Here is a 59418-nt window from a genome sequence, read left to right on the forward strand (position 1 = left end):
GGCCACGAAATTTTATCTGTGTGAGCAATTGCTGCGTTGAGAAACTGTCTCTTCATCCATTTCGCTTTATTAATATAGTGATATTCCCGTATTCATAGTTTTCTCCAATATTGTATCTTTTCGATTGTCGACATAGTCGATGTGCAATTTGTAAAAGGAAGTTCAGCCTATTACTAAAAAGAGGGCGTGGTGGCGTTGAGACACTGTGTCAGTGTGACAGTAACAGAACGTCCTCACATAAAGACTTTAAATGGTCGTTAAAGAAGCAGTGATAAAGCTTTTGATGGTATTTCGTAGCTCCAGAGGCATAAAAATTTTCACTTAACGTCAGCAGAAGTTATAGACATTCGTATTTTGCTAGATAACATTCCGTTAAGCTAACACCTGTGTTCCAGTATCTTGTTTACGTAATGTACATTGGAGCCTGTGCTAGTTAATCCCCGTATGAATCAGTCGTCACGCAGGTGCACGCGATAAACAATATTTTACAATGAAACTCGCGGTGGTGAGTGCAGTTCGTCACTGAAAATTTTCCTTCCGTCAATTTTATTTGAAGGATGTGTGATCACTTGTGCAAAGTTTTGAATTGATGTCAGAGTTCCGATTCTTTTACGACAGTACTTTATTTGTTTATGATATCTTTATTAATGGTTATGTGCTAAGTATCGTCCAGTAGAATTTTCTGCAGAATGCTGTTTCACGACAAAACTTTTTCTTAAGGGATTAGTCACGCGTTGATATTAAAGTTGGCAAAGCTTGTCGGATAATTTGCTGTTTACAGGCCACAATTGCCCCGTCCATGAACTGATCTCGTCAATAAATATTAAATGAATAAACAACGCATCTAAGTTGTTCAGCGTCCAAGTGAATAATACAAAAAATATGAAACATATTTTGCAGTTTGTTTTCATTGATCAACTCTGTGTTGGCGATGAAGCAGTAAGTGCTACACCACCAACAGGGCTTGACAATTTATTATATTCCATTTTAGCACCTATCATCACTTTTGTTTGTATACTAACACTTATGTTGAAGTGTACAAGATCATATTACTGGATATGAACCAGATTCTGTTTTTGATTGTGATCTTCGATGTGTTTTGTCAAATTTTGCTGTGATGACAGTGCTAAGATGTAAATCTGTTATACCATTTTCCCTGTTGACTCAGTGTGCTAATCATTAAGTTACAAGTAAATGAGAGGAGCAATTTTGATAAGGAGAGTAAGGAAGAAAATTGATCATATTGTTATTGAAGGCTTAACTTGGTTTTTACTGGAAGGGGTCAGATAATCAGGATATATGGAAAGAGATTTCACCCTGGTTCCTTCTTATATAGATCTTAGCACTTTTCTTCTGTTCTAATACAATTTTTAATCTCCAGCAAAATTTAAAATTTTTAGGACCCCAATGATTCTTCAGAACTGCATAGCAAAATGCTTAAGCTTTCTGAAATGCTTGTAATGTGATTGATGAAAACTATATCTTGGGGTGCCTTGACAAGTTGATTATCCCAGTTTTTATGAAGAAGTCAGTGATTAAATTTCAGGCTGCAGGTGTACACAAAACTAATCCTCACAGCAGTAAACAGACATTGAGGTAAATTGTCAAAATATTGTTTGTAAATATTCTATTATTAACCCAGCTGGACTCAAAACATGAACCATATAATTCTTAGGATGCCTAAATTTACTGTTATTTGTTGCAGTAAATGAGTTCTTTTTCATCCACATAATTTTGTTAAGTGACCATTTGTCCTGCCCTTCTCTGTACACATTTGATTCCCCTGAAATTCCTTTTTGGTATGGGTCCCACACACTTGAGCAATATTCTAGGAGAGTTTCACAAATGACTGCTTACAAATCTCCTTCATAAACCAATTGCATTTCCCTAGTATCCTACCAATAAACCATAGCCTGCTGCCTGTTTTACCCACGACAGTGCCTACATGATGCTTCCACTTCGTATCCTTACTAAGGGTTGCACCCACGTATTTGTACAGTTTTACAGGTTCGAACTGTGACTCACTAATATTATATTCATCTTGCATTTGTTTGTGTTACTTAGTTTAAGTTCACTGTATACTCACATGCTGGCCAGTATGAGTAAGTCTGTATACCAGTCTTTCTAGTTGCTCGACTTGTGTGTTGCCCACTTAATGACTTAGTTTTGATATCTGTAACTGCTGCATTATGTTAAGTAGGTGAGTCTGTACAATCTGAGTTCCTTATCTTCAACTTATCATCATGTTCATCATGGAATGGCTAGAGGGATTAGTAAACTTCTTAGCTTCCAAGCAGAATGAGGTAATATTAAGTGGCTATATTAACAATCTACAATCCCTAGTACAATTTGCAACAAGAATTGTGGGAACCAGCAATAATGCTATTGACAACATTTTTTATAGGCCTAGATTCATTCAGCCTGGAAAGTCATAGTGCTATTCCCACAATTAATGACCCCACAGACCACAATGATTAATTGCTGATGGTAATTATCAGGGAGCATAACAAAAATATTTGGAAACTGTAAGGGTAATAAATGAAAATTAATTGAGGAATTGAAGAAGAATTTGCATAATACGGACTGGAAAAGTGTACTCTGTGCACTGGTGTATTAACAAAAACTGTGTTGTTTAACAGTCAGGTCAAACTGAAAACTGCTTTTCTAAGAACTTAACTAGTGGAAACAGATTAAATGCACCTCGAACATGAGTTACAAATGGAATCAGCATATCGTGCAACGCTGCAAGGCGGCTCTCCTTGGCATCAACGGACACAGATGTTGAGAGGGTGAAATCACATTACAAACTGTACAGTAAAATTGCAAGCAAAATCATCAGTCTCAAAACGTACATATGTTCTAGGAAAAAAATAAGCTCCTTTGATAACTGTTTGGAATATATAGTTAAAATGAATAGGGAAAACCAATCGGGAATAAATTTCTTTAATGGTAGATAGTGAACTGAGCATAGAGAGCCCCAGTATTGCAGAAACTTATAAAGAAATTCTGTCAGTAAAAGTTATTTAGATTTGAATACTTCCCTGGTGAATAGCCTACTGTTTCTTAGAAATGTCATCCAAAATTATAAAATTCAGGTTGGTCTTACCTCTGCAAAAGAAGTGATCAGTGTCATTAAGTCTTTCAAAAATGAAATGTAATTGTACTGAAGTCAGTAATAAAATAATGAAATGTTTTTCATGTTAACCTAGAAGTGCATAGAATTACTTATGTAATGATTTTTTTCACAGTGGTACCTTAGAAATACTTGAACCCACTATTGTCAGTACACATCACTAAAAAGTAGACTAAACATTAGTAAAGTGTCACCACCTTTTCTCATTATTACAGCCAATATTTTTGAAAAAAATCATCTACAGTATAAGGGATGGCGCACAAAAAAACCAGCCCTCAGTGCAGCCTGCTCTCCATTTATGCATGAATTGTTGCCTGCCACTACCAGATACAGCAGCAAATAGATAAACATGTAATAATTATATAATAAAGACATAACAAATAAGCTAATGTGAAGGTCACAACAACTTTTAAATGATAAGTGACAGTTGGCGGGTGACAATGAGCAGTGTAGTATTTGGGGCAAGTTTTTCATGTGCCCTCCTGTGCTTTATGTACAAGAAAACATGCTGGGCAGCAAATATTATGGAATGTAATATTTTTAGGAACAAATAACTTGCTAATATGATTGTCTTAATCATAGAAAGTTGTTTGTTCCTCAAAATATTGCAGTCAGTAAATCAGAAATTAATGCAGTTATGGCTACTGTGTGAACAGTGATGTTCTCAAGCAAAAGTTAAAATATTATGGAATTATAAAAACATGGACTCGTGGTTTTTGTTAATTTTATAACTTCAAAATGCCTTTTTCATGTTGCAATATTCCAGCAAGTAAAAGGCATTTTGAAGTTCTAAAACAGACATTTATATACAGTACTTAGGGCAGAAAATGACCACACAAACAAACTTGTTATGGTTTTTATCTACCTGAATGGTAGATAGCAGAGACTATTGGTACCATGGTATTCCACAGCTATAGGCACTCATGGGGATGTGGGCCAGACAAATGCCCAGTGAACAGGACATTTATACATTGGCATTTGCCATGGAGTTTGTCCAAAGCAGTTTTAAATGCCCAAAACCTGGGCAGTTATAAAAAAAAGTGCTGTTCAAAGTTTTTAATGTTAGAATGTATAATTTGACAATTAAAATAGTAAGGGATGGGATGGCACGGCACGTGTTGCTGACAGCTGCTTAATGTAACACACTTTAAAATTTATGTCGTGATTATTGAAGAAAAACAAAAATGCTTCAGTGTCATATGCAGCGACATCTGTGACTGACTATAGTTTTCTGTTCTTTATCTTTTTCTATTTGACTGCACTGCTGTGAAGACAAAATGAGAACACTAACAAAAAATGATTTGTTTACAAGGAATTGATGCCCAAGACACTGGAATCGTTTGATTCCTTTGCTTGTCAATTCCTAGAGAATTGGCTCTTCTTGGAATTGGGATCAGCACGTGACACATTTGGCATCCCTAATTAAAATCATTATGGATAAACTTTTTTTCTTACTCTAATACCACCTATTCTAAGTAAATATTAATGCTATTACTGTTATTGCAAATAGTAGATGAAATTTTGGATGAGCAACTACTTCCAAGGTAGAAAGGTATTTGGTGTGTGTTCTACCCATCTTGCAGTTAATCACCTTGATCCAGCAGTACAAGGTAGTAACCTGAAGCCCATAGAAATGCTTAATGCAATAAGCTTCATGGCACAGCAAAGAACAGTGGACCAAATGTTATTCAGATTAGATAGTGCTTGGCTGTTTATAGGGACAAACAAGGACTTTTGTCCAGACAGTTTGTGTGGGAAGGAGTGGGTCCTCACCCTCAGGAAGATAAAAATCATTGTCTAAGTCCTCTATTGTGGTGAAGTTTAGAAGGAACTTGTAAACTGGCAGAAGTTGTTGTAAAGATTTTGGGTGCACCTGTTACATTTGCTGCTACAGAGCATTCCTTCAGCACTCTTAGAGGGATCCACACTAAAAAAGAAACACTCACATCAGAGAGAGCTGAAAAACTAACAACAACATACCTCTCGTGTAACAAAGTTGATAAATGGAGTATGAAAACGACCTAAGCCTGTTGATCCCGAGGAAAAACACATACTGAACAACCCAAGTGAAAACAAAACAGAAAGGAACCCAATAGTCAGTGAGGAATCAGATTCAGGAGAATCTGAGACAGTCAGAATTTCATGATTCGTCTTCAGCTTATGAAGATCAAGAAACTGATTGGGAACAAATTTTTTATGTTTTTTGCTGTTGTACAGTATAAGTAAAAATATTGCATGCAGGGTAGCTACTTAATATAAGCTATATTTCAAAAATTACTTCTAAACTTGAGTGAGCATTATTTTCTTTTTTTATTATGTACTATCCCAGAAACTGACCTTATCAAAAATGTAAAAAGTTACTGTATGTTTACAGTCCAGTTTATTTCCCTTAATGACTGTCCCCTAACTCTCAAGCAGCTTAGTTTGTTTACCCAACCACTAATGAAGCAGTGTTGCAAAACACCTTTCCAATACAAAATATCAGCTTATATATCAAATAATCTTTAAACTGCATAAATGCCTGGGCATTTATGAATTTTGGGCATTTGCCCCAGCTTATAAATGCCGAGGCATTTTACATCACTGGGCACTCAGACTGGGAAGCAGACAAATGCCTTAAGTTATTCCACAAGGTTCTGTTTTGGGTCCTCTATTGTTTTTCATATAAATTATTCAGAAGAAGCAAATATTATCCTTTGTGCTGTTGATACAAATGTAGGAATAAATAATAGTACCAATTCCCTTGGTGAAGGCAGCTGATGAAATGTTCAAAAACATTAACAGAGGGTTGACGACAAATGTATTGCCAATAAATTTTGACAAAACTCAATACATACAGTGTAATACTTTTATAGAACTCCACAAGCTGTAAATATAGGTTTCTCAAATAAGGAAATAGAAAGTGTTAATTCTTTGGGACAGCAAATAGATAATAATCTTAATTCAAAAACCCCAGTGCCAAGAATTACTGAAGCATCTTGCTTTGCAGCATTTGCAGTGCTCGTGATTACTGATGTACAGAGCCGTGTTAGGGTCTGTAGACCTCCTGGGCTGAAACTTTGGTGAAGACCCTACCAGTGGAAATTTTGTGATACCTAACCTGGGAATATACCATTTTAGAGCTGTTTTCTTATTAAAAGCCTATAAGGTAACATTTAAGATTTATTAACTAATTGTGTAAATTAATTTTACTGTACAGTTGATGATTTATTAAATTAAGAAGATTAAAAACTGAAGTAACTACTACCATTAAGGTATTAAACACTAGATGTTGTTTGTTGCTGTGGTCTTCAGTCCAAAGGCTGGTTTGATGCAGCTCTCCATGCTACAACCCACATCCTGAATCTGCTTACTGTATTCATCTCTTGATCTCCTTCTACAACCCCTCCGCCCCATACTTCCCTCCGGTACTAAATTGGTGATCCCTTGATGGCGCAGAATGTATCCTACCAACTGATCCCTTCTTATAGTCAGGCTGTACCATAAATTTCTCTTCTCCCCAATTCTATTCAGTACCTTTTCATTAGTTTCCTGATCTACCCATCAGTATTTCAACTTTAAAAATAAAATATTGAAACTATAAGGAAAGATGCTTGTTAGGCAATTGCAAGATGATAAAAGGGATGTAACAGCAAGAAAATTTTGATTATAATTAGTTCAAACTTAATACTTTTCAAGCCAACATTAAAATGAAAATTACATATTATCTTATTGACTGATTTGTTTACACTTACAATTCATACTAGTGAAGTTACTTATAATACAGGGATGTTTCAATAAGTAATGCAACACTTTTTTTATTGTCAAGCAATTTCAGTTGAAAAAATGCAGAATATGTTATGGGAAATTATCGAATATTCCCACTTTAGCCCCTATAGCTTCATGAACATATATTACTCAAGTCGTTCTACATCCTAGCATCATACGCATAACAGGATCTATGGAATTTGTAGATAAATAAAATAAAAATAAATAAATAAAATGAATGTCCCGTAGGTGGTGGTGGTGCTATATGTAGCCTTCAAGATGGTGTCTGTAATGGAGGTGCATTCCAAGCAGAGAGCTGTCATTGAGTTTCTTTTGGTGGAAAACCAGAGCATTGCAGATTTCATAGGTGCCTGCAGAATGCCTAAGAGACCTGTCAGTGAAAAAAAGCATGGTGTCGTTGGGTGAGGTATCTGTTATCATCGCAGCAAGGTCATGCAGACATCTCCGATCTCCCACGTGCCCTCCGGCCGCACAAGGTTGTGACTTCTGCAATTCTGGAACGTGCAGACACACTCATTTGAGGTGATCGACGGATCACAAACACCTCACTGTGCAACTGGGTGTGTCAGTTGGTTGTGCTGACACACTCACCCACCATTTGGGGTACTCAAAGGTGTCTGCACATTGGGTTCCTCACCACTTAACAGAAGATCATAAAAAGGAACAATGGACCATCTGTGCGGAACTCCTTGCACATTATGAGGCTAATTGTGACAATTTTTTGTTGATCATCATCACAGGTGATGAAATGGGTTCATCACTTTACACCAGAAACAAAATGGCAGTCCATGAAGTGATGCCATTCCACTTCTCCTCTGAAGAAGAAGTTCAAAGCCACACACTCAGCTGGTAAGGTCATGGTGATGGTTTTCCAGGACTCTGAAGTGGTTATTCTGTTTGATGACCTCCCTCATGGTGCAACAATCAACTCTGAAATGTATCACACTACCCTCAGGAAATTTAAGATATGACTTCAATGTGTTTGTCACCGAAGAAATGCAAACAGACAACTACTTCTCCAAGGCAATGCAAGGCTTCACACAATTCTGCGTACCTACAGGCTCACAAAACTTCAATAGACTGTTCTCCCTCATCCACCCTACGACCCAGATCTTTCACTTTCCAACTTCTATCTCTTTGGCCCAAGAAGGATGCCCTCCACAGGAAGCATGTATGTGGATAATGGGGAGGTTATTGACACAGCAAGACATAGGCTACGTTATCAAACAGTAGAGTGGTACCATGTAGGCTCTCTCAGTTAGGTGGCGTAAGGCCGTTGCATTGAACGGAGATTATACTGAAAAATAGGATTTTGTAGTCAAAAGAGTGGGGAATAATATGGTGTGTTGGAGTCATGAATAAAACCTACCTGCTTTCAGAAAAAAAAATGTTGCATTACTTATTGAATGCCCCTTATATCTTCATAAGAAGAGGCTCATAGTTGTAGCTTGTCCTTATTATGATGTCACAAATAAAGAAGTTGTTATCTGTCAGACACTATGGGTATTAAGACATCTTATACGTATCCTAAAATATCATAACTTTATTCATTATCTGAAAATAGATCTCAAGAATCTGAATTTGGTGACAGAAAGCTATATATATTTTTTTAAAAATCAGATTCACTTTCAGCTGCAAATATTTCATTAACCATTCTTTTAAAAGTCATAACAATTTTGCCAAATGAAGTTCCACATATTTTATGATGGCTGCTAGGAATTTGGCAGAAGGGAGTGCGGAGTTTGAGAGATGAAAGCTGATTCATATCAGTTGTCTGCTAAAAAGTTGTTGCATAACCCCATACAAAAAAATTATGTCTATGTCTTCGGTGATTATAAAAATGCAGGCTCCAAGGCTGCAGCCTAGACAGCCTGAGCATATAATGCTAATGTGTTACAGAATCATTTTTGGGGGGAAATTTGATGTACAGAGCATGATATAAGAATTATCTCTGATGTTAATCAACAACATCTTGCAGGTAGAGTATTTTGAGAGAGAGAGAGAGGGGGGGGGGGAGGTGCAGTTCCTTTGTCTTTACTAATACTGCTCTTTTCTTAAAAAATAGTGTGGAAAGCATGGACATAACACTAGGACCGAAAGCAGCATTTACAAAGACATCAAGGTATTGATGGACATACAGAAAGGAATCGGGTATATGGGTACAAATATCTTCAACAAACTACCAGAGCACATTAAATGTTTTATGTAGATAACATGCTTTATTTTAAGACTGAATTAAAGGACTTTCTGTTAGGCAACCCCTTTTCTGTTGAAGAGTGTTGCATCCTCGTCACCATTGTTGAGTCTTGTACCTAGCGACACACTGCAACACAAATGCACACGTGGATTAACACGGTTCTTTATTTACATGAAAAGATAGCTGCTACTTAAGTTTGAGTCCATGTGCTGTGCTACAAGTTCTTCCATAATAGTCCTCTTGCAGACGATATTGGTTATCTTGTTATTACTCTGATCTGGTCCCACTACATACTGTCATAGCCTAATCTGAACTATGCTGCTCCCTGAATGAATGACAGATTCCAACCTGGAATAGTGAGTTGAATCTGTAGTTGAGTTACTGACTGAGGCCCTCCAGTCAGTGGCAGTGATTTAAATACCTGCTGTCGAGAGGGCATTGGCAGTGTGTTGCTTGAGTGTATCTTTGGCCTCTTTCCTGATAGGTGCACTTGACCCAGCACCTACTATCGATTTTGATGCTACATCTTTGCCAATTGGTGTGCTGGCGACAGCTTATGTCAGCACATACCACCCCCCCCCCCCCAAAAAAAAAAATGCTGCACTATGTTGTGTAGGGAGGATGTGAATGACAACGGAAGGAGGGGGGAGGCAGGACACTGGACATAGAGATGAACCGGGAGCAGTGACTGGAGGACAGCATACTCCCGGCCATTCCCTGCCATCTGGCTTGTGAGGCAACAGGAACATCCTCCGTAAAATTGCTGCCAGGGCACACATTAGGCTTGAGGGCATGTCCTGAGGCAATGATGCTGAAGATAAAGACAGTTCACGTCCATCGGGTCAGCGAGCAGGGACGGCGTGGGCAAGGGCACATCATCTATCCAATCCTTCTGGGGTGAGCTGGTGGTACCAGCGACCAGTTCCGAAGGCCACGGGGTCCCATGAGGCCATGAATCTGGGGGAAGAAAAGCGACAGAATCACAGGACAAATGACATGCTCAAATTTGGTTGTGGTGGCAGCGCTGCAAAACATCAGGACCTGCAATCAAGTAAATAAAAGAGCCAATATGTTCCTGGATCATTCCTCTTTCCCAGTGCCAATTGTTGACATAAAACGTGAAAAGAACAAGATCATGTGGCGCAAAGCGATACTTGCAGACCATTGGCGGCACTGGATGCTGCAGTGGGTGTAGCGTGAGTAGCAGCATCCGATAGTGGTGGCCTTGCAGAAGTTCCGCCAGTGATGGTCCATCTCGTGGGTTTGAGCAATAGGAGGCAAGACAGAGTTGCAGCGCCTGTTCCCATATGTGGGTGATGTGAAGTTTGGCCATGTGTTGTTTAAAGCTGCGTACAAAGCGTTCTGCTTCTCGGTTGGACTGCGGATGAAACGGAGCACTGGTTAGATGACGAATGCTGTTTCGTTCATAAAACTGTTCAAAATCATGTGATGTAAACTGTGGTCTGTTGTCCGACACAAGTGCTTCTGGTAAACCTTCTGCGCAAAATATGGAGGATGACACCTGAATGGTGCTATGTGATATAGTAGAATCCATGGGCACCGCAAATAGGAACTTGCTAAAAGAGTCTACCAATGCGAGCCAATGAATATTCCAAAAAGGTCTTACAAAGTCTATGTGCACTCATTGTCATGGTGATTGAGTCTTAGGTCAAGCTGAGAATGTCTCTGGCGGATTGTTTTTCTGTGCAAGCAAAACACTGTGACGTCTTTTGTTCAATGTGGGCATCCATGTCCTGCCATATACAGTGCTGTCACATAAACTGTTTAGTGTGAACAATTCGTCCTTGATGGAGCAATTGCAACATGTCCTTTTGCAGCATTTTGAGAATAAGTACACACTTTGTCCACTGTCATTTTGAACTAGAATCGCACCTGTTTAACTGAAAGGTTATGCTGATGTACAAAATATCAGCGAACAACTGAGTTCTAGATACTGTTAAATGAACAAGGCCAAGACTTGCGAATTTAATGCAACAAAATCTTGAGATCTGGGTCTGCTTCCACAGTCTGTGCAATTTTTCTGTAGGCCAAGGGAAAAGATTCCAGCAATTCAGAGTCCTGTGCTTCCATTTGCTAACAAGATGCGGCAGATGCATCAGAGTCTGGGTCAGTTGGAAGGCAAGATAGGGCATCTACATTGCCATGCCTTGCCGTAGATCTGTACACAATTTCATTCTGATACTGCAAAAGCAACAGAGCCTGATCTTGCACTTTTTGAGCTGTGAGTGAAGGAACTGACTTTGATGGATGAAACAAGGATTGCAAAGGCTTGTGACCTGTCATTAAATAGAACTTGTGCCCATACAAATAGTGATGGAATTTTGTCACACAATACACAATAGTGAGAGTTTCTTTTTCTGGTTGCGAATAATTGCACTGAGTTTGAATTAACAACTTTGAGGCAAAAGCAATGGGTCTTTCTTGTGCTCTAATTCTGTGTGTAAGCACAGTGCCGATTCTGTAGGAAGAAGCATTGATGTGCAAAACTACTGGCTTGGCAAGGTCAAAATGCACTAAACATCTGTCACTAAGCAAAGCATTTTTGAGTTTCTGAAATGCATCTTTACAGCCTTTAGTCCACACAAAAAGTACATTTTTGTGATACAAGTGATGCAATGGAGCTGCGATCTGAGCAGCATTCAATATGAACCGAATGTAGTATGTCATCTTGCCTAGTACTGACTGCACTTCAGACACATTGCGAGGAACAGGCAGGTCGTGGATTGCAAGAAAATAAGATTGGAGGGGGTGCACACCCGGACTGTTTATCACACGACCTAAGTACTGTAGTTCAGTTTGAAAAGTGTCACAATTTTTGAGACGACACTTGAGTCCTGCTTCTGACAACACTCAAAAAAGAGTACACAAATTGGCAATGTGTTCCTCTGGTGTACAACCTGAGATGGCAATATGGTCAAGGTAATTTGAAAAAAAATGGCACTTGTGCAGTCTGCTGTTCCAAGTAACGTTGAAAAATGGCGGGAGGAGAAGCACTGCCAAAGGGCAAACACAAATACTTGAACAGTCCTAAGTGTGTATTTACAATAAACACTTTCTGTGAGTCTTCATCCAATGGAATTTGCAAGTACGCTTCATACAAATCAACCTTAGAAAAGTAACATCGTGCACCAAGCCCGTCCATGAGTTTCACAGGGCGAGGTAACAGATAAGTGTCAACTACGGTTTGTTAGTTGACTGTAAACTTGAAGTCAACACAAATGCGAATGCATGCAAAAGGCTTAGGCAACAAAACGAGAGGACTTGCCCATTGACTAGTTTGAATGGGAGCAATTACACCATTATCTTGCAATTCTTTCAATTCACTGGCTACTTTGTCTCTTAAGGCAGGTGGAACGGTGCAGATCTGGAAAAACTTAAGCTGTGCATTGTCTTTCAATGTAACATGAGCTACAATATTATTAGCTTTTCCCATTCCTTCTGAAAATAGTTCAGGAAATTCTTTAAGCAAGCTAGCTACATTGTCTGGTGCAAAAGGAGATATGGAAAGTACATTGTCGTGGGTGCTAAGTCCAAACAAATCAAAGGCATCCAAACTGAATATGTTCTCACTGTCTCTCGATTTCAACACAGTAAAATTCACTGCCATAGTGTGAGATTTGTAAGTGGAAGGCAAACTACACTGTCCAAGTGATGGAATTTCCTGTCCATTGTAAGCAGTTAGGTACTTACTAGATTTAGAAAGGCGTAGTAAGCCTAACTGTTAGTATGTGGCACGACTAAGCAAAGTTACTGAGGTACCTGTGTCTAACTGAAAGTTCACACAAAGGCTACCACTCGTAATGAGATAAATAGTTTGTTAGAATGTCGCTGCACAGCACTAGGGTGAGGAGGAGGCACAACTTTAATCTTACTTTGGTCAGAACCTGTTGTAGGTTTATAAAAACACAACGTTCACTGCAACTGCAACTGTTTTTTCTGGGAGCGGGCAAAATTGGGGTTTTTGTGCTGTTGCAAACAGACTGCTTGGACATGGCTTTCTTTCCTACATGTGTAACACATTGTGTTATGTGATGGGCAGCCCTGTCTTCTATGGTGAGCAAAACATTTAGGACAAGACTTCACTAAGTTCACAAGTTTTTTTCACATGCATACAGGGCTGTCTGCATGGTTGTGTACATGCTCGTTGTTGTGACTGCTTGGAGTGGTTGCAAACAATGGGCGACTTGACCCAACAAATCAGGGCCTGGTCAAACTTATCGGCCGCTATGGCACCCGAGTCATATTGCTCTAAGGTTTTCAGTACTTGAGGAAGTGATGGATCAGAGTACTTTATGATCTGTCCCCATATTCTGCTATCTGGGACACTGAATGATATTGCATCTCTTGTAAAAGTTGCCACAATTCCACTTAAATTTACACTTCCCAGTCATGCCCGTTAATTCTGTGTACTAGGGATGGTACGTCTGTTCCGGCTTTTTCTGCAAGCGAAAGAACTGATATCTAGCTGCATCTACATGGACTTCCTGGTCTTAATACTTTGTTAATGCATTGATTACTTTATAATAGCTGAGTTTGTCGGGAGAAATGGTTGGGAATAGTTTTTGTATTAACCTGAACCCTGGGGACCTTGCAATAGAAGGAACTTTACAGTACCTTGAACACAAGGAAACTGACAATGTGTTTGAAACTGGGTCAGGTATTCAATCCATTCATACTCTCTTTCCTTACATTGCAGGAACATTTGTATACCGGTCAGCAGCACTTGTTGGGCTTGTTGGTTGGTTGGTTGGTTGTGCAGCCAGTAGTTGTACTGTTGTCAGTAAGGCTGCGATTTGCTGGTTCTGAAACTAAAAAGCTTGTGCTAGACTCACCACATTGGCTGTCTGCAGCTGAGACACAGGGGCAGGGAGTGGTGGGGGCGGGGAATTCATGGTTTACACATATCTGTTTATGCAAAAAGCAAGAAAATCCTCTGAAAAGAGAAATTTGATAAGTTTGCAGCTCCCTTCCTGGAACACATGCAAGAACACAAAAATAAATTAGCAAACAAAAATGAGCACCCCTGCTAGCTAAAACACAAAAGAAGCAAGCAAAATCTTTGATAGCCACTAAATTATCCTCCTCCCCACTGTTGTGTCCGCATCGTCACTGTAGAGACTTGCACCAAGGTAGCAACATGACACAATACAAATGCACATGTAGATTCACGCGGTTCTTTATTTACATGAACAGACAGCTGCTATTTAACTTCAACAGAGTACACTTGTTGTGGTACAAGCTCTTCCATAATAGTCCTCTTGCAACAATATCAGTTATCTTGCTATTACTCTGATCTGGTCCTGCTATGTACTGTCGTAGCCTAAGCCGAACTATGCTGCTCCACAAATGAATGACAGATGCCAACCTGGAGTAGTGAATTGAGTCAGCGACTGAGGCCCTCCAGTCAGCGGCGGCAATCTAAATACTTGCAGTTGAGAGGGCTTTGGCAGCATGTTTCACTTGCCAGTGTGTTTGGTTTCTTACTAGATAGGTGCACTTGATCGAGTGCCTACTATTGATCTTCACACTATATCTTTGCTGACTGATGTGCTGGTAACAACTTTTGCCAGCAAAAAGAGTATTTTCAAAGAAACTCTTAAATTTAAATGTTTTAGTTTATTTTAAATTTTAATTAACACTGCAATACAGAGGTCTTTAGTAATTTTAATTCATTTCAATGTATTGTACTTGAATTAAATGTACAACTTTGACTTGTTTCCCCATCCCAGAACCCGTCTTCCAGTGCAGCTTTCTTCCATTTGAGAACAAATATATTACACAGAAGAGCAGTGAGCAATTAATATTGTGGCACAGGCTTTAAACAGGGAGGGTTTCTGGCTGGGAGTTGGCAAATGTGGACTTAAACTGAAATAACCTTTCTTAACAAACATATATTATAACATAAAAGCTCAAATGATATTAACAGAATCTTTGACAGTTAACATAAAAAAATAAAAACTACACCACCTAGGAATTAGTCTTTAAAGTGGGTACAGCATGGATAATAATAATAATAATAATAATAATAATAATAATAATAATTAATAATAATAATAAATAATAATAAATATCTAGGATACAGACAAAAAATAGGAATAGATAATACAAATATTAAAGAAGAACTAAAAGAAAAATATAGACAAAGACTAACAAAAATACTGAAAACAGAATTGACAGCAAGAAACAAGACAAAAGCTATAAATACTTATGCCATACCAATATTGACCTACTCATTTGGAGTAGTGAAATGGAGTAACACAGACCTAGAAGCACTCAATACACTAACACGATCACAATGCCACAAATATAGAATACATCACATACATTCAGCAACAGAAAGATTCACATTAAGCAGAAAGGAAGGAGGAAGGGGATTTATCGACATAAAAAACCTACACTATGGACAGGTAGACAATTTAAGAAAATTCTTTCTAGAACGAGCAGAAACTAGCAAAATACACAAGGCAATCACTCATATAAATACATCGGCTACACCACTGCAACTTCATAACCACTTCTACAACCCTTTAGATCACATAACATCAACAAATGCGAAGAAAGTAAATTGGAAAAAGAAAACACTACATGGCAAGCACCCGTATCATCTAACACAGCCACACATCGATCAAGACGCATCCAACACATGGCTAAGAAAAGGCAATATATACAGTGAGACAGAAGGATTCATGATTGCAATACAGGATCAAACAATAAACACCAGGTATTACAGCAAGCATATTATTAAAGATCCCAATACCACAACAGATAAATGCAGACTTTGTAAACAACAAATAGAAACAGTAGATCACATCACAAGCGGATGTACAATACTAGCAAATACAGAATACCCCAGAAGACATGACAATGTCGCAAAAATAATACATCAACAGCTTGCTTTACAACATAAACTTATAAAACAACACGTTCCTACATACAAGTATGCACCACAAAATGTACTGGAGAATGATGAATACAAATTATACTGGAACAGAACCATTATAACAGATAAAACAACGCCACATAACAAACCTGACATCATACTCACCAATAAAAAGAAGAAATTAACACAATTAATCGAAATATCCATACCCAATACAACAAATATACAAAAGAAAACAGGAGAAAAAATTGAAAAATACATCCAACTGGCTGAGGAAGTCAAAGACATGTGGCATCAGGATAAAGTTGACATCATACCAATTATACTATCAACTACAGGAGTCATACCACACAATATCCACCAATACATCAATGCAATACAGCTACATCCAAACATATATATACAATTACAGAAATCCGTAATTATTGATACATGTTCAATTACCCGAAAGTTCCTAAATGCAATATAACATGTACCGTACAGCAAAAAGGAAGTGACGCTTGATAAAGGTCCGCGTCACTCCATTCTTAACCAGACTTCTAAAAAGTCTGAGAAAGTAAAGAAATAATAATAATAATAACAATAATAATCTTATTCTAAGCAGATACAACATCTTTAAACCATAATCTTATTCAGCCTGAGTAACCTGACTATCGGGCACACTATACACTAAAAATGAATAACTGCAACAACTAAAGACACAATCTACTCACATGAATCCCTTCCATGTACCCAACTAGTTTTTTTTCCCCTCAACTCTGACAGAACCTGTCAGCCACCCACCAATGGGTCATGAAAACATAGTGCTTGATACTACCTATATTTCCACATTAAATATACTCTTCAGGGTTCCTCATCTGTGGCTGTAGTCTGCTGTCTTCTTCTGGACATTGGGGAAAAGACACCATATAGTTCCCAAATAGGCGATGTCCATGTATAGTTTGGCAACACTCTGCGTTGATTGTTATGACCCTCCACATGCTGCCCAGTTCCATGGCACAAGTTTGATGCTTCCTCTTTCTGTCTCCTTTGGGGGCTGCCAACAAACTCTTCCAAACTGTGGCCTGGGGTGACTACTTGGGCCTGCAATGCTGTATCTGCTCCATACTGCTGACTGGTACATCCAGTGCCATCCTGCCAAAAGAGAGAACTTAGCCATCATGACAATGCCTGGCCCCAGCAATGCACCAGCAGATTGTCGGCCACTTCCACAGCAGGCATGGCACTGTTCTCCAGTTGATTTTGATAGAATTCCTCCATACAGCAGACTGCCATTCTGTTCTGACACATCGGCAGAGGAAACCTTGGATTGGTGCTGCTGCAGACTGCATGTCACGAAATATGCCCCCTGAGAAGAGAATACCACCTGACCCTCGCAGGTGCGCGCTGCAGGAAGAGAGCTGTGCTGCAAAATTTCAATTTCGTGGCACACAATTTAATGATAAAAAATATAAAAAATTTTAATTAGCTGTGAGTTCAGAAAAACATGATAACGCTCTGATGAACGCTCATAGATTGAGCATGTTTTATCGTGTTTTTATATTATGTAACAATGCTAAGCTGGGCTATAAACGTTATTTGCTTCTTTTACTAATTTTACGGAGACAGGTATGTTACTTGTTAGATGCTTCTCAGACAATGTGAATCAAGGCTGCTAATTTTGTTGTTGTAACTTAACATAATGCTCTTACTCATAAACATACACATTCTTTACATCAATCTGATTATAATCCAAAGTGAATAAGACAAATTTGTAATCAAATACTGATTTGGTTTCTGTGTAGCTGAAGTTGGTATGTGATCCTAGTTGTTCGATAAATAGTGTAATAAGAAATTGTGTAATAATGCATCTGTACTGGTTTTAATTAATCATTGATATTAGTACTTTTGACTTATTTGATCACATCATACTAAATGAAACTCTGTGTATGAAGTTCCTAGGAATTCAGATGAATGTCCCCAAGATGGCACTAGCATGTGAATAACTTAAAAGAAAATCTCAATTCTGCTTACCTTGTGCTTTAATTTTCTCTTACTGTGTCAAAAGGTAGATGGATTTGCCAGTCTACTTTTGGGACAATCTAGCTAAGGTAAAAAAGAATCATTTATTCTAAAAAATAAATTGTGTAAACTCAAAACATGAATATTTTGTGAAAGATTCTTCAGGGATCTTGGGATCCTTACCCTGACATTCCATTAGATTTACTGTCTAAGGATATTTCTGGTTAATAATAAGAATGAATTTAGGATGAACAGTGAATTTTACAACTGCAATACTAGAGATAAAATAATTTATTTATTGAACAAATCATCGAAAAATATTTTCTATGTTCAGAATGGAGTTTTAATTCTAGTGTAAAAATATTTGATGGCTGACTAACATCAGGCAGAAAACTGTAGATATTCAAAAATAAAGTAAAAGAACCCCAGTACCTTACTACCTCTACATCTACATCTACATTCATGCACCGCAAGCCACCTATAATTAATCAGAATATGTGGACACATGGATGGGAATTGCAGTTAAAATTAGTGTTCATATTAAACAGACTTTAACTTTTCTGATGTACAGACTGCTGATAGTGGTGTCTGAAATTAGTAAAGTTGCATGAGCACCTAGTATGAATTGGTAAATAAGAACAGCAGCTAAGAACTGTAAGAAGAAGAAGAAGAAGAAGAAGAAGAAGAAGAGCAATGACCTTTTTTCAAAGTAGCTTGTCTTCTAATATATACAAAGTAACTGAGAAGTAAATCCCATAATTATTGATATAAGTAGATTATCAGTAATCAAAATTTGTTGTTAGCATACTTTACAGGGGTATCCTGTGAGTACTTCTGCCCATTGATATAGAAGTTGACTCATTCCGTGTTCCTGGTGGCTGTATTTCATTATGGGACATATGAACACTACCAGTGAATGAATGATCTTAAAAAAAAGTTTGTGAAAAAGAAGTGAGAGAATCTGCAAACTAACAATTTGAACCATAGCAATCAAACAGATTATGAGAAATAAAATGAAATTTGAGAAAAACGGTAATAACTTTGATCAGTATAGTGTGCACTCTGAGTCAATGCCAGATATATATTGTATACTTCAAGACTGGATTGTTGGTTACACTTTATTTTATTTATTTTTATTATACACAATTGACAAACACAAAACTGACTTCTGGCTTTACTACACTATTTGTTGATGAGAAAACTATTCTGATAGCATGCAGTGACAAAGCTGGCCAAAATAAAAAATGAAATCCGTTATGCTCTCACTGAGTGAATGGTTCAGTGAGAACACTGTTGTTGTAAACATACAAAAACAGCTGAAGTCAGTTTCTACTGGTCACCACTAAATTGAGAAGTCCCAAAAACTCCCTAATAACCAAGAACTATCAAATGTAAGTACAGTTGAATATCTAGGTATGTGTGTTGAACAAAATCTCAACTGGAATACTCATTAAACTATGTCTCAAATAAGCCATACAACACAGGAAGGTCTGTGCAAGGAGTAACTGTCCTCATAATACCAAAATTAACACCAGTAACCACAACTATCAAACAGGAGCATACACTGCTGTCAGAAACAAAACACATAACAATAATATTGGCATACATCTAACCAAACGAAACAGCTGTTGATATAATAGATGAGATAGGTCAGCTGATCACTCAAAGTAAACATGATAAACCACTGATGATTGCCAGAGACTGCAAAATTGATACACAAAACTACTAAGCAAAAATAATGTGGAAAAGTTGCAGGGAGTAGACTTTATCCTGTTAAGAGTCCCAACATACAACATATGTACCCCACAACAGAAAAGTGCAATGGATATCACATTTATAAGGAGGCCAACCAGGGGCCAATATAACACCTCCCTGGTCTGTAAACCAAACACCACTTCGGAAACAAATCCGTCTGGAAATAAGTATTCAAGGAGAATGGTGAAAATCTCAAGGAAAGGAGGAACAAGCAATTTAAAGAATAGATGTCGGGGAAGTGAAAGCAAAATCAGATGATATAAAACAAATTTAAATGCAAATAGACAATGTGCGAGTAGAGGAAGCAACACAAGCCTTAGGAGAACTCCTAAGAGAAGCCTCCAATCCCAGGAACAAAAGAAGAGTGGAAAAGTGATGCAACACATAGTGTAGTAAGCTAAGCAAAAATGTACTAGAAAGCCTGCACTAACTAAAATGACGTGCAGAAAACCCTACTATCCTCAGGGTTTACACTGAAAAAGGATATAGATATAAAAAAAAAAAACTCTAAAAGAAAAGAACATTCTGGAAAAGAGAAGGCAAGAGGCTAGTGGAGGAAATCGCAAGAGACCCATATACTGCAGTACTTCCCAGAAATCAAGTTGAAACAGATTACATCAATATGAAAGAAAGGGAGATACACTTTGACAACATACTGAACAAGGAAGGACTATAAGGCAGACTAGAGGGCAAAAAGGAGACATTGACACAAACAACAACAAAATGGGTACTGCTGGCTGTAGAAGAAGTCTAAAGATGCCATTAACAGCACCAAGAACAAAAAGCCTTTATAGTGAATATTTAAAAGACACAACCCAAATATTAAAATAAATGTGGACAAAATTCTATGATACGTGCAAAGAAACTGCCTTAATTCCAGAAGAGTGGTGGTAATCAAGCATAAAAGTCTAAGGACCCACAAAAATAATGGAAAGAATAAAAGAAAAAATTGATGAACATTTTCCCAGAAGCCAAATGGGATTCAGGAAAGGAAGATCAACTCTGATCATACCTCCAGAATTTTACAGCACAGGTGCCATGTGTAATTGCACATGGACAAAGGAAAACATCAAGATGAGACACGTGATCTCCAGAATGGCAGTCCATGGTTTCCACCACCTTAATTTGCAACAACACATCATATCATCAACCAAATGCAAAGTGAGAATGTAAACTGTCTCACTGAATATGCAAACGTTACCATAAAGAACTCTGTACTGAAAGGACATGGTTGATAAGTGACTATTGAGAACACAATATGTAAAATCTCTAATTTCATGTATTGTTATAATTGTGCTTTGAATTAGTATTGCTATTTGGCCATAATAATTGTATTATTATTATTATTATTATTTTAGTATTATTAAAAAATGAGCTACTCAGCTATATATTTTGTTGTGATGGTGCCAAACAGATCGGCTCTCAGCTTGGTTCAACCATTGTACTATTACTTCTGCTCAGTATTAAGTCATAGGATTATCTTTTGGCAATTCCATCCTGCAGATATGGTACCTTCAGAATGAGGTAAAATATAATAATAATATTAATAATAATACACGCATGCTCATAAATTAAGGATAATGCTGATACACAATATCCACCAGTACATCCACGCAATACAGCTACATCCAAACGTTTATCTACAACTACAGAAATCTGTAATTATTGATACATGTTCAATTACCCGAAAGTTCCTAAATGCAATGTAACATATACCGTACAGTTATAAGGAAGTCACACTTGATCAAGGTCCACATCACTTTCCATTTTTATCCAGACATAACGTCTGAGAAAGGAAAGACATAATAATAATACACTCATGCTCATAAATTAAGGATAATGCTGATACATGGTGAAACAACGATCTGGTGGCTGGTTTACGGGTTTAAATCACCTCAGGGTATGACCATGCCGTGCATTTGACCTGCGGTCATCGCACGGTGTCGCTGGCAGCCGTCCACTTTCGCAAAGGTCTGTTGGTGCATATCAGAGTACGGTGCAGCGAGTAAGTGTGCAGATGTTTTCAGATGTGCTAATGGTGACTGTGTGTTGAAAATGGCTCAAAGAACACTTATTGATGACGTTATGAGGGGTAGAATACTAGGCAACTGGAGGCTGGTCAAACACAGCAGGTAGTAGCACAGGCCCTCCGTGTGACCTCAAGATTATGGCAACAATTCCAGCAGGAATTCCAGGAAACGTGTCCAGGCGCTACAGTACTGGACGTCCACAGTGTACAACACCACAAGAAGACAGATATCTCACCATCAGTGCCCGCAAATGGCCACAGAGTACTGCAATAGCCTTGCTCGGGACTTTACCGCAGCCACTGGAACAATTGTCTCCAGACACAGTCTACAGACGACTGAACAGACATGGTTTATTCGCCCGGACACCTGCAAGGTGCATTCCAGTGAACCCTTCTCACAGGAGAGCCTGTAAAGCCTGGTGTCAGGACCACAGTACATGGTCATTGGAACAGCGGTCCCAGGTTACGTTCACGGACGAGTCAAGGTATAATCTGAACAGTGATTCTCACCAGGTTTTCATCTGGCGTGAACCAGATACCAACCCATTAATGTCCCTGAAAGGCGCCTATTTGGAGGTCGTGGTTTGATGGTGTGGGGTGGGATTATGATTGGTGCATGTACACCCGTGCATGTCTTTGACAGAGGAACTCTAACAGGTCAGGTGTATCGGGATGTTATTTTGCACCAGTATGTCCGCCTTTTCAGGGGTGCAGTGGGTCCCACATTCCTTCTGATGGATGATAACACACAGCTCCACCGAGCTGCCATCATGGAGGAGTACCTCGAAACAGAAGATATCAGGTGAATGGAGTGGCTCACCTGTTCTCCAGACCTAAACCCCATCGAGCATGTCTGGGATAGCTCTCAGTCGACGTATTACTGCATGTCTTCAAATCCCTAGGACACTTCAGGAGCTCCGACAGGCACTAGTGCAAGAATGAGAGGCTATACCCCAGCAGCTGCTCGACCACCTGATCCAGAATATGCCAACCTGTTGTGCGTCCTGTGTACGTGTGCATAGTGGTTATATCCCACATTGATGTTGGGGTACATGCGCAGGAAACGGTGGTGTTCTGTAGCACATGTGTTTCGGGACTGTTTTCACAACTTATTACCAATACCGTGGACTTACAGATATGTGTCGTGTGTGTTCCCTATGTGCCTATGTATTAGTGCCAGTTTTGTGTAGTGCCACGTTGTGTGGCACCACATTCTGCAATTACCCTTAATTTATGAACATGAGTGTAATAATAATAATAATAATAATAATAACTGAACCAAATAATTGGGTATCTCACTCATGCCGGTCACATATAAAATCCTATCAAAAGTTCTCATGAATAGATTAGAAGAACAAGCTGACCCACAAATAAGAGAATACCAGGCTGGTTTTCGCAAGGGATGATAATGCATAGAACAGATCTGGAATCTTAAAATGACTCTCCAGATGAGAAACGCCCGAAACACAGTGGTCACTTTCACAGATTTTCAGAAGGCCTACGACTCAATAGACAGAGTAGTGCTCTGCAACACGCTGGAAGAATTCAGCATTGACAGAAAGACAAGAACAATCATTCGGCAAACATTAACTGACACAGTCTCCAAGGTTAAATTTATGGGGGATATCTCTGAACCATTTGAAATCCAAACTGGAGTGCAACAGAGTGACGGACTTTCACCATTACTCTTTAATATCATTCTTGAAAAAATTATCAGGACATGGGAAAAAGAAGTCAAAGGAATCCAAATTGGCATTAGAAAAGATAATAGATTTAATGTGAAGTGTTTAGCTTTTGCAGATGACCTTGCAATCCTCACAAATAATAGAAAAGCAGCCGCTAACACAATAGAGAGGTTACACGAAATTGCACAAAGAACTGGCCTGCAAATCTCGTATGAGAAAACCCAGTACATAGAAAGAGTGCCAGAAGACAAATTGCCTATTGTAGCAGCACATGGGAAAATTGTACAAGTACCACATTTTAAGTACCTGGGAGAAATCATCCAGCCATCAGGGATCAACCTAAAGACCAGTGAGGAAAGAATAAAAAAACTACAGAAACATATAAACTCACGTGGAACTATTATAACAAAAAGTTGATATCCATTAACACAACGAGCGAGGTGGCACAGTGGTTAGACACTGGACTCGCATTCGGGAGGACGATGGTTCAATCCTGCGTCCGGCCATCCTGATTTAGGTTTTCCGTGATTTCCCTAAATCGCTCCAGGCAAATGCCGGGATGGTTCCTTTGAAAGGGCACGGCCGACTTCCTTCCCCATCCTTCCCTAATCCAATGAGACCGATGACCTCGCTGTCTGGTCTCCTTCCCCGAACAACACAACCCCATTAACACAAAATTGAGGCACTACAACACTGTTGTACTTCTGGAGGCGCTGTATGCATCTGAAACAACACAAATAGGTGGGCAAACTAAAATCAAAGAAATAGAGAAACAAGAAAGGAAAATTCTCAGGAAAATTGTTGGCCCGATACAAGAGCAAGGAATCTGGAAGAAGAGACCAACTTTAGAATTATATAAATACACAGACAAGATTATGAATACAATAAGGAAAAGAAGAATGCAGTTCTCCGGACATATCCACAGGATGAATGAAAACAGAATTTCACAGCGAATTCTTAAAGTCATCAACTCAAGCAGGGGAAAAACAAAATGGATAAAAGAAGTTGAAGAGGACCTCTGACAAGCACACATAACAGTAAACAATGCAGAAAATAGAACTGAATTCAGGAACATCATTAAAAAACATAAATTTGACACCACAACACAGAAGAGACCAGGATGTAAATGGACAGCGGAGCGAAAGAAACAACAGAGTGAACACATGAAGAAAATTTGGGCTCAGAAAAAACATAAACAATCATCATAAAGGAATTCAAGTTCAAATGCTCTCTTTAAATTGGAATAATCAAAGATGATAATAATAATAATAATAATAATAATAACAATTCATTGATATTAAATGATCAGCTTCATAATCATAAGACCAGGCAGTATGCTGTCCTGTGTGTTGGAATATAAATTACAGTCTTCTTGTAAATCAAAGTTCACTTGTGTGTTTGTGTTTTATAAGTTGTCCTACATGTTGTATTGACTGACTGTTCCTTCGGTTCTTGGTGGAGTATTTTATAAATTGTTAATGAAAACACACACAGCACTAGTGTCATCAGGTATGAAGATATTTGTTGGATCAAAGATATGAAACTAGCACATTTGTAGAGTATCTTCATTTCCAGAGATGAAAAACATTAATGTTGGATGTAGGAGTATATCAGGGTACTGTTCTGCATTCATTGTGTTCAGAATGAGATATGGACCTACAACTTTCATGGATGTCATGCTGCACAATACTGTGACCTTTGGGCGATGTTGGCATTGTTGAACAACCAGCCTCAGATCTCTGTTGCCCAATAACAACAATTGTGTCAGTGAACACCCCCCCCCCCCATCCAAATATGAAACAAGGCTTCATCTGACTGCGGAATATTACTAAAAATATTGACCATTTTTCACACCATATTCCAAACAATGGTCACAGACTTCAGGTGGTACTTCGTGGCAGTAACATGGTTTCCATGAACTCTTTCTTCAGAACAGTTCAGATTGTGTGTCTGGCTAAATCAGTTTCACAACATGTCAAACATTTGCGATTTCTGAGGACTTCAAGTGAACATTCCCTAAAACACTTGCACATTTTTCTCCACCTGGATTTTGAGGGTTGACCACTTCCCCTAACTTCTGATATAGAACCTCTGTCCATTAGCTTTGAGTGGCAATTCTTTACAGTCTACCAAGGCATGAGGTTCTTCCATGCTTCACCATCATCTGTGTACTTGTACCAAGGATTGCCATACTTCTTACGGAAATGCAAACTGAGCCAACTCGTACAAGGTTAGATTTGCGCCATGGTCTACCACTGATATGTGCAATGACATAAATTAGATAGAATTTATTACATTCTATCATTGTAAGGAACATAACTCTTTTTGTTTCATAAAAATTAGTTAAGTATTAAAAAAGTTGTAAACAATGTTCTTTAGGGAATTACCATTTATACTCGAATAATACGCGCACCCCAATATTGAGGAAAAAAAATTATTTTTTGCTTTAATTTGTTTTATTTACATAAAAAAATTGTTCCAACATTATGATGTGTTCAAAAGTATGTATAATAACTACTGGTTTGAAGCAACGCTGCTGTACAGGTTGATACATCGTTAAAACACAACCGATTCAGCGGCGTGCAGCTGGCCAGCCGGCGGGCGGGTGGCCAGTGGCGAGCAGCTGGTTGGCTGGCCCATTAGACGGGCGGGCGGCCGGGGAACGTTATCACCGCCAGCCGGGACTCTACGCGTACCTACAATAGCAAAAAAGAAATGTGAATTATCTTGTTTAAGAATTTGTTAATACAGCATGTGCAATAAAATATTTTAGTCTATACCAGTACGTTTCCTCCCTTACCACTCTTATCATCACTTTCATCGTCATCACTAGCGGGAGAATCATTGTCGTCTTCACCATCTTCCCATAGAGCGTCGTCCTCTGTTCCATCCAGTGAATTTGTGATTCCACATTTTTTGAAGGATTTTTCCACCAGTGGTTGCAGAATGGAGTCCCATGCACTTTTTACCCATTCACAAATCTGGGACAAATCAAGCCATTTGATTTTTCCACTAGGTGTGAACTTATGGTTTTCATCAGCCATCCATTGCGTATATCGCTGTTTAAGTGTAGCTTTGAATCGCCGATTTATACACACATATAGTGGTTGTAGGATGGATGTTAGGCCTCCAGGGATAATGACTGAGTCAGTTCTCCCTTTTTGTAATTTGTCTCGCACTTCCTTAGTTGTATGCCCGCAGAAGCTGTCCAGGTCCAACATGTTGCATAAATTCAGTAACGCACCAGGACGACGTTGCCAAACATGTGTCACCCAGTCAATTATAAGTTCATTGTCCATCCACCCTTTCGGATTCGCTCTCACTAATACCGGTATGCCTTTGCTGATATTTTCGGAATAATTTTCCTTTTAAATATCACGTAAGGTGGTAGCTTTTGTCCATCGCCAGTTACACACAACATCACTGTACATCTTTGTTTCTCACTGCCGCCAGTTCATATCATGATGCTGGATTCTCCTTTCCTGTTCACTGTGTTGTTGAGTGGCATCTCAAAATAGACTGCTGTTTGATCCGCATTACCAATTTGCAATAATATACAGGGTGTTACAAAAAGGTACGGCCAAACTTTCAGAAACATTCCTCACACACAAAGAAAGAAAATATGTTATGTGGACATGTGTCCAGAAATGCTTACTTTCCATGTCAGAGCTCATTTTATTACTTCTCTTCAAATCACATTAATCATGGAATGGAAACACACAGCAACAGAATGTACCAGCGTGACTTCAAACACTTTGTTACAGGAAATGTTCAAAATGTCCTCCGTTAGCGAGGATACATGCATCCACCCTCCGTCGCATGGAATCCCTGATGCGCTGATGCAGCCCTGGAGAATGGCGTATTGTATCACAGCCGTCCACAATACGAGCACGAAGAGTCTCTACATTTGGTACCGGGGTTGCGTAGACAAGAGTTTTCAAATGCCCCCATAAATGAAAGTCAAGAGGGTTGAGGTCAGGACAGCGTGGAGGCCATGGAATTGGTCCGCCTGTACCAATCCATCGGTCATTGAATCTGTTGTTGAGAAGCGTACGAACACCTCGACTGAAATGTGCAGGAGCTCCATCGTGCATGAACCACAAGTTGTGTCGTACTTGTAAAGCCACATGTTCTAGCAGCACAGGTAGAGTATCCTGTATGAAATCATGATAACGTGCTCCATTGAGCGTAGGTGGGAGAACATGGGGCCCAATCAAGACATCACCAACAATGCCTGCCCAAACGTTCACAGAAAATCTGTAGAGCAATGAGTCGCATGTCAACACAAGCACCGAAGTCAACATTACCTTCCTTCAATTGGGCCAAGTGGCGGTGAATCGAGGAAGTACAGTACATACTGACGAAACTAAAATGAGCTCTAACATGGAAATTAAGTGTTTCCGGACACATGTCCACATAACATCTTTTCTTTATTTGTGTGTGAGGAATGTTTCATGAAAGTTTGGCCATACCTTTTTATAACACCCTGTATAGGACTGTTTACGGCACAGATTTATCACACAACGATGAAAATTCACTATTTTTTCCTCGTAATTGCCTGGAAGCCGCTGAGGGATAGTAGTTTTCCTCTGGAATCCTAAACCATTTCGGTTGAAAAATCTTGATAGCCAGCCCCAGCTAGCTTTGAAACTGGTAATGCCTAGTTCTTTGACTAAAGACAATGCTTTAAGTTGGCACATTTCACTCGTCACCGCGCATCCGTATTGTCGCTTCTCATCTACATAATCGCAGAGCCTTTTCTCGAGATGCATCACAGACTGAGGCCGCAACAATGCAATAGTATAATGGGATGTATTGTTGGAGGCAGAGCAGTACCAACAACGTTTCGAATAATCCACGCACTCAAGTTTTTCATCCTAAAATCTGGGAAAAAACATGCGAGAATTATTCGAGTATATACGGTAATTTGTGCACCCTGTAGCTGTATAGTGCCCCCAGTGCAGGGAGGGGCAGCTAAAGCTAGGATGGTGCAAGAAGGTGGTGGAGTCACCATCATACCTGAATCCTTCAACATGCAAATTAATCTTACATCCACAGAAAGAACCGCAGTCCACCGTCTAAAAACTCATCTCGACTTTATAATCCTACCTGAGGACAAAGACACCACCACTGTTGTTGTGAACTGCAAGGATTACCTGGCGGAAGGACTCCGCCAGTTGTCAGATACTTCTACCTACAAACCTTGCCACAATGACCCCATTCCAGTAATCCAGCAGGATCTCTGGTCACCACTCAAATCCTTAGGCCCATCCCGCAACCTCTACCCAGAGGCTATCTCTCTACTCACCCCTACCACTCCCCACACTCCTACCTTCTAGATACTTCCTAAAGCCCATAAATCTAACCACCCAGGACACCCCATTGTGACCAGTTACTGCGCCCTAACTGAGAGAATCTCTGCTGTCATTAACCAACACCTTTAACCTATTACATGGAACCTACCCTCCTACATAAAAGATACCAATCATTTCCTCCAGCGATTCTCCACAGTTCCTGTCCCTTTACCACTCAGTGCCCAGCTCATCATTATTGATGCCACCTCCTTTACACTAACACCTTACCGCTATTGAACAGTACCTTTCCCAACGCCCGACAGGTTCCTAACAAACAACCTCCTTCCTAGTCGCCATGACCAACTACATCCTCACCCATAATTACTTCTCCTTTGAAGGCATTACCTACTAATAAATCCGGGGTATGGCTATGGGCACCCGCATAGCATCATCCTATCCCACCCTATTCACGGGCCATCTAGAGGAATCCTCCCTAAACACCCAGAATCCTAAACCCCTCACCTGTTTCAGATTCATTGATGACATCTTTGCGATGTGGATCGAGGCTGGGGACAGACTATCCACATTCCTCCAGAACCTCAACAACTTCTCCCTCATTTGCTTGACCTGGTCCCACTCAACCCAACAAGCTGCCATTCTAGATGTTGACCTCCACCTCAAAGATAGCTACATCTGTACCTCCATCCATATCAAACCTACTAACCACCAGCAATACCTCCACTTCAACAGCTGCCTTCCATTCCATTCCAACAAGTCCTTTCCATACAGTCTAGCCACCTGTGGTTGTCACATCTGCAGTGATGAGCAGTCCCTCTTGAAATGTACTGAGTGTCTCTTTGAAGCCTTCACTGATCGTAATTATCCTCCCAACCTTGTACAAAAGCAAATCTCCCATGCCTTATCTCTCCAGTCTGCCCCAACCTCCCAAAGTCCCACCGTCTGGCTACAGAGGAGCATTCCCCTCATAACTCAGTACCGCCCAGGCCTGGAGCAACTGAATTACATTATCCACCAGGGTTTCAACTACCTCTCGTCATGCCCTGAAATCAGAAATGTCGTACTCACTATCCTTCCCACTCCTCCCACAGTCGTATTCTGCCAAACACTGAACCTACACAATAGACTTGTCCATCCCTACACAGCTCCTGCTTCCAACCCCTTACATCATGACTCATGCCACTGTAGTAGACCTAGGTGCAAGACATGTCCCATACATCCTCTTGCCAATATTTACTCCAGCCCGGTCACAAACATCACCTATCCCATCAGAGGCGGGGCTACCTGTGAAACCAGTCATGTTATCTACAAACTAAGTTGCAACCACTGTGCTGCAGTCTATGTGGGTGTGACAACCAACAAGCTGTCTGTCTGCATGGCCAAGAAACAAATGGGCCACCCTGTTGCTGAGCACGCTACTAAACACGACATACTTAATTTCAAAAACTGCTTCACATCCTGTGCCATGTAGACCCTTCCCACCAACACCAGCTTTTCTGAATTGGTGGGAACTTTCCCTGGAATATATCTTATGTTCCCATAACCCTCCTGTCTCAACCTTCGTTAGTCATTGTCCTCTCCCATCCAGCCCCTTCCCTTTTCCCATTCCAGAACTACACAGCCCTCATTCCACCATCACACTCAGTCTTTTTACTTCTGTCCTTTTCCGCTACCCCCCTCCCTACCTCTCCTCTGTCCTCCATCTAACCACCCGACTGCACATCTAAGCAGCATATTTGCGTGTATGTGTATGCATGCACATGGCTCTTCAAAGACTTGAGGAGAATCAATACACAGCATGCACTGCATGTGACTGGCTGTGTAAACAGACTGCAACTATTTGAACATAGTCAGTGTGAGAGGAAGTGTCACAGTGCAATGGAGCAACATTTCAAACATAAAGTTCTGCTACAATTTGGGGAAGTCTGCAATGGAGACACATAGAATGTTGGTGCAGGTGTAAGGGAGGGAAGCCATGAGCAGAAAATGTGTCTACAAATGATTTAAAAGCTTCCGTGAAGGGAAGAAAACAACTGAGGATGAGCCACATTCAGGTTGGCCGTCGACAAGCAGAACCCCAGAAAAGATCAAGAGAGTGTGACAAATTCTGGCACAAGGTCGGTGACGCTCTCAAATTGACTGCAGAGGGATTGGGTGTTAGCAAGGACACAGTGCACACCATCATCTGTGATTATTTGGGTAAGCGGAAGATACGCTACTGATTTGTGCTGCACAGATGAGCGGAAAACAAGATGGACGGAAACTGCTGATGATCACATTTCCATATGTGATCAGGATCCATTGCTTCTGAACACTATCGTCACAGGAGATGAGACCTGATGCTGCCAATTTGATCCAGAATCAATCGATGTTATGGTGTTCACCATTTTCCCGTGACCAAAAAAAAGCCATCTGCAAAAATCCAAGTTGAAAACCCTGTTGATCACCTTCTTCAACAACAATGGCATCATCTGGAAGGAATTTGTTCCTGCAGGTGAAACCATTAATGCTGCATTTTTCCAGTCCATTTTGAACCAATTGCTACAGCGTATCTGGCAGGTTTGGCCAGAGTTGCACAGGACTGGAAAATGGATGCTGCTCCGTGACAGTGCTCCTGGACACTGCACGATTCGTGTACACCAATTACTGGCGCAGAAGAGGGTAACTGTTCTTGAACACCCTCCGTACTCCCCCGATGTGGCTTATGTGGACTTCTTCATGTATCCCTGCTTGAAGGCGGCCATGAAAGGTGAACATTGTGCAAATGCGAATGCCATCAAAGATCATGTGACAGCCATTCTGCAACTGATTCCACAGGAGGCCTTTGCTGAGAGTTTTCAGAAGCTGTAAAAACATCCTCAAAAGTGTGTTTTAGCGGGGTGCGACTATTTTGATGGGCAATAAAGAACATTTGTTTGTATCTTTTGTCTTGTTTGTTGTCTGATAGCATTCACCAAACTTTTGAGACACCCCACATATTGTTACATGTGCTTCCTTTAGTATTTCCTCTTTAAACTCTGCTGGTACTACTACCTGTGGCCCTAGCCTTGTTTCCTTGCACAAAAGTCCTTCATGTGCTAAACTGCAATTGCGTCCTGTACAGTTTACAGCCACTGTCAGCACTCTGCACTGCCTGCCATTCCATAAGACTATGAGCTAGATGTTTCAGCACTGCTATCTTCCTGCTCAGTGCACACACATTCCTGTGCTTCTTTCCTGGCTAGGGTATTGGTTCCTAGACAAACTTGCAGAGTCTCAGCACCCACTTGTCAGCCTACTAGATGGGTCCTTCAATCTCATCCACTGCAATACAGTGTGGTTGGTTACTACCTGAAATTTTTTCCCTTAAAGATAACATCAAGAGTACTTGACGCCATAAATGAGGCTCAACATCACTTCCAGTGTTCTTGAATGGTTATTCTCTGTTGCATTGAGCTGTCTTGATGCATAGGCAACCGGATACTTTTCATTGTTAATCTCCTGGCTTAGGACATATCCCAAAGCATGATTAGATGCATCACATGAAAGGATAAACTCCTTCTGAAAGACTGGAAACAGTAGAACTGGACTTGATGTCAAAACTGTATTTCATTTAATCAAACACACCTTGACATTCTGCCCACATGAATTTCACACCTTTCCTTAGAAAATGTATGAGCAGTCGTGCTGAGTCAGCATATTCTTTCATGACCTTTCTGCAGTAATTTGAGATCCCCAAAAAAGATTGCAGTTCCTTAATCAATTTAAGCACTGGAACTCTTGAACAGCTGTCCTAGCTTCAGGTCTGTCCATACTTTGTCTTTACTAATTACATGGTCCAAATAGCCAACCTCCTCTTATGCAAAATGACATATCTTTGTGCTCAATGTCAGATGTGCAACCCTCAATCTCTTTAACACTTCCTTCAGGCATTGTCTATGCTGCTCCATGTCTTTTGAGAATGCGATGATATCATCGAGGTAAACTCGACACTGGTGCAGTTTCAAACCTCTCAACACACTGTTCAATAATGTCTGAAATGTTGTAGGTGCAATTTTGAATCCAAATGGCATTCTCTTGAACTGATGATGCCCCCATGGTACAGGAAATGCTGTCTTTGGGAACAGCCTACAATTGATGGTAACCATTCCTTAAACACGTAGTCAAAAAGTGCTGACATCATTCCAAGCTATAAATGGTCTCAGTAAGATTGGGGATATGATATATGTCTCTTATGGTCTTGTTGTTCAGGTGACAATAATCATAGCAGAGCTAGTATTTTCTGGAAGCATCTGTAGACTGTAGGATGCACCTGTGCTTAGCTTCGTGTTGATATTTGATATTGAATCATAGGCGTTGCTGGCAATAGACCATTTGGGACAAACAAATACTCAAATTTGAACAGCAGTTCTTCCACACATGCTTTCTCTCTGTTCCATTAGCTGCTCCATTTCCCTGTGTAATGCAGTCTTAATGGTAGCTTGTAGCTACTTGTGATTTGCTGCTTCATGCTCCACTCGTCCTCATCCAGAATGTCTAAACTTGCTATTAACATCCCTTTCCCTAACTTAACTTCTTCAGTGTCAAATTTATGTATATTTATGGCTATCACTCTCCCACCATTCCTCTCTTGTAGGTGTACAGCACTTCTCTTAATGAAACAACTTGCTCGATCTAGCATATCATTCTGTTACAGAGTCTCTACAACACGTAACATATCTGCAGGTAGATCTCTGCCACCTGGCACACAAGCATATGACTCCCTCCTTAGTGCAGTAGTACACAGTTCAGCTGGCTTGTCTAATACACTAGATGCCCCTCATGACAGTTCTACAGAGGCAACAGCTTCCCGTAGCTGAAATATCATTCTATTAAGTTCTACTGTACATTGCCGAAAGTCAGTTTTAGTACAATGCTGACACAAAAAGTCTAACAACCGAATTGGCCCTAAACAAAAATTGTGTCCACCAACCCTTGTGGCCTCACATTGTTATCCCTGATCCCGCATAACCTGTATTGTGGTGGTTTCCATTGCCTATGACTGACCAAGTCTCTACTGGGAAACAACACATGCACCCCTGTATCGAACAAAAACTTGTACTCTTTGCTTCTTAAAACACCCATTACTGCACATTTCACCTCTGCATATGTGTTTGTTGCAGCAAATTTTAACAGGAATGCCTTTAGGTGGACTTTGGGTTCCCCTTGCATTTAACAGCTGCTCATCACCTCCTTGTGTACCCCTGTGTCCATCGCCATGACTTTACTACTGATACCTTCCTTTTCCTCTATTGTCCTATGATTGGCAACACTGCCTTTGTAAATGCCTCATCTGTCCATACCTGTAACACTTATTGTTCACAGAAAATACTGTAGGGGTACCCCTCTTGATATGTCAGTTTCTTGACATTACATCACTAACGTAATAGCAGATCTTTTGGTGCACCTCTACGCACCCTTCTTGATGTGTCCAACGGCAAACTCCTCAGAAAAGCACAGAGTGCCCTCTGCTCAACTTCTTGCAACAAAATTGCATTTGCTGCATCACTCTGCCCCAAATCATACATATGCTCATAAACTTTATCTGTCCTGCCTCACAGGTTCCACAATAATGCTCATCTGTATCTCACACTTTTGAAAGTTTGCTTCATTCTTTAATGCAACATGGGGAGGGGGATAACCGTAAGGCTGGTAGGGGCAGGTGGGGGAGGGGGGGGGGGGAGCTCACGAGCTCCAGAGAAAGGCAGCTGCAAAGTTAATGAGTTCTTTATCGAAGCATCTGCACTGTGTAGTATACCAGGTCAATGGTTGGCTGGCTGCTGAGTTGCGCTTGGCTGCCTGCTTGCACATCTCATAGTGCCAACGCAGAATCTCTGCTGTGCATTGGCAACCTCATTATGTGAGCTGCCAGCGAGGTTTCTGCACCAGCAATGTATATGCTTAACGATGATGCATCTGGTGTGGCCCCAAGTGACACCTCAGCTGCTTCAAAGTAGAGGAAGCTGACCATAATGAGGAGCTTGTTCTGCTATGGTGAAAGATGGCTGGTGTGCATGGGGAGCAACCTGCTGCCCCCTGGGTATGAGTCGGACATTCTGCTGGAGTAGACCTAGGATGGCCTGCCGCACCAGTCCAGGAGGGACTGTTGACCCACCCTGGCCTGAACCAATATCTTCTCTGGCAGTTCCATGTGGCAAACTCATCTGGCACAGCCATGATGTACTGATAGTGCTGTAAGATGGAGAATAATTTTGTTACAAAATGGCCAGTACTTGCACTTAACTGGCAGGCTTGTTGGTATATGCTAAAATATCACTGCCACTGCTACTGCAAGTGTGCACATATGCCTTGCCCTTGCTGTATGACTATTTGCAGCACCGATGATTCCACTGTTTCAGTAAGCTAAACTGCCTCACAACATTGTGTTGGCCTTGTTGAACCAATACAGAGAAAACATCCTGCATGCAGCTGCAATTCACCCCTCAGGCGCACACTATTATGCCCATACATGATCAGTGTGCTACACATTTCTGATAGTGGTCAGCATACATAAATGCTTTAAGTATTAGATAACAACAGCAGTTGAGTGGTATCGGAGGAGGAGGAGGAGAAGGAGGGGGGTTGGTTCTTTTCAAAGTAGCTATTCTCTTCCTCACATACATATACAATGTAATCTAGAAGCAATTACTGTAGTTATATTTTAATAGATTAGTGTTAATCATAATTTGTTGTTAGTGTACTTTACAAAGTGGTTGCTTCTACCAGTCAGTGCATAACTTGGTTCATTCAATATCTTTGAAGGCTCTCCTTCATTATAGAATAAACAGAACATGGTGTGTGAATGAATAAATGAATGGATGCAGTAACAATGACTTGAGTCAGACTGAGCTTGTTTGACAATATACTACTACACCATTCCATGTTGCTTCAGCTCTTTGCCAAAGTTTCAATTATATTGGCTGGTGAGTGGTAGCTTGCTAGTTCTCGGCAACCCTTGACCAGTAGGTGAGATATCAGGAGAACATTCTATGCCGGGCAACAGTTGAGCGCCCTCTGCATCTTGGTAGGTTATGATAGTATAGGCAACATGCAGTTTTGCTTTATCTTACTGACAGGAAACGTCAGAGAGCCCTCAAAGATAGGCCACTGCCCTAAGCATGCAAAATGTAATGCCTGCCGTCAAAATTACCAACTATGTGAGTGGAGGAGATTATGTTGCTTATCCAGTGGTACTCAGTATCACCATTCTAGGTGCTGTGCCACTATGTTGATGACAAATGTAATCTATTAATGTTTGTTCTCCTTGGAGCCTCCATACATGCATACATCCATCATTATGCTGTGCACAGAATGAGGACTCACTTGAAAAAATGACATGGTACAACTCCTGTGTCCAGTGTTGTCATTGATTGCAGCATTGTCTGTGTTCCTCCCTCTGTTGCCACACAAAGAGAAGCCACAGCAGTCATCACTGTGCTGACAGTCCATGGTGCTCCAGACATTGTTACACTGTCTGTGTAGAGCAAGTCACTGCCTGTGAAGTCATTTGCGATGGAAGCAGAATCTAAGTGGTGACACAGTACCATGGTCACGGTTGTTGTGTTACAATATGTCATAGGCAACACTGTGCTCTGTGTTAACAGTGTAGGCACTCTGCATATTTCTTTTTGCCAATTGTTCTTACCTTTGTGGTCATCTTGTTGAATTGTGTTTGCCTTTCAGGTATTAGCTAATGCATTTCCAAGTGTCTTATTGGGTACAGGAAACAACCAACTTATGGGATGTGTGTTGTTCTGACCCCACAAGAATGTATTAAACATCCAGAATGTAACAGTGCCCTTCATTGCTCAAAGGAATATAATTACAATTTAAGTCTAACAAATAACTAAATATGCAGTTTGTTTTGAGACCTGTAAAATAAAATATCTATACTAAGCCGTATGCAACAAACCAATTGAAATATTTAAGAATCAGTATTAGGTTAAAAATAGAACATTTATGTTTGTGCCAGTTATTCCAATGAAGAAAAAGTTAAAGGATGAAGATGATAAGACATAAAAAAAGTCACATTTCAAACAACAGAACACAGTCTTTGCCTGATAATGATGATTCTGTTGTTGATATTGAAAACATGTAAATGTGCTCTAAGGAGCAAGCAGTTACTTTAAAAAGTTCTGCTTCTAATTTCTGTTTGTAAGAAATGAGGATGATGAGAAGAGGATAAATGTCACAATGTAATTGTACAATGCTGCAGTATGATGTACAGATGCTTTTCAAAAAGATGAGGGAGCACGTCTTCAGAAATGTATAATTTTTATGGCAAAGAAACACCGGCCATTTGTGTGAGCGTGCACAGAAATGTATCTGAAAGGGAGCAAGATTTTGAAATTGCACTTTTTTTATACAACGAAGTCATTGAATTTTAAGACATGCGCTTTGTGAAGATCATAATTTTGCAGAGGTATACACAACTTATTTCGTCCTTAATGTTTTATAGTTATTCACTTAAAATCTTCTATTGGTAAGTTACTACTATACCTAAGAGCTATAGTAAAGTTATTAGTATATAATACATAAATCATTTTATAATATTAGTAGCTTTTAACAATTCATTAACACTTTGCCAGCCCCACATCTCGTACAAGTTTATTCGCTTTGCGCCGGCAGTGCTAATTCGGATTACTTGGCTTGTCGCCGACTGTTCTTGACATTATCGGGAGATTATAAATTGTTAAGTTTTACTAATCTCATTGTTAGTTCTCCTAAGTTCTCAACTCTGTTCCCCTACTTCCATGAAATTTCGATGATATACATATGTAAATAAATACAAAATTTGTTTGTCTTGTATATTTGCTTATTTGCATTGTCTTTGGTACTTAGTATTTCTCTTTCATATGATATGTGGCAAAACAGTCTCCAAGATGTAATGCAACTCCACAAGACTTGCACATTAAGTTTGTTGTTTTTTTAAAACATACATGGCAGTTGCATTATTTGCATTTATTCGTTTCGGAAATAAGTATTACTTGACGTTGCTTTATGTGACTGAAAAGTCTGTCACTCAGATCATGATGAGACATGCGCGATGTAGTGGCAACCCCCAAACTTTTCTCAGAAGCAGGTACATGGTCTTTTATCCACGAATCAGACGACACTTTCAATAAAAAAAAATAGTGAAATCTAAGACTCTTGTGTTCTGTATTGAAATATTGACATGTATGGAATGCATTTAAATAATGCACAATTAAAGAGGAACATGCAAACCTTTTTTGACCATTTTATAGTTTTCTGTATATAGGGTAATAACTCAAATATTGGCCTGCCCGATCCACCCCTTTCATTTATTTGTTGTAGTCTAATACACTTTCAAGCTTTTTTTTTTATTGTGTAATTGGTTTTTCTACATTTTCTTTGAGTGTCAAAGCGGCATTATGTATTGTAGAGGTCATTCATATCATCTTACTTTCGAAGCGAGTACTTCACCTTTCCATTGATAACAAGCTTCAAACACATTGACTTTTGCGCACTTTAATTTTTCCAGAAATTCTCTATTTTGCGGTATCGTTCCACAAACTTGAATTTTCTTTTCAAGTTACTTCTGTGCAAGTTCTACACCGTTATAATAATTATCCATGTAGATATGATGCCACTTTCCATAAGAAGGTGTCAGTAGTTCCATCACTGTTTTTGCTAAAGGCTGTCCAGTGCCAGAATATATCTTGAATGAGGAAATATATCCCATACTCAAATCACACACCATCCAAATGAGTATGCCATATTTCATAATTTTCGATGGATTGTAAACTTTAAAATTTAGCCATCCACGCCACGGTATCATTCCTTCATCAACTGAGATGTTTTGACTTACATTATAAGTTTATTTAAACTTTTTGGAATAATAATCAATTATGAATTGCACTTTGAAAGCCAATCCGCATTATCCAGTTTATTGTTGTTGTTGTTGTTGGAAAAATGTAAAAATGATAATATTTGTCTGAATTGGTTGCGGGACACCGTTCTGCGAAATATCGATGTGTCTATTAATGGATTCATTCACCAATAATCATTGATCCTTACTTTTTTGACAATTTCCATAAGGATAGCAAGCCTAAATCATTTTCTAAGTTTGGGTCCCGCAACATCGACAAATTTGTAATTTTTTAAATCCAGTTTCCTTTTATTGCAATTTTGACTGTAGTACTTGTTGGTTTCATTTTTTTGATATCCAATGTCTTCTTTCCAATTGGCCAAGTTATTCGAACATCAGACACGGCATCTGCACATTCTTCGTAAATAATCGTATCGTCTCTTTCGCCTACCATGATGAAAGGGCACAAGAACTTACTAAGCATACGACACCACTGTGGTGTCGCTGGCCACTGAGCAATTCTATGCACATGACACCACTGTGGTTTTGCCAGCCATTGACTGCCATTTCACCCATGCCATCACTGTGGTGTTGCCATACAGTATAGTGTTAAGATTCATTTAACTTGATTATCAATACCTCCTGTTAGTCCTGTCAGGTATGGGTCCCACACACTTCAGCAGTATTCTAGAACCACTCACACGAGTGATTTGTAAGCATTATCCTTTGTAGATTAATTACACTTCCCCAGTATTTTACCAATAAACTGAAGTCTACCACCTGCTTTGCTCCCAACTGAACCAATGTGGTCATTCGATTTCATATTCCTACAAAGTGATACACCTGGATATTTGTATGAGTTGGCTGATTCCAAAAGTGACTCATTGATATTATAGTCATAGGATACTATGTTTTTTTGTTCCATGAAGTGCAAAATTTTACATTTCTGAACTTTTAAAGCAAGTTTCACAACTTTGAAATTTGATCAAGATCTGACTGAATATTTATGCAGCATCTTTCAGATAACACTTCATCACAGACAACCGCACCATCTGCAGAAAGTCCAATTCTGCTATTAATATTGTCTGCAATATCATTTGGTTCCAACACACTTCCCTGGGGCACACCTGAAGTTACTTCTAAATCTGACAATGACTCTCCATCCAAGATAATATACTGTGCACCCCCTGCCAAAAAGTCCTCAGTCCATTCACAAATTTCACTTGATACCCCCATATGATTGTACTTTTGACAATAAGCATTAAATGTGGTACTGAGTCAAATGCTTTTCGGAAATCAAGAAATACTGCATCGGTCTGATTGGCTTGATGCAAAGCTTTAAGTATGTCATGTCAGAAAACTGCGAGCTGGGTTTCACATGATTGATGTTTTCAGAATCCGTGCTGGTTGGTGTTGAGGAGGCCATTCTGTTCAAGATACTGCATTATGTTTGAGCTCAGAATATGTTCTAAGATTCTACAACAAATCAATGTCAAGGATATTGGACGGTAGTTTTGTGGATCACTTGTACTACCCTTCTTTCGGATGGATGTGTCCTGCTCTTTTTTCCAAGAACTGGGAACGACTTCTTGTTAGAATGATCTATGACAGATTATAATTAGAAGAGGGGCTAACTCAGCTGCAGTACAGAATCTGACAAGGATTCCATCAGGCCTTGGAGCTTTGTTTAGTTACAACGATTTCAGCTGTTTCTCAACACCACTGACTCTAATATTTATTTCATTCATCTTTTCAGTTATATGAAGGTTAAATTGGGGTAATTTTCTTGGGTTTTCCTTTGTAAAGGAACATTTGAAAACGGAGCTAAGCATTTCAGCATTTGCTTTGCTACCCTCAATTTCAGTTCCTGTCCCATTCTCTAGGGACTGGACATTAACTTTGGTACTGTTAGCAGTCTTTACATATGACCAGAATTTGACAGCCCACCATGTTTCACTTGGCATCTCTCTACTTATAGCCCTACACTTTGATTTACACATGTTATGCAGTAATCTCTGTTTCTTTAGAAGTTTGTATCCACGTGTTGACTAGGTTTTACATTGAGGCAGTTTAGTTTCCTGCATTTCCACTGAGGCTTTATATATTATGATAGCAGTGAATCCTGGGGTTTGGCCACATGGGCTCTGTTGTAGGCAAAGAGGAGATGTATGGCATATTTTAAGATTTTTACATTGCTTGGACTATATTTACTTTGAAATAAATATATTATTGTCGTAAAATCTATGGTTATGCTACTTTTTGTGAGTGGTGGTTTTTTATACATAAAATACACTTGTCACATTTATCTTTTTACTCCTGGTAGGTCACTGGAGGAAACAAAGGGATTGGTCTGGCCATCGTCCGATCACTGTGTGAAAAATTTGATGGGACTGTGTATCTGACTGCTAGAGATGCTAAACGTGGTGAAGCAGCTGTAGATGAGTTAAAAAAGGTTTGTGACCAAGTGTTAGCAATGATTTTTGTTTGTTGGAGACAAGTATGTATTATAATGCTCTATTTTGAATGTGTAGAATAAATATGAAAGTTAGTGAATTGTGTATTCAATATGAATGAGGATATAAATTAGAAAAAGTACTTTATATTTTGTCATCTAGAATTTAACATTTACTTCTATTTTATCTTTTAGTTAATGTAAGGAATGAGAAGTAAATGAAGTTCAGTTACAAAAACATAATATGAGGGACAGTCAGATGTGAACTGAACTTATTCTAAATACGCTCTCCAGCAAGGGGAAAAGTGAAGCACCCAGAAGGGGAGGAGGGAGCAAAATGAAACTTCATGGGTTGAGAGAATGTGTGATGTTATTTCAGTGACTACAAAATTAAGTCAAATTTACAAAGAACTTCATGAAACCCATTTATCAGACTGATGTTGCACCCTCTTTCCCTGGGTGCATGCGCTGGATCACTCGGGAAGGGTGTTGTGAAGCAACTTTATCCTCTAATGAGCAAGCTGAGTGACAACTGGATGTTGATATCTTGGATACTAGCACTAGGATGGAGTTGACGTGCAAGCTGGTCCAACACATATTGTATTGGGCACAGATCTGGGGTTCTTTCTAGCCACAGTAGTACCTCATTGTCACACAGACAGTTTATGGAGACACTTTCCATGTGTGGCGACCATTGTCCTTTTGAAAAATTGCACCACAATAGTGAGCATCACATGAAAGTTAACACAGAGGCTGCAGGATGTCCATGGTATATGGTTTTACTGTCAGGATTTCCTCGATCACTATCCAGCCGTGGCCATATTTACTTAAATAAGGATTTTTGGTTGATTTTAAATTATAAATTTGTTTAAATAAATGAACAATTACTTGTTTTTAATTAATTGGTGGCTTAATGACTTGCTGTCGCCTGTCAGAAGCTGCTGCTCTTTTTTTTCCAAGAAACATTTGTCATCATTCATTAATTTTCTGTGAATTTATTTAATATATGCAGTATCAGGATGTTCATAATATGAATCATTGTTGTAGTTACTGTAATGGACACTGAATTCATCTCAAGGATCCATTCTTTTCAGTCATATGCTTTCTTCCATTCCTGTGCCACTGAGCCCTTCAATATTCTGATCCAGACAGATAGTTCACTATTAAGAAAACACCTTCTTCTTATTGGCACTCAATAAAAAGCAAGTACTGGATTGGTAATAACAGTGACAAAAGTGGTAACAGAGTGCACTGAACAATAATGATGTAAAAATGGCAAACTGATTGAATGTTTCCAGTCATAACTGAATGTGCCAGGCTGGTGTTGACTGTTTTCATTTGGTTGCTCCTACAAACTGGTTTCACTCAAACGAATGAATGGGTGAATTAATATGAAAGACTACAATCAAATGAATCAATTGTTTTTCAACAACTGAGTGAATCAATAGTTTCATTTGGTTGTTCCCGTCACTACCGACGGTGTGTGTATGCACAAAGTTACAATGACATACAACCATGTTTTTTTTGTCAGACTGTGTAGTTTCTTCCAGTTAAAATGCATTTTCCTCATTGGATAAACAGCTTTTTGACACCACACTATAAAAAAGAACAGACAGTAATAACAATTATGCATCTACTGCCCTTCATTTCCTGCGTTATTATGAATATTAGGGAATGTTTGGGCCAAATGAAACATACATCTTTAGGAAAAGTTCCCATATTATGCTTGGAAACAGTTAAAATTGTTGGGGAAAACTGATGATGCTTGTTGATAAAATTCTCTCGAGCTTCCATCCAATCAAGAAGTTAAAAACCCATGAGCATTCACTCGAATTCTCCTCCTCCCAACACAGAAACATTCTGTCCTGTTCCAGATGATGAAAACCAGCTGAAAGAAATGAGCCATTTACAGAAATTGATCAAAGAAAACTGCTACTACAACCAACAAGTTTTGCAAGCCATTTCATTGAAGACTAGTAAGCAGGAGGAGAAGCAGCAGCTTTTATTTTTCCACTCTATGGCTCAGTAACAGCAAAGATGAACTGGCTCCCAAAGGGGCATATAACCGATTCAAACATAACAGGCATCCAGCAAAGCTTCAGTGACTTATACTGATGAGCCAAAATGATATGACTACTGTCCACCATGATGCTGGATGCTGCCTGGGGGTGTTGCAGGCACGTATGTGCTAACAAAAGTATGTTAGTGGAGCAGACACAGATGGTAGAGCACCCTAGCAAAGATATGGGCTGCAAATGGGGAAATCCATTGAGATAAGCAACTTTGACATAGGGCAGGTTATTAATGCAGAGTGTCTTGAAAATGCTGAAGCTGGTTGAATGTTCATGTGCTACTGCTGTGAGAATGTACAGAAAGAGGTAGAAGGGCAATGAAGCTACCACTAGGTGCTAAATCATTGGACGTCTACAACTCTTCACACAACGCAGGGTTCAGAGGCTTGTCTGGTCTATAAAGTAGGTGATCTGTAGCAACTCCGCAGAAAGAGCACAATGCTGAAGCATGCATAAGTGTTTCAAAGTGCACCATTTATCGTAAATTGTTGAACATGGATCTCCACAGCAGACCTCCCCTATGTTCACATGTTGAACCAATAACATCATTGGTAATGACTGTAGTGGGCATGGGACCATCAGGATTCAACTGTCGATCAATGGAAATGTTTCAGCTCTTTGGGTGAATCACATTTTTGCTACACTAGATCGATGGTCGTCTCCACAAATGCTGTCACTGAGGCAAACAGCTGCTTGAATTGTGCAGTGCCCTACAGATGCAGGCTGGTGAGAGCAGTATTATGCTATGGGAGACATTCTCCTGCACTTGCAATGGACCTGTGGTAGTCATGGAAGACACATTGACAACTGTGAACCATCTGCACCCCTTCATACTTGATGTCTTCCGCAATAGCAATGTCATCCTTTAGCACTATAATTGTTCATGTCTCAGAACCAGAACCACGCTACAGTGGTTTGAGGAGCATTATAGTGAACTCGGGTTGATGTCTCAGCAACCAGATTCACATGATGTAAATCCTATGGAACCCACCTGGATCACTATTGGGTGCCATCACCTTGAACGCTAATCAGTGGCCTGTTTTTTATGCACATTAAATGACCTCTACATAGATATCTAATGCCACATACTTCCACAAACATACCATCAAACTGTCGGCTCCCTGATATGCAGAATCAGTTATGTATTTCACTCCAAAGATGGACAAACAAGCTATTAAGCAGGTGGTCATAATGTTTCGGCTAATCAGTGTATAAGACTGGTGAAAGGTGATGTAGGCCTCAGTATGCCAGAAATGCACAAAATACCTTATGCTTGTGGACAGAAAGGTGTTTCCACCTTACAGTATCTTGAGAAAACAATGGTAGCAGAACACTCTGGAAAACGGACATCAAATTGCATTTGACAAAACATCTGTTATTAAATGGACAAATGGTTTCTGGGATGGTGTTATGAAAGAAGCAGTTGAGATAAAAATTTCTGAAAACACTCTCAATAGTTAACAGTAGTCTGCAGTTAACCACAGCTTTGGACCTGGTCATCGGAAGATCTGAAGTGAGGACAGGAGTCTTGCAACCCAGACATTACCTATGCATCACAGGAAAAGGAACATCACAGGCAGTAGCATGGTTATATAATAACAGCAGCAGCAACCTGACAGTCACCACCTGATAACTGCCAAGAAGCATTTGGCTGAAAGCTCATGGGTTCTAAACCCCCTGACGCAGATGGAAGCTCAAGAGAATTTTATTGGTGTGTGTGTCCTTGTGAAACTATACATTCGTACAGGATGACATTTGTGTTTAGTTATTGATTCTGTGCTAATTGCTGGAGGAACAAAGAAATGGAAGACTATGGTTTAACAGACTGTCAATCATGAAATCCTTAGAGATCGAGCACAAGCACAAATCAGGGAAAGAAAGAAATTGTATCATTTTCAAAGGAATTTTCCCGTCTTAAGTGACATAGGGAAACATGAAAAACTTACATCTGGGTGGAGATTTGAGCCATTACAAATACCAGCCATTGTCTTACCACTGCCCACCTTGCTTAGTCCAAAGGAACAGTATTTGTAGAACAGTGTGGGACAGGCACTCTCTTCTTTATAGTCCTATGTAACTACCTGTGCTACTCCAGCCTAAATAACTGCTTTCTGTGAGTGTACCTTATACTTAAATGGCCACCATATTGAACCAAATGATAGAAAACATTTGTGAGACATTTAGTCCTTTCATTTATCCATTTTAGATGTAATGATTTGATATTTTGTTATTTGTAGGGCTTTATAAATCCAACAAAAATATTTATAACTTTCTTTTTACCCCATAGGATGGCTTGAAAGTGAAGTTCCATCAGCTTGATATTGATGATCAAAATAGTATTGACAAGTTTAGTGACTTTTTAAAGGAAAATTATGAAGGACTTGACATTCTGGTAAACAATGCTGCAATTGCTTATCCGGTAAGAATGCCATTGTGAAATTTCTGCATTAAGATATCACAAGGAATACAGTGTAGTGTAATGTGGTGTAAGAGCTTATTATCAAAATGTTATAAAGTGAGTGCAGTGTGGTTAGCTAGACTGAGAAAACTTTAGCTTTAAAAAAAATTTAACTTTAAAAACTAAGCATGATTTCGTAACCAACTTGCAGAAATATTTTCACTAAATTTCTCTTGTAATTATTTGTTTCAAAGGTCGATTCAACTGTATCATTTGGAGAACAAGCAGAAAACACCATAAGAGTGAACTTTTTTGGAGTTTTGGCAACATGTAAAGCATTGTTTCCTCTGCTTCGACCTCATGCTCGTGTAGTTAATCTCTCAAGCTCTGAAGGGCATCTGACAAAAATTCCTGGTGACAGCCTCAGAAAGAAATTTTCAAATCCTGATTTGACAGAAGAGGAGCTCTGTGATTTAATGAGGCAATTTGTTGAGTAAGTAATAACTGTTTGCATTTAATTTGTTTGCAACATGTATTAAAATAAGAAACAAGGACATCATAATTTGAAATCTGCTGAAATGTTTGATGATTATATTGATTGTACCTCTATTAATTGTTCTAATGTCTGAAATGTAACTTTTTCCATATTCATATATTCCTCTTTTTTCATTGAGTGAATTGTGAATCATTGTTAGTCTTGTTTGAGTGTAGAACAAAATGGTCTAGAAGAGAGAAACCATTTGTGTATTTAAATTTCTCGTTTGGTTATCTTACTTTAGATTGTACAGAAGTTTAGAAACAGTTATGGGCATTTAAAAAGCAGAAACCATTTCTGTTAGAAAATTGACAATTTCAAGCAACTTATTTGAGAAAAATTCTGTTTACAATCGAGAGATGTATGGCAGAGAGTACTTCCCATTTTACCGCATGTTAAGGTTTCTTCACATTTGCTTTACGTATGAAGCACAGGAATAATGATTTCTCAGATGGCTTTGTGTGTGCCTTAATAGCTGAGCCTTCTATTCATGGTTCATACAAGAAAGGTATGTTTACAGATTTCTCACTTAATATTGGTTCTTGAAACTTTATAAGTAGGCTATAATGGGACAGTTGGCATCTGTCTTGAAGAATCTCCTAGTAAGCTTTTCTACACTTCAGTGATACTCTGCTATGGGTCAATCAAACTTGTAGTCATTTTGTGCTGCCATTCCTTGCATAAAAACCCCCTGTTAGTCCTATTTGGTGTGGGTCCTTCATGTTTGAGCAATGTTCTGGGATGGTTTGCACAAGCATTTTGTAGAGAACTTCATTGTACACTCATTGCATTTTCCCAGTATCCTACCAATAAACTGAAGTCTACCACCTGCTTTACATATGATAGAGCCTACATGATTATTCGATTTTACATCCCTACAAATTGTTACATCCAGACATTTCCAGTAGTTGAGTAATTCCAGCTGTGACTCATTATGTCATAATTATTTTATGTTTTTGCATTTTCTGAAGTTCAAATGTTTCCATCACTGGACATTTAAAGTAAGTTGACACTATTTGCACTACATTAAAATCTTGTCAAGGTCTGCCTGAATATTTGTGGAGCTTTCTGTGTGTTTTAGGCCAAGACAGGACACCTGTACAGTGGGCAGTTAGTTTTACTCCTCCCTTCGTAATCATAATTATATTATGGATTCTGTATCTTGTAACTATTTCAACACAACAGAAAAGGAAATTTATGTGTGGTCCACAAAGGTTGCAAGTTTTATACGCATGTATAGAGCTCTTATGGAAACAAAGGAGTTAAACGAGATTCTTTGTCTTTGAAGGATTATGTTGTCAAACCAAAATATATGCAGAATAACATCACAGTATACTTCCCAAGTAATTTCAACTTAGTTTATTTCATTGCTACACATCTGTGGTGTTCATATTTAGCTAAAACTTACAATTGTGATAATGGTGTTATTTAAAATTGTTGGCTTTAAATAAAATTCTTTTCAATTATCTTATAGATGGATATACTCCATTTAAGGCCCAAATTTATCACAGCTAAAGTATTTTAACTTTGTGAGGGTAGTTAGAGACTTACAAATCATTACATGATATTCAAAAGGTGAAAATCCAAATAGAGCCATGGACATGTAAAAATAAATAAATACTCCTAACTATTGGAAGTAAAGGTTGCCCCATCAGGGCAGAAAATAGAAAATGTTTGCAGAAAGGGAACAGGTCAGTAACAACCTTCTTTAGTGAAGAAAGGAGGAAATAGTTGGGGAAGGTTGGAGAGGGGTAATTGTTGTAATGTACCATTCTAAGATTAACTCGTGAAACTAATAATGTAGGAAAAGATGGATTGCTACTTACTGTTTTTGGCCACAGCCTTCATCAGCAAAAGAGAAGCACACACCACTCATACACACAAGCAAGCACACTTCACACACACAAAAATATATATACGAGGTGTGGCTAGAAAAAAACCGGACTAGTACTGGTGAAACAATAAAACGAATGCAATAAGGCTGAAAGTCACGTGGCCTGTCACGTGACTCTCGCTCCGCCTACTGCTCGAGTTTCATATGCCTCCTGCACTCAGTCTGCCTGTGGCGTCTGTTTTAAGTAGTTGACGTTTTGTCTGTGCGTCGGAAAATGTTGAGTGTACAGAAAGAACAGCGTGTTAACATCAAATTTTGTTTCAAACTAGGAAAATCTGCAAGTGAAACATTTGTAATGTTACAACAAGTGTACGGCGATGATTGTTTATCGCGAACACAAGTGTTTGAGTGGTTTAAACGATTTAAAGATGGCCGCGAAGACACCAGTGATGACACTCGCACTGGCAGACCATTGTCAGCAAAAACTGATGCAAACATTGAAAAAATCGGTAAACTTGTTCGACACTTTCCTTGTCAACTCCTGTTAACTCAGACACTGCTCTGATTGTTAAACGGTGATCTCGTCGAACAAGTTTACCTATTTTTTCAATGTTTGCATCAGTTTTTGCTGACAATGGTCTGCCAGTGCGAGTGTCATCACTGGTGTCTTCGCGGCCATTTTTAAATCGTTTAAACCACTCAAACACTTGTGTTCGCGATAAACAATCATCGCTGTACACTTGTTGTAACATTACAAACGTTTCACTTGCAGATTTTCCTAGTTTGAAACAAAATTTGATGTTAACATGCTGTTCTTTCTGTACACTCAACATTTTCCGACGCACAGACAAAACGTCAACTACTTAAAACAGACGCCATGGGCAGACTGAGTGCAGGAGGCAGATGAAACTCGAGCAGTAGGCGGAGCGAGAGTCACGTGACAGGCCACGCGACTTTCAGCCTTATTGCATTCGTTTTATTGTTTCACCAGTACTAGTCCAGTTTTTTTCTAGCCACACCTCGTATGACTGCCAACTCTGGCCAGAATGCAACTACCAACTACTGTTGCATTCTGGCCAGAGTTGGCAGTCTTGTGTGTGTGTGTGTGTGAGGTGAGTGTGTTTGTGTGTATGAATGGTGTGTGTTTCTCTTTTGTGATGAAGACTGTGGCCAAAAGCTTCGTGTAAGTGTCGTTTAATTGTGCCTGTCTGCAACTTAATGTGTCTTCTTTATGCTAAACAACAATCTGTCATTTCCTACGTTATTGATATTCCTACGCGGAATTTCCATTGTTTCATAAAACTAACAGGCCTGCATGTTATTCTGTAAAAACATCTACATTATTGCTCTCATTATGAGTTAGTGCACATTACACATTCTACTTTTTGAAGAATATGTAATGTGCACAAACTCATACTGAGAGTAATAATGTGCACGCATGTAGATTTATCAAAAAGAAGGTTGCATTCATAAAATTGACCTAATGGAAAAACAAAATAATTTTGTCAGAGGTGTCTTAAACTGACTTATAAAAAATCTTATTTTTGACTGAAGATGCTGGTGTTATTGAATGTAGATACTTTTTAGATCCGGAGATGATTTTTCTTAACTGCTGAAATATTCATAAAATAAGTAAATGCCTCCAAAAAAGAAAATTGCACTGAGAAATACATTATTTTTATTCATTATTAATTGTAAACATATTTTAACATCTGCATTACCAACACAAATTTCATACTCATAACTGATTCCAACTCAGCTGCAATTATTCTGCAACTTTTTTCATATCTTTCAGGCCCTATTTCTGAGAGCAGAGAAGGTTGCTCTAGTACTTAGTTCTTTTCTGCTTTATTTAGGAGGAGACAATGAGGAATGACAAGTAATTATAGGAGATGAATGTCCTTAGAAATGTAAATGGTGCACACATTAAGCAAAGAAAAGTGTGAATGAGAAAATCCCGTGTGGGAGAGATTATGCAAATGGAAGAATTGTGTACAGAGGGTGTGGGTGAAATCTTAAGAAGAAAAACGTAGGTGGATTCACAGTAAAGCTAAAAATGTAAGAAGAAAGCAAAATAACAAAACAAAAAGGATAACGAATACAGAAAGATAATGAAAAATGTGTTGTAGAACATGTGTAAATGGATGAACATGATGAGGCACACAAAAGAAAGAAAATGAAATTATTAGTCCAGTTAGGGTAATACTGAAATTAAGGTCAGGTAGAGAAGTCCCATGTAAAAAAGCTTATGTAAAGCGGATCTTCAACCAAGAAACTTTGACTCTATTCCATGATAAGCTCAAGGAGACAGAATGGCACTTTGATAAAAATATTTCATGCACGGCAAATTTTGAAGCATTCCTAAGGTTTTTTCTAAGTGTTTTCAATTAAATGTTTCCACAAAAAACTTATTTTAATAAAATGACAAAATTAAAATGGATCACTAAAGGTATAAAAATCTCCAGTGCTAAGAAAAGGCAGCTACATAAGGAGCTAAGACATAATAAAAAAATTGAATTTATTGAATATGTTAAACAATACAAAAGTACATTTAAGAAAGTTGTCAAAGCAGCAAAGCAAATGACAAATAATAAATTAATCTTAAAACATGAGAATAAATCGAAGGCAGTATGGTCAGTTGTAAAACACGAATTAGGTATCAAAGCCTCTAGACATGGAATTAGTACAATTAAGCTTGAAGATGAGATCATTGTAAATCCGGCTCAAATTTCAGAATGCTTCAATGAGTTCTTCATTAATGTAGTGAAACCAGAGGTTAATGTTGCAGATTATGAGAACAATGTATGCCCCTTTGGACTAAATCATAATTCTGAATGCCTCACAAAATTCAAAACAGTTTCAACAATAGATGTAGAAAATATTATATTAAAACTAAAAAACAAAAATTCTGCAGGTTGGGATGGAATACCAGCAAAAGTCCTTAAATTAGTGTGTAAAATAATAGGATACCCACTATCTAAAATAATAAACCAATCCTTTGAACAAGGAAGTTTTCCAGAGGTGCTGAAGTATGCAGAAGTAAAACCGTTGCTCAAAAAAGGGTCAAGAGAGGATATGGGGAATTATCGTCCCATCTCCCTCCTTCCAGTCCTATCAAAAATCTTTGAAAATGCTGCTGCTAATCAGATTCGAAATTTTATGGAGAAATATGATATTATTATGGAAAACCAATTTGGATTCCAGCATGGCAAAAGTACTACTGATGCAATTAACAAGTTTATTGACAAGATCAGCACATCATTAGACAACCATAATAAAGTTGCAGGAATCTTTTGTGATCTCACAAAAGCCTTTGACTCTGTAAATCATGCACTGCTCATCTATAAGCTTGACAAGTATGGGATCAAGGGTAATGTTCTAAATTGGCTTACTTCATACTTATCAAATAGGAAACAAAGAGTGATTGTCTCATCAAATGCAGCAAATTACTATTGAAAATGGAAAACAGTAGCCCAAGGTGTCCCTCAAGGCTCGATTCTAGGACCTATTTTGTTCTTGTTCTATGTCAATGATTTACCAAACAATATAAATGCTCCATCGATTTTATTTGCAGATGACACATCTGTATTAATTGAAAACCAGGAGCCAGAAAACATCCCTCTCTACATAATAAACACAATGAACAAACTAGAAACATGGTTCCAACTGAATGGATTAAGATTGAAGATCCCCAAAACCCACATGGTCCAGTTCAGAGCAAAACAGTTAAAGCCCCAAGAAATTAAAATAACTCATAAAAATCAGGATATAGAAGAAGTAGATTCTGTGAAGTTTTTAGGGTTAAACCTAGATAAAAATTTAAATTGGAATAAACATGTTGACTTGCAGTTAAACAAATTATGTAGCTTTGCATTTGCTATGCAAATATTAGCTGGTGCAACAGACATGAATACAAGGAAAATTGCATACCACAGCTACTTTCAATCAGTTGTAAGGTATGGTATTATTTTTTGGGGAAATTCAAGCAATATATTGCGCATACTAAAGTTACAGAAAAGAATAATAAGGAACATGTGTACTGCCCATCCAAGGACATCATGTTACCCACTATTTGAAAAACAACAGTTATTAACAGTTCCGTCCTTATACATCTATGATATTATCATCTTTCTACATAGCAATTTAGAGTTATTCGAGAAAAACTGTTTCAATCACGCATATAACACGAGAAACAAAGACAATTTTATGCTTGCCACTCATCACTTAAACCTATATGCGCAGTCTCCTCAGTATATGGCAATGAAAATTCATAAGAAGCAAAAAGGAAAAAATGTTCTGAGTATGAACCTAGAGACACTGAAAACAAAGCTATATGATATACTTGTCAAACGCTGCTACTACACTGTTGAGGAGTTCATGAAGGATGAACTGAACATTTGAGCAGGATAAATTTACATATAGTCTTGTGTGTAAATGTAGCTGTCCTTCACAAAAGGGAGGAAAGAAAAATAAGTCTATATTAATGTTAAAATTCTTTGTACCAATTAGGCCTAAGTAGTTTATCCATTTTTTTGACGTGTCTCCTGTACACTAATCATATGATTAGAAATTGTATGTTATGAGACGAATAAAACACTATCCACTATTCACTAGTTTTAACTTGATCAATACACATCCATTACAGCAAAAATTGCCTTAGAAATCATTACTGAAATCCACAAATTAACTAAAATCACAGACTGAGTAAAATTTAATGCTTACCAAGTGGTAAAATTTATAGACATGAACAAAATGTCTCTGAAACAATGGTTCTGTAGACACAGTTTCCTTCATCTGTCAGGAAAGACTGTTGATCATGAGTTCTCCTGTGGCTCTCTCTGAAGTCTACTGCCATTATTGTTGTTGTTTCTGTTGTCATTGACATCTTGGTCATCATCTCCACCATTATTAGCATCATCCTTAACTGCCTCCTTGCTAGTCATGTTTGACCAGCACTGGCCGTCAGCTCCTATTCATGTATATGTGGTTGCTTCTTTTATCTTCAATCAAAACTTATTTTTAATCATCAATCAATGGAAAGACCTGTTATTGTTTTTTCCATAATTGCTGAACAGTCACTGGAAAGAGTCACAACCATTAAACACCTGGAAGAATGCATACAGAATGATTAAAAGTTGAATGAACACACAAAACAAATCTTTGGAAATGCAAAAGCCGTACTGAGATTCAGTTGAAATAAGAGTAGCCTACCTATGAAGAAGGTAGCTTAGGAAACACTCAAGCTACCAACAATTGAGTGTTGTTCTTCAGCCTGGGGACATACTGAAAGGCAGTAGGGAAGATCCAAATAAGAACAGTGTTTTTTGTCTCATAATCATTTAGTATTTACAAAAGTTTCACTCTGATACTCAACCAGCTTCAATGACAGATATCTACAAGAAAGATATTGTGCAACACAGTGGGGTTTGCTCTTGACATTCTGAGAGCGTACATTCCTAGAAGAGGCAGCTAAAATATTGGTGTTTCAGTAGCCGTGATACTGTCTTTCCATCACTTTGAAGTCTTAATGAAAGTGCTCACCCTATTCGTCACTGTTATATCCCAGATTTTAAGGTAAGAATCAAGGAGACTCATAAAATGTTGGATCTGTGACTCATCAAAGTCTAACTTCTGTAAAGTTTCTAGCATGTTGACAACAACAGAAATATAACATGGACCCTTTTTGTTGCTTAATAACTTAGTAAAGACATCTTGAATGAACCCCAAGCTTCCCTCTCACTCATAGTCGCCGTTTATTCATAGTTGTCGTAAAGCAACCAGGTTCAACAAAAACACCTTATTTCAATTTCACCTCTGATAGCTGAGGAAATTTCCCTCAGAGATACTTCAACTTTCTCCATTTCGATAAGGCTTTCACAGATTGTTTAATTAGGCTCAATTTAATTCTTACTAATCATTAATTCCTTTTATGTACTGCAGTTACAGTTTTTAATAGCCAATTGTCTCCACTACTTCATGTTTTTATTTGTATTTTCACAAAGGGTCATGTTAAGTACTGCTACACTCACTGTAATTTAACTATGATTTTGTCTTTCAACAATAGAAAAACAAAATGCCAAGAGATAAATGCAATTTGGCTTTGTAACTCTTTATCATTATTTAGGGCAGCAAAGAAAGGTGAGCATGAAAAGCATGGATGGCGAAACTCAGCTTACGGTGTTTCAAAAGTTGGAGTTACTGCCCTCACTTTCATGCAGCAAAAAGCTTTTGATGCAGATGAGCGTCCTGACATTATTGTGAATGCTGTCCATCCAGGTTATGTATCAACAGATATGTCAAACCATAAAGGTCCCCTCACTGTTGAACAAGGTATGTTTAATTTAAATATCCTTGTTATCGTTTATTGATGATTGCTGGAATATGAAAGGGCTACACACACACACACACACACACACACACACACACACACACACACACACACACACACACACAAAAACCATGGCAACACTGAAATTACAATGGAAAAATGGTAGTACTTTAGCTCAAAAGTAGTGTGCTTTTATAATCTGTTGCATGTGTCTATACTTCACTCATCGTTATCAACAGGCAAGCGGTTATCTTTCCATTATTGTAATGAAGCTGAAACTGACTTAATATTTTCACTACTTTTGCTTTCTTTATTAATTCTATTAGATACTTTTATATGTTGCTATTTTCTGGTGTTTTAGTTATGTGCTGAGAATATTGATTTTTACAGGTGCTGATGCTCCTGTATATTTGGCACTTTTGCCTCCAGGTGTATCATTGCCACGTGGTGAATACATCTGGTGTGACAGGCAGGTTGTAAATTGGTTCAAAGGTCCAATGCCAGCTCCATATTAGTTTCAGCTCTCAGATTAAAAGAGAACTGGAAAAGTTAAATGTCCAGAGAACAAAAAATTTTAGTGTCTAACAAAAAGTTTGCACAGTTGTTATCTGAAAAATACAGTGTCTAGATATTTAAAGGGCACACATATTGCACCAGTTTTCTTTCTAATGGATGACACTAAAGTAATAAACAAATATCACATCATCACTGCAAAATTTAGTTAGTTGGCTTATTAAATTTTGCTTAGTGATAGCTCCATCTAGGAATATATTTTATGATCTTTATATATACACAAAGAAACTGCATTTATGAGTGAAATATAATGATATAAGCAAAATTCTGAATGTTGTAATGATACAAGTAAAATTGTGAATGTGTTTATGACATATCTGTGTCAAGTGGTCAGCAACTGCTGTATTTGTGGTTATAAAATAAAGTTGTACTCAATATATATTTGTGCCCCAACATCTTGTTTCATTCAATGGTACATTTGTCAGCTGCTTTTCAGGTTGTGATTTCATGGTATGACCAGGGGACCCACTATATCTATAACTCCATAAATTTTTGAATAGTTACTTTATTACAATAATTTACAACCTTTTCCAGTTCAGAAAAGAGTAAGTTTCATCCCTGTGCCATCTCTCATATCTCATCATTAGACAATAATATAGGAACATTTGTAATCAGCACTTCACTACACTTTTATTGTACAGTTAGTAAAGTATAAGAAGGAGTAGCATTTTCTCTAAACAAATCCTTTCAGTCTGGTGGCATGGCACAGACTTGGGGCACAGTTGTGGGGAGAAAGTGACCCTTTTTCAAATTGCCCTTATAATAAGAAGTGAAGACACTGAAGTTGCTCATTACTCTTTTTACTGATGTGAACTGCTGTAATGTGAGATGGATAGTGTTTATTATGTTCAGTGATATAATAGAAAGGAATTCTGAAGTATATTATCAAGTTGTGCAGGCTGTAACTTTCATAGTGTGAAATGCAGTTCATGGGAGAATATCACCGGAGAACTAAAAGAGATAGGCCAGTCATTAAACTGAATTGTTGATATTGCAAATAATTATGAACTGTTGCCCAAAGTTTCATGTTCTTCCTCATCAGGATCATTCCCTACTGTCCACCCAAATTCATTGTGTGCATTGTCCGAATGACCTGCAGTTGCTAATTGCAATAATAGTAGGAAGAAGAACATAGAAAGAATAATAACATAAGTAACAATGAACATGAGCTGAAAAAAATTTTGGGGAAAGTAAAATCTTCACAAACAAAAACAGGCTGAATCAAACTTGACAACGATATGACTTTTCTCCAAGTCTACATCTGTGGGTGTGGGTAATGTCAGTACAACATAAAGTTGAAAATAACTATTTAAAAGGCAAGTAGCCACTTCTGGAACTGGATACTCCAAAATATCCATCTCTCACCAAGTGATTACTATTGGAACAGGTGACTCTTCCATCCAGCTGCATTACTATACAATCTGATATATATGAATAATTAAACTGAACATAACAATAGCTGGTTCTTGAGTGAGGTGCTAAGTTCCCAACTTAGCTGAATGAATAAAATAGATTTATATGATAAAAATAATTCTTTCAGAATCATTTTGTTTTAGTGTTAGATTCAAATGAAGTACCTAAACATCCATTTTGCACCATTGTTGCAAATTAGTTAATGCAATATCTATTCTGAAATGGAATGGTAGAGCTTTATAGGAAGCATGAAAAATAGATATTCTGTAATACACAGATAATACAAAATATCATGACTGCTGTGCACCACAAGATTGAATGCCATATTGAGGCTCTGAGGGGTACAACATTTAGTGAGGAAAGTATATAAAAGGAGCAGAGATGAATGGGGAACAATTCTAGCAATAATAAAGGCCACAGCTGGGAAATCAACCAACATAAGCCACTTTGACAAAGGACAGATTGTGATGGGCCAGTGACTGGTAATGAGCATCACAGAAATGGCAGAGTTGGTTGGCTGCTCATGTGCTACTACAGTGAGAATCTGTGGAAAGGGGTTGAAGAATGGTGAGAGCACTAGTACATTGTGAAATCTCTAGTGTGGCTTCGGCTGCCAGAGACTGCAGTTTGTGTGTGTGTGTGGGGGGGGGGGGGGGGGGCAGATTATCCTCACATTTCTCATGTTGACAAAACAGCATCATCAATTAAGACTGAAGTGGGCATGGGATCGTTGAGACTAGCCCATGCCTGGTCAGCTGAATCATGTTTCTTGTTACACCAGGTCATGTCAGGATATGCTGTCATCCAGGTAAAAAGTTGGTCAAAACGTGCATTCAGGTACAAACACAAGCCAATTAGGAAGTATTGTACTACGGGGGACATCACTTGGGCTTCCAAGGATCCTGTGATAGTAATTGAAAGCACCATAACACCTGTGGACTATGTGAACATTATTGCAGACCATGCTTCATGTGTTCCCTGATGGCAGTGGCATCTTCTAGCACATAACTGCCCACATCACAAGGCCAGAATTGGGCTGCAGTGGTTTGAAGTGCATCGTATTGAACTCATGGTGATAACTTGGCTACTAAAATCACCTGATGGAACACATTTGGGACACTATCAAACTCCAGTTCCATGCCCATAAACCACTGGCTCATTATTTACAGGAACTGCATGACCTGTGCATAGATATCTAGTGGTACATACTTCTGGAAGCCTACCAAGCCAAATCCATGCTAAAAAGAAGCACTGCTGTACTGCGTTCTAAAAGTGGACCAACATTGTATTAAGCAGGTGGTCAGTCACAGCTCTAGATAACATTGTTTAACACACAAACAGCTTGAGTGACAACAACAACTTTGGAAGTATTGAAACATAACGGCATCTCAATAGCTCTGAATTTTGATAATGTGCCAAATGCAGATTGTCCCCTTGACAAAATGTTTCATTACATTTGTGCAAATGAGAGCACCTAGTAAACCACAGTGCAGAAAGAAACATCAAATGTTTTACCAAGTAATTAATTTAGTTGTTGTAAATTATGATGTCCTTGTTGCAAACTTCATCCAGAACTATCTGCATCTGCAAACCCAAAGCTAAAAAATAATTTGTTGTTCAAAAAGGCAGATCACAAACATAATGCTACCTTTACTTTTATGTATTAAATGGTCAAAACTATCAACACAGTTAGGCATGTTCCTCAGTGCATATACATGATGATTTATTTCCTATCGTTTGATCACAGCTTGTTTGCTTTTCTCTTGATTCTTTCAGTCTGTCTAACATAATATAGTGACAATTTTGAGAGAATCTGTGAAAGTTATCAAAAAGATTGAAACAAATGTTCAGTTATTTCATTACGTGTAATGTGCCACATTTCTCACCTTTCTGTGACTATGATGGATGTCTTCTTCATTGCTAAATATTTAGAAGATGATCTACTGGCTCACAATCCTTGCCAGATAAAGATGAGATAGTTTGATACCGTTTACACCACGACCATCTCGCCTACCCTGGTAGTGCTAGTCCACTGTGATTTGTCCATGTCTTGTCTGCACCACATTCCCACCCTGCTTTCACCATACATCCATGCCACACTATTTCTCTTGCATAATGCATAAGGATATTTTAGGTCATTGTCCTGTTGCAGATTTCCTCCTATTGGTTATGTCTAAACATACTTCACAAAACTGACAAATGTTCTCATTGACATTACTGTTTCATGCATCTAACTGAAATAATCTGGCATATAGCTGACCCAAAAAGTCATTTAGAGGCAGCTTAATGGAAGAGAGAGATGTGCCATCTGTTCTGCACTTAAAAAATGAGAACTCTTGAGCGTTACAATACAAATGCACAGCTATTTTATAAACTCTTTCCACCATTGCACCTGTTCCACATTTCTTGGTCAGAACACATCAGTTGCATATTAAGCATTTCAGTTACTTTGTTGCTGAATGCATTGTTATATCAACTTTCTTAACATTGTGTTGAAGTTAACGTGCTCCAGTTTTCAGCACCTACCTTTCCCTTTCAGTTTTAAATCAGGTTTCTATCACAGTTGGACTTCTCCATGCTCACTCTTTCCATAACTGCTCTTATTGGTCCTATTGGTGTTCTTATCAACAAGATAGATACTCCTTGAAATTTATGTATACTCCTCCTTAAAATTACATAAAATATAAGTACGTCACTTTTAATATGATTTTATTTCCTACAGAGTAGACACTTGTAACTAAGTTCTTGCTGTTCAACATTACTTATCTACCAATCACTTAATCCGTCTTCCTTTTTGTCACAACTCAGAAAAAAATCATAGGATTCTTCTTTATTTATATTGTTTCAAAATATTTTCAGTATCTTCCTCTGTATCAGACCAATCCATTGTCACTGTCACCAGATGAGAGCTACTGTCTTACAAAATTCAAACCTTTCTTTTCTATTGTTCATTAGAAGGCTTACATTTCTTCACCAAAGTTTTCATTTTAAGATACGCACACATTTTCTGCTCCTCCTTTCTCCATATTCTGTGGGAGATATTTCTTTCAAAATTTAAATTGAGGTACACTATATGATCAAAAGATTCCGAACACCTGGCTGAAAATGACTTAATAGTTCATGGTGCCCTCCATCGGTAATGCTGGAATTCAGTATGATGTTGGCCCACCCTTAACCTTGATGAC

The 59418-nt window shown here is 38.7% G+C and overlaps 1 protein-coding gene across 2 annotated transcripts; it reads left to right on the top strand.

Annotated features, from left to right (window-relative positions):
• The first annotated feature begins 235 nt into the window (after positions 1-235).
• LOC126193941 (carbonyl reductase [NADPH] 1-like) lies at positions 236-54771 on the top strand. 2 transcript variants are annotated; one of them, XM_049932727.1, is made up of 6 exons: positions 236-286; positions 40952-41080; positions 45440-45571; positions 45805-46043; positions 54044-54249; positions 54638-54771. In XM_049932727.1, exons 1-6 carry the CDS (start codon positions 251-253, stop codon positions 54760-54762), a joined length of 867 nt encoding a protein of 288 aa, XP_049788684.1. In that variant the 5' UTR covers positions 236-250; the 3' UTR covers positions 54763-54771. The 2 variants fall into 2 exon arrangements, with proteins under 2 accessions (XP_049788684.1, XP_049788685.1); XM_049932728.1 differs by lacking the exon at positions 236-286 and adding an exon at positions 305-505.
• Positions 54772-59418: the final 4647 nt, after the last annotated feature.

The sequence above is a fragment of the Schistocerca nitens genome, chromosome 1, assembly GCF_023898315.1.
Source record: "Schistocerca nitens isolate TAMUIC-IGC-003100 chromosome 1, iqSchNite1.1, whole genome shotgun sequence".
NCBI classification, from domain to species: Eukaryota; Metazoa; Arthropoda; class Insecta; order Orthoptera; family Acrididae; genus Schistocerca; species Schistocerca nitens.

Coding starts and splice junctions, on each gene's coding strand:
- LOC126193941 (XM_049932727.1), top strand. CDS start 251: ATGGTCGTTAAAGAAGCAGTGATAAAGCTTTTGATG. Junction 45,572..45,804: donor ATGCTGCAATTGCTTATCCG/GTAAGAATGCCA, acceptor TTTGTTTCAAAG/GTCGATTCAACTGTATCATT. Junction 54,250..54,637: donor TCCCCTCACTGTTGAACAAG/GTATGTTTAATT, acceptor TGATTTTTACAG/GTGCTGATGCTCCTGTATAT.